The 72089-nt window shown below is 36.1% G+C and overlaps 1 non-coding gene across 1 annotated transcript; it reads right to left on the bottom strand.

Annotated features, from left to right (window-relative positions):
- Positions 1-33665: 33665 nt before the first annotated feature.
- Positions 33666-33768, bottom strand: LOC123238321. The gene has a single exon (XR_006505523.1). It is a non-coding gene; the product is annotated as a U6 spliceosomal RNA (small nuclear RNA).
- Between the last annotated feature and the right edge of the window lie 38321 nt (positions 33769-72089).

Consider the following 72089-nt stretch of genomic DNA (forward strand, 5'->3'; position numbering starts at 1 on the left):
ATAGCTTATGCAACATTTTGTACCCAAAGCCCTCTCTTTGCCATTTTTACTTAAAAGGAGATAGTTACTTCTGCCTCTCTCTTTCTTTCTAATTCTGGTGGGGTAAATGGGTCATTACAATTACTCAGCATTGACCTAACTTTGATTATTTTCATTTGTATTATTATAATCATTGCTTATATTTCATCTGACCTCTGTTTACTTCATTCTGAAATAGTTGATACAAGTATTCTAGTTCTCTGAATTCTTCATATTTCTTAAAGCACATCAATAGTTAATATGTATACATATAGCAATTTGTTCAGCATTTCTCTATTTAAATATTCCTCTTTTCCTTTCTTTTTTTGCTACTAGAGAAAGTGTTGAACGAGTGCTTTGGTACATACACACACACACACATACACACACAAGACCTTTTAGAACAGAGTTTGCATACTACAAGCCAATGAGTTTAACTTTAATTCTTGGGAAAATTATAGAAGGGACTGTTCAAAGGATGGCTAATGAACAACTAAAAAGGAAATGGTAATAGCCAAGAACCTTCTTGGTTTCATCAAGAACAGGTCATGGCAGACTAGTCTTATTTCCTCTTTTTGATAAGGTTACTAAACCACTAATTCATAGGAATGCTTTTGGTATATTTTACCTAAACTTTAGCAAAATATTTGCAGTTATCTCTATCTCTTCTTATGGATGAGATGGAGAAGTATGGAGAAGACAACAGGAAAGTTAGATGGATTTGGAACTGGTTGAATTTGGGGAATCTAAGTCCCCTGATTAATAATTTGGGGTCCACTTGGCAGGAAGGCTTTAGGGGCATTCTCCAGGAATATAGACTATTTGACATTCGTATCAGTGACTTGGATAAAATTATAGCTTGTTCATCTAATTTGTAGCTGATGCAAACCTGGGAGGGATAGTTAATAAACAGGTTGACAGAATAAGGATCCCAAAAGTTCTTTACAGAATAGAATTGGGCTGAATCTATTAGAAGGAGATTTAGCAAAAATAGCGTAAAGGTTTAGGTAAAAAAAAATCAACTTAGTAAACATGAGATGGCATGGTTGTATAGCTTTTTATCTTAAAGCTTGTAGTGGATTGCAAGTTCAACATGTATCAGCAGTGTGGTGTGGCAGTCAAAAAACTAATGTAACTTAGACTCTATTTAGGGAGGCATAACTTCCAGGAACAAGCCAATTATAGTTCCATTGTACTGGTTGGACCCCATCTTGAATGTAGTGTTCAGTTCTGGATGTCATAGATTCTGAAGGATAATCAATATGGTGAAGGGCCTAAAATCAGTATCATTTGGACTTCTGTTGAAGGAATTGGTGATGTTTAGTCTAAAGAAGAGATAACTCAGGAGGAAGAAAGATGATAGTTGTCTTCAAGTATGACGGGCTTTCATTTGGAAGGGGATTAAATTTATCATTTGGCCCCAGAGGATAGTGATGGGTGAAAATTACAAGGAGGCAAATTTGGCTTGATATAAGGAAAAACATTTTTAATAATAGAGCTATCCAAAAATGAAATGGACTATCTTAGGTGATAGTGGGCTTCATTCATTGTAGGTTCTCAAGGAGGGACTAGATGATCATTTTTCAAATATGTTCTTGTAGGAATTCCTCTTTAGGCATGAGTTAGAAAAATGACTGCTAAAGTCCATTCCAAATCCATTCTGTAATTCTATGTTTGACTTCCTTGGGTTATATGCTCATTAAGAATATGAAAAACTTAGTAATTTTCCTCTCATAATTCCAAATTGTTTCCCATGGTTAGGACCAATTTATTATTACACCAACAGTGTATTATTTTGCCTGTCTTCTTACAGCTCCTTCAGTATTGACAGTGTCTCTATTTTTCCCCCTTTGCCAATTTTCTAGATATGAGGTTGGATAATTCAATCATTAGAGATTTGGCAGCACACTCAATATCTTTTTGGTAGTTCACAATTCTCTTGAATATATATCATTCATATTCTTTGACTACTTGCCTGTTGGGGCAACAGATCATGTAATGGGGTATGGTGGAGGCTTTGAGTGGTGTAGATTATTTCTTCATGGAATATACTAGGCTGAAGATAACACCTTTCCATGTAGAGGATGGTAAGGAGATGCTTCTAAGAGAAATTATTATACGTGTAAGGGCAGTGTCTTGGAGGGACTATAGAGCATGAGTACATATTTTGTAGATGGTTTTCCTCAGCTAATCATATGATGAAGAAGAAATCTTAACAGTCTCCTCTTGTGCTTTTGGGGGAATTTTGCAAACAGAGGAGGGAGGAGAGCCTTTTAAATTTGAAAGATCCAAAGAGTTCCTTAGCATACCCTTGTTCCAGAGTCTAGGTTTCATAGGTAGAATAACACTGCTACCCTGAGGAGTAAGGTGCAACTTTTGGGAGTGACTTTTGGAACTGTTGTGTAGTGGTAGCTGAGCCCTAGACTCATGTGGCAATCATGTAGAATCTTCACATTAAAATAGTGGGATAAAGGTTATGTAGTAATTAAGCTGAATTCTGAGCCTTGCCTAACCTAATTCCTCCAACCCAAGGAAGTATAGGGATGATTATACATATTTATTCTTGTTATCTCTATGAAGAAGAAGGAAGGGAATAATAATTTACACTACTTAATATGTGCTGGGTACTGTGCTGAGTACTTTGGACAAATATGATCGTATTTGAAGTAAATATCCTTTTGTAAAAGCTTTTCTGGTTGGTGGAGTTGTGAACCAATAGAATCATTTTAAAGAACAATGTGGCTGATTATTTCCCTAGCCAGTCCTTCTCCATGTGTGCCTCTGCTCCCTGTGGTTTCTTTGCCAGAAAGAACCAGAGTCCTTACTTGATATAAAACTTATATGCTCCCCAGATGCCACTTTTCTAGGTCTCTCTAATTGGTTGGATTTGTCCTCAATCTGGATCAGACAACAGCCTTCCAGGTGCCAGGAAGCCATGAGACTTCTCAGGTCTTATTCTTAATCTAATGGGATGGGGATGGGGGTCCTGAGTCGAAACCCAATTCATTAGACAATGGGTTTTCAAATTCAATATGAAACTTTCCTTTTAAATCCCCCAAACTGATTTTAGGGTATCAAGAAAAAGGGATACAAATTGATATTAAATTCTCACAGGAGCTTGAGATGATGGCAGTAAAGAAAAAGTACCTTAGAATCTGGAGAAGAGATCTATCCTCCCCAACCTGGAGAGAATGGGGCCAGAACCTTCATGCTGTATATAAAAATGATATCCTTTTCCTTTTTGCCTCAAAATGAAACCAATTCAATCAACTCATTTGTTTAATCTTAGAAGAAATCACAAGCCAGAGATACTTCCATTTAGCTGGGATTACTATATGCATGCCATTCCATTTATAATGTCTTCTAACATATATTTGGTTCATTTTCTCCAGCATTGTTCTAACTTATTGGTCATTGGACAAAGACCATAAGTTGAATAAAAACAATCAAATTCATGTTTGAAAAGAGGCTAAAATTTTGATAATTCTTATCATATTTTGTCCTTTTTTGGTCAGTCACTAGAATTATAAAAGTGAAAAAAGGAGTAATCTGACTTAAAAAAATTTCTTCATTTGTAAAATGAGATTAGATTAGATGATCTATGAATTTTTTCCCAGTTCTAAATTGTCTTAGAAAATTATAAGAAATAAGTAAATATCAGAGACATATTGATTTAGTTACTAAATTCAAAACAAAAAATTATAGAGTAGGAAAAAAATCACAAAATTCAGTAGGAGAATAAAATGTCATCCAAGGGAATTAATGAAAAAAAGTGGAAAATAAGAAATCTTAACAGTATAAGATCTCAAACTATATTACAAAGCTATAATTATGAAAACAATTTGGTATTGGATAAGAAACAGAGAAACTGATCACTGGAACAGAACAAGTACGTAATATACAGAAGCAAACTACTACAGTAGCATACAATTTGATAAATCCAAAGATCACAATTATTTGGGCAAGAACTTTCTATTTAACAAAAGCTGCTGGAAAAACTGGAAAACAGTCTGGTAGAAATTAGGTATAAACCAAAAATTCACACTATTTATCAATATAACCTCCAAATGGGTACATAATTAAGGCAGAAAGGGTTAAATTATAAACAGAGTAGAAGACCAAAGAAGAAATGACTTTTCAGATAAAAAGATAGGAGAGATTCATGGCTGAACAAGATATAGATAGAGATAGAGAGGGTCCTAGAAGATAAAATTAAAATTTTTTTACATAAACAAAAGAGATGTAGCTAAAACTAGAAGAGAAAAAGGTAAGTGGGTAAAATGATCTTTGCAGGAAGCTTCTTTGATAAAGACCTCTTTATTCAGTGCTAGGGATACCAAGAAAATAAAAAAAAAAGACAGTCCCTGCCCTCAGTCTAAAGGAGAAAGACAACACAAGAAAAGAAGGGGAGAATACAGGGGCATGATGAAGTTTAGAGGATTGCAGTTGGGTAGGAAATGAAGAAATGGCCAGCATGGATTTCTTTCTTAAAGGAGGATTGGGGAGGAGCTCTCCACTCTATCTTTTACTCTCTCCAATTAGAGGAGGAGCCATAGGGGCATAAGGTACTGATGAACGGTGTGTTACAGGGTTAATGTGATATTGTTGAATGATGAGGTTTCTGCAGGTATGAAGTTCAGAGTTATGCAACCTGGAGGGAAATGAAGGTAAAAGAGAAAAAGTTCATTAATATATTGTTGGTGGAGCTATAAATTGGTCAAGCCATTTTTGGAAAGCAGTTTGAAACTGATTTTCCCCCTCTCCCCCAGGAAAATTAAATTATGCATACTTCTTCATCCAATGTGAGCCAGATCAACTGTATCTATACCCTAAAGTGATCATTTTAAAAGAAAAAAAGGACCCATATGTACAAAAATATTCATAACAGCTCTGTTTGTAATGGCAAAATAATTTGAAACTGAATTGGAGAATGGCTGAGCAAGTTCTGGCATATAAATTTGATGGAATACTATTGTGTTATAAAAAGTGATGAAGGGGATGATTTCAAAGACATCTGGGAAGATTTGTATGAATTGATGCAGAATATAGTGAGCAGAAACAGGAAGACAATTTATACAATAACAATAAGCAAATAAGCTTTGAAAGACTTAGGAACTCTGATCATTATAATGAACCATCCATGATGACAGAGAATTCATGATAGTACAGGCAATCTACATTCTGATAGAGAGGGGATAGATAAAGTGTGCAAATTGGGACATACTTTTTCTTAAACATGATCAACAGAAGAATTAATGTTTGACTAAACATTTTTGTAACATATATACATACACAGACATATATATTTACTTTTTCAACTGGGAGAGAAGGATGTGGGAGGAAGGAGAGGCAAATCTTTACTTAATTTTTCTATTTTTCTTTTTTAGATCTCTACTTAAAGGAAGAAATAATATTGTATCAAGGATCCATTTATTTGACTTTTGAATTCTAAATGAAAAAACAAAACAAAATCTTTAACAACTTCTGAAGGTCAGTATAATCTACAAATTTTATATCTACAATCCTAGTCATTGGGACTTATTCATAGCAATGAACCAAAGGCATTGCAAAGTTTTTAAGCATTGAGGAAAGTTTAAATTATTTTCAGAGTTCTGTGTTCATTAAGAAAGGAAATTGGACTAAAGTTTGAAACAAAAGTGTTTTGGAGTTAAATTTCAATTAACCAGAAAATTAAATTATCCGAATCTCCCATTTCCTGGATATTGCAGTTAAAGATTTATTATATTAGTTATTTTCAAGTTAATATAACAACAAAAAAATTTACTTTTTTCTAAATTTTTTGGGTGGGAACTTGATTTTAAAAACTTTCTTAGCTTGTTAAATTTCTTAAGAGAGAAATGGAAAAATTAGGGAAATAATTGCAAAATCTATAAATGTGAACCATATGGGAAAACTATATGTGGTATTAAGTACAGCTGTTATGAATTGCAATAAACAAATAATATTTTTTTATTTTATACATTTATTGATCTTTACTGGATACACGAGATTTTGCAAAAGGTCATTTATATACTAATGGTTTTATTTGTATTTTGGGGGTATTATTTGGGTCAGATTTCAGAAATTGACATTATTGAGTTTTTTGGTGGCTGAAGAATTACATCATAGCAATAACTGAATTTTTATAATAGTATGATTAGTGTAAAATAAACTTTAAAAAAGAGGAAAGTAATAAAAATCAGTATATAAGTACAAAATTGATCTAAAGTATTGCTAAGGGAAAGAATAAAACTACTTTCCATTTGAAATGAGCTGAAATAAAGGAATAAGAGCCAGTCGGGAAGGTGTAATATAAAGATAGATTATTCCACTTATTATAAAGCATGATTAGGCAAAAAAAGTTCAAACAGATACTTTTTGTCTGATGAAAGTCTTTTGTTTGTTTCTTTATGTGATCTTTCTTAAACTCATTATCCTATTGTGAGAAAGTAGGTTATTTCTATAATTTAATTTCTTCTCTTCTCAAGAAAGACTTAACTTAATTAAAGCCCTTTCTTTGTTTGATGAAGTGCATTAGGTTTGTACATGAAACCTCCAGCATTTTATTTTTTTCCCCCTCTTTTTCTGGGCTGTTGAAAACTGTTTTGTTCTGCACAGCTGTGTTCTCTATTGCATAACAGCTACTACAGCTTGCTTTATAAACTTCTTTAATAGGCTGGACAAAATTGGCCCTGGGGTTTTGCACATTTAGGTCAATAGTATAAAAACACCAGTCCAATTTGTGTATTTAAGCTGACTTGTTACAGCCAATCAGCAGTGGCTTAAGCCACTGAGTATTTCTGTCTCTATGGAACATCTTTTTGCATTGTTCCTTTGATTTCTTACAGAATCTTTGTTTCAGCAATTAAAGGGTTAGATATTTTAAAAAGTTAGGGATTTGCTTTTTGAAATCATGTCTGATTTTCCTTTATCAAAAATGGTCTAGAGATTGCCTCTTAAAGGTAAATAGAACTTTCAGCAATATACTGTGAGATGATTTACAAACTGAAGAGTATGAATTATCTTTTTGGAAGGGAAAGGAGCTTTATAAGAAAACTTTAAGGGCTTCAGGAAATTGGAGTTATTGACCTTACTATTTAAATTTTACTTTCTCTTCTTCAGGTGTCCTTTCTTAGAAATAAAGATGACAGGCAGGGAAGGTATCTCAGAAATGCCTATTCATAGACATATCTGGTGAAGCTAGTGTTGGTCCTAGTGACTTGGCTTCCTGGTACCAGTTCCCCATTACTTTTCCTTGCCATCACAAAGAACCCTGTGCTCCTCTGGAAAGACCCAATAAAATCAATTTTCTTTGTGTAATCAATTCAAAATGTAAAATAGCTGTGAACAATTCCTTGATGCCTCTCTTGAATTAATCAAAGGTATTAACTAGGTGTGAACAACCTGGTTCATCACAATGAGAAAGAATGAAGTGCTTTGAGCCTTTGCAGGAAATTAGGTGATGAAATGTGTTGGAATTGTTTGAAAGAATTGGATATATTTCTGGGCCTGGTTATGTAAGGGAAGGAGATTCAAGGACCTTTATTTCAGGAATCCCTTTTCAGGAATACTTTGAGAAGACAGACCTCTTGCAGTCTACATGAGAAGGGAGCAAGAGTAGGATGAGCAGAGAGCCCAGAGGAAGCACCCTTTCTACTTCTTCCATTTGCTCACTGACAATGTCATTACAGAGGCTGTGCTATTAACAATGCATCCAGCTAGCATCTGAGAGAAAAATAGAAATATGGGGAGAAGGGCAGATACTTCAGGTAGGAACTTAATGAGGACACCACAGAAAGAGAAAAGATCTACCATCCAATAGGACCTCCGAGTTACTACTTTGCTACATGTACCCTTTATTCTTGAGCTCAATTTCCTTTGGACTTTATATACACTTGTGGGAGAATATGTTCCTAACTTTATAGAAGTGTTTTGTACCAATTATTCTTATACCATCTTAGTAAATACTCAAATAAAAACTAAATAATTCTGACTAGCTAGTTGATATCAACTGATAATCAATGGATAGCCCACCAATGGGAGCTTGTGAGCAACATATTAGAAACTCACCCTTAGTACCTCAGGATTACCCCTAAAACTCTAAGGGGAGAAGTGGTCAGCCACCACCAGGGGTTCTGGTCCACTAATTTGACTGGCAACTGGGAAACAGCTCAGAGCCTGTGTTAATCTTGGATAAGCACTCGAGTCTTTGGACAAGACAGAATTACATTTAGATTCTTCTGAGATCTGAATGTATAGCATCACTAGTAGAATACTTATCTTAAAAATATGGGTTATATGGAAGGGATTATGAAATACCAGACCCTGTAGGACTAGAGTTCTTTGAGCTGGCCAGTCCTGCACAGGTCTCATCACTGTAGAAATGGAATCCTAACTCTATAGTCACTTTTTTGTAGGGATGTTAAGAGAGGTGGCTATAATCAAATCCTCAGTACTAGAGACATTTTTGGTACTGGTTGATATATGCTTATAATTGGGAACACGCAGTGCCCTAAGTCCATACCTCCTCACATACATGATTATTATTACCTTCTTTCCTTTCTCTAGTTCCTGGCACAGTGATTTGTATACAGTAGGCATTTAATTAAATGCTTGATCTGAATTCAGTTAAATAGAATTTCATAAGACATAGCTTATTTATCTTCAAATTTGAGTGACACAAGCTGGAAGGGATAATTAATAAACTGGTTGACAGAACTAGCAGCTAAAAGATTTCAACAGACTGGAAGGAAGGGCTCTAGCCACTACTGTGAAATGGAAAAGGATTAAATAGAAAGTCCTTTGAATCTTTCAGGATAAAAAATCAATCGAATAAGTACTGAATTGAGAGACATATTTGTGATGTGATTCATATGAAAAGGATGCAAAGGTCCTAATGGATTGGGAGGTTATCAGATTTTAAGATGCTTGAAAACTGAGAGGGATAACAGATATTAGATACTGGCATATAAAATCACAATTCTACTTTTTTAGTTTTTGAAGTCAGAACATTGGATCAAATCTAACAAGATGAAATTTAATAGGGATAAATGTCAATTCTTACACTTGATACAAAGAATGTTGGGAAAACATGGCTAGATAGCAATTCATATGAATAGATTTGTGGTGGGATTTAGGAGACCACAAACTCAATATACGTCATTGGTGAGATATAACAGCCAAAATATTTAATGCATTTTAGGCTACATTAAGAAAGGAATTATATACAAGTCTAAGACCTGTCTTCAGGGGGAACAGTTTCAGTCCCCCTGGTATGAAGGCTTGCTAAGCCCTTTTCAGGGCTGCTTATCTGCCTTTGGTGTCTACTTTCAGCCAATTCTTACCTGTGACTCCAAGAAGTTGTAGCATGCACAGGAAACTATTTCACCCATGGAAAACTATTTCAGCAGATGGTTAGGGAGTTGTCTACCTCAAGCATGTGAAAACTTCTCTCAGCAGAATGAGTGGAAGAGAATATATTTTGATATTATCAAAGTGGCTGAAGCAGATATTGTGAGCTTGTTCAAACATCAAAGATGTCGAAGTCATTCATTGCATTCCAAACTATTGCCACTTTTTTGGATTTTTTTGTCTTACCACTGGATTGTTTTTAATTGTTATGCTTTTATTCTGAATTCTGGGGCAAAGTTATGATACCAATGTTTTGTTTAGTTTATTTTTTTCCAGCAGCAGGAAATCAAAGCATTATTGCCAAAATGACATTTTTTGGGGGTTTACATGTGTAATTGATCAAGACGTATTTCCATATGCACTAGGGTGATCATATCCCCATTGAACCATGTGATCAAACAGTTGTTTTTCTTCTGTGCTTCTACTCCCACAGTTCTTTTTTCTGGATGTGGATAGTGTTCTTTCTTATAATTCCTCAGAATTGTCCTGGATCATTGCATTGCTACTAGTAGAGAAGTCCATTACATTTGATTGCGCCACAGTGTATCTGTCTCTGTGTATAATGTTCCCTTGGTTCTGCTTCTTTCACTGTTCATCAATTCCTGGAGGTCTTTCCAGTTCACATGGAATTCCTCCAGTTCATTATTCCTTATAGCACAATAGTATTCCATCACCAACAGATACTACAATTTGTTCAGCCATTCCCCAATTGAAGGGCATCCCCTCATTTTCCAATTTTTTGTCACCACAAAGAGCACAGCTATAAATATTTTTGTACAAGTCTTTCCCCTTATTATCTCTTTGGGGCACAAACCCAGCAGTGGTATTGCGGGAGCAAAGGGCAGGCAGTCATTTAAAGCCCTTTGGGCATAGTTTCAAATTGCCTAACTTGCCATTGGATTCTGATGATTCAGGGAGAGTGAGGCTGATGATTTTGCCAGAAACTCTTTCACTTAAACAATTCATTAGGAAATCAAGACATCACCTATGATGATGTCATTGGTCCTCTTTGAAAACAAAGGACAAACAACAATGCTAATCAGACCACATTTGGAGATTCATATTTAATTCTGTGCACTATACATGTCTTATGCAGGACATTGATAGCACTGTGATGGAGAAGTGCCTTGAAATGATAGTGAGCTAAATTTGCAGAGAAGACTCAGGGAAGTTATAATAACTTTCAAGAATTTGAAGAGCTAGCATGTGTAAGGGCAGCTGAGTGGCTCAGTGGATAGAGTTCTGGGCCTTGAATCAGGAAGACCTGAGTTTGAAGCCAACCCCAGACACTAGCTGTGTGACTCTGGGAAAGTCACTTAATCCCGTCTGCCTCAGTTTCCTCATCAGTAAAATGAGCAAGAGAGGGAAAATGTCAAATCACTAGTATCTTTGCCAAGAAAACCCCAAATGGGCTCATGACAAATCAGACATGATGGAAACAATTAACAACAACAAAAAAGAGGCATTAGAATTGTTCTGTTTAACCCTAAAGGGAAATTGCAAAGAGACAAATTGAGATGATATCAGAGAGAACTTCCTAACAGGGCTATTCAGAATTGAAGTTGTCTGAATAGTGAGTTGGCTATTTTTACCTTTCCTCTGTAGTGAATATGAAAACATTTTGTTCTCTTTAGTTTCTTCAATGAAATGTTATGTTGGTAATGTCAAAAATGGGCTGCCAAGGTCTTTGGGAGTACCATATCAGGAGTATGGAGGCTCATTTGTTGATCCAGCCATGCCACTACCAGCCCCTAGCTGTGTGGTCTCAGACAAGTCACTTTATTTCCTCATATATCACTTTGTTCTCTGCCAAATGGGGATAGCACCTGCTGTAGGATTGTTACAAAAGTCAGAGACATGATTTAAGACTCTTCCTGAATGTGAGCTACTTGAATCAAGACTTAGATTCTTATATCCCAGACTAGCTCTGTTGAGGTAAAACATTGAGAATGCCTGGTATGTCCAGAATTAGGACCAAGATTTTTGTATAGTTTGATGTTACTGATTTCTTCTGCAAATGCATTTTAGACTCCATGGGTCTCTGTTCTCATATAGTTCAAGGACCTTAAAGAGATTCTCTTTCTTGTTCTCTTTAGTGAGTAGCACCATGTTTATTAGGATGAGATCTATTTCCCCACAGGCTGCCTTGCTCTTTCTACCCTCTTTCTTGGTTATGTTCAATTCATTAAGAATATGCATTTCATCTGTTTTTAAAGTGGAATTGACAGGGAAAAACATTTTCAGCCTGGGATTCCAGTGAATGGAATTCACTCCTGCCAGACATTCTCTTGAGACAGAGCCATTCAAACCTGAACCAATAGCACAAGGCACTTTTTTCCCCCTGACCTTTCTGTAATCCACGCATGTGGGCCCTGGAAAGCTACTCCAATGACCAGGTTGCTCTCCAAAGACAGCTCCTTAAGCTTTGGCTGCCAGGAAAGGAATGTGGAAAAGGTACCTTCTCATGCATGGATACTTTCTTTTTTGGTGCTATGGCAAATGAATTAGAAATTGAAAGGTCAATAGGGTGACACAAACTTATCCTGCTCAGAATGAGAGACCCAATGTTTAATAAAAGTTCTCTCTGTTCAGCTTAGGGAAATTTTTATTTTGTTTTAAAACTTAAATTTAGCTGTTTTGAAAGCAAGATGGAATGGGTAAGGAATTTTAGAAAAACCACTGGAATTTTCCCATCTTTTACAAGCCCCTTCTGGTTAAGCTGACACTTGTACTGTTTATCAAACTTCGAACAATCCTTTTAGCCCTCTCTTACGAAAGCAGTGACCTTTTAAGCTGATAGGCACCCCTTCACCTCCAACTTATTCATGCTCTGGATTTTTGTCATCCTTCCATACAAGCCTCTTTAAGGACATTTATAAACAAACACAGTTTCCAGATGAGAAAACAGAGGCAGGGAAAAGGGGTTGAAGGATGCCCTGTCACTTAAGCAAATGATAGATTCAACTTGAAGCCATTTGTGACTCAGAAGAGAGGATCAGATTGTTATTTAATGGGCTTGAACTTCTCAAGTCCATAGGCCTGCCTGGTTTAGAGCTCTCCTAATTGGAATGAACCTGGAACCAATTCCTGGTACCATTTTGGATACTATAGTCTGCCCTGCTTTGCATCTGTACCACTGGGACATTTCATAAGGGTTTCAGTGGACATCCTTCCTGGCCCCCAAAGGGGCTACTTCTTCTGTCCCCCAGTCCCCAAAAGGGTATCTGATGAAATCACCATGAGATGGAACAAAGGATCCCTGATTCAATCTCTTCTATTTACTCCTCTGTTAATTCACATTATCATCTGCCTTAATCCCTTGAGTCCTTCCATAAGTCTAACCCAGTTCAGTTCTCAGGATAAAGAAATAGAAAACTTTCCTTAAGCCCATTTTCTTTTTAATGTCAGAAAGTCATATTTCTTTTCTTTTGAGGGAGGGAGGGAGAGATTGGGAAAAACTTTCACAAAAACTGAACTCTTTGGGATATGCCAGATGCTTTGGCAGTTCCCTCATGTAATTAAATGTTGATGTTGATTAAAAGAAACAACAAACAAGACCCTAACTTTCAATCCTAGAGTCTATACTGTGTATTGGTTCCAAGATAGAAGATTGATAAATGTCAAAGGCTAGACAATAGGGGCTAAGTGACTTGTCCAAAGTTACATAGCCAGGAAGTGTTTGTGGCTAATTGAACCCAGGACCTCCTGTCTCTAGCCTGGCTCTCAATTCACTGAACCTCCTAACTGCCTCCTGATGTTGATTTTAATTTGAACCTCTCATATTGCAGAATTACTTTTCTCTCTTTCTCAACTTAGTTCCCCCCCCACCACCAAAGAGAGGTTATTCCTGTTCATTCTTCAAGAATAAAGAATTCTTGTTAAAATCAGATGAAAAACATCATTCATAATTAATTAATATTTAATGCTTATACACAGGTATCTAATTTATCTAATACCAATGGACAGATTATGTGTCTAAAGTTTACTGTGTATATATAGTATGAAACTTTAACTGAGTAAAGATGGTATCAATCCTGTTGGCTGCTGAAGAAATAGTAAATTGAGATTTTGAACTAATTTACATTTGGATAGTTTGCCTAAATATATAGTTACCTTGTCCCTCTCCTGCTTTCCCTCTAAGTCTCCTTTCCCTATCCTTTCCCCACATCTTTTTAAAAATAAAATTTTATTGATTTCTTTTGTTTTATCATAACTTACATTTACCTTTTATTTTTGTATTTAATGAGTGTTTAAGGATCCAGTATCTTACCACTGGGGAGACAAGCATATAGATGTGAATGACCTATATAAATGGAAGATGGGCATTTAAAAATATTTTCAAATAAGTTAAGTTCTCTTCTGGAAAACCTTTGTAACTGGTGAACATTAAATCTGGAGTAGGGTTATTAGGCTGCTATTGTTAACTACAAACCTCCAAAAATTGAGTTTTCTCTTCGGTAGACATTAAAATTTCTTCAGATTCCAACTGTTCTACAGAATTATTCCCACATGTGGCATAGGGGAAAAGAGTGCTGGCCTTGGAGTTAGGAAGGCCTGAATTCGAATCCTGACTTGACCCTTTTATTGTGTGACTATGGCTAAGTCACAGACTCTTTCAGCTTCAGTTTTATCTATGAAGTGGGAAGGGTAGTAATAGCACCTACTTCACAGGGCTTTTATAAGGATCGAATATGATTATATAGATTATGTATATATGTGATATGTGTGTCCATATCATATACACATATCATATATATATTACTTTGCAAACCTTAAAGCACACAGTATATAAACATATATTCTATTCCTATTTTAGTGAAAATTAAAAAACTGGAAAAGTGGATAATTGTTTTCAAAATAGACCAAGGTAGGAGATAGAATATAACTTATCAGTTTTATTTTATCAGATTTTTGTTATTTCGTGATATTATTAATCATTATTTAAGTTAATTAAATATTAATAATTATTAATATCAAGTTATTTTTATTAGATTTAATTTATCACATTTATCAGTTACATTTTAATTTTCAATTCAGTCATGAACTCTTTGAGGACAGAGATTGAATCTTTTTGCTTCATTTATGCACACAAAGCATGCAATAAGTGCACATTTAATGAAAAGATAAACTACTCTCTCCCCTTAAAACATTTAGTTTTTTCATTCTCTCCTTAGAGGTAACTAGGTAGCACAGTGGTCCTGGAGACAAGAAGACTCATTTTCCTGAGTTCAAATCTGGCCTTAGATATTTACTAGCTGTGTGACCCTGGGCAAGTCACTTAACTCTGTCTCAGTTTCCTCATCTGTAGAATGAGCTGAAAAAGGAAATGGCAAACCACTCCACTGTCTTTGCCAAGAAAACTCCAAATTGAGTTGTGGAGAGTTGGACAGGACTGAAACAACTCAACAAGAACAATTCTCTTCAGGAAGTAGTGCCTCTTGAAAATAATTAGGGACATGGTAATATATTTGAGAATGGTTACATGATGATTTGAAGGGAGAATTGGACTAAAGAGAAAAGACTTAGGTTCTAGACCTGTGATTTTGCTTCTCTGAAATTCATTTTTTTCCTTATCTGTCACTTAAAGAAGTCCAGACTTGGCCTAAAAGACTATGATACAGGTCATTGTCTTCACTTTATAGTAAAATATATTCCTTTCTTTAAAAAAATGATAACAGAAGGGCCAGGAAGCTAAAGTCTTTATTCCATAAGCACCTGCCCACTTGTATGACAGGTGGGTCAGAGGAATGAACTGTCTCTGTGCCTCTTTGCAAAGTGCTTAGTTTGCTGCTGGCCCATCTGGCTTTTGTCAGCCTTTTGGCTGCTTTGTGTCTCTTTGACTTCTCTGATTTTCTTCAGGCAGCATTTCACTTGTTTGCTTTTTATCTTCTTAAAAGAAACAGTCAAGAAGTGAGGGATAATGTGTTTTGGGTCTTGGGTATGTGGATGTCAAAGTCCATTATGTATGAAGGCCAGAATTTGCTGGATCAGGAAGTCTGCCACCTTTGCTAATGACTTGCAACCCTTGGTGACTGATGGGTTTATTTGGCAATTCTTGATAAGTGGGTTGTTTGAAACTTTGCAATGCAGGGAGTTATTTGTAATTCCTACTTGAAAGGATGTCTGTGAGCAATGACTAAGTAAGTGTCCATATTAAAAGATCATTCCTAGTTGCTTAACATCCTGTCATATATCATCTGTGATTTCTGTTTTTACTGTTTTGATCTCAAAAAATATCTAATTTTTTTTTAAAAATGAGAACTGGAAATTTGGAAATGTTGGAACTATTTATATTCTCAGCAAACAGCTGACCAGCATCAGTGACAAACATTGTAAACATGTTGTGCTAAAACCAAAGTCCTTTGCCCTCTATTTTAATTACTTGGAATTCATTGAACTTCAGGCACCCTCTATTCTATTTCCTACCAAGACTCAGGAATGGTGACATTTTAACTTGGCAAAATGAATGCAACTCTGCTGATTCACGGTCCTCTTAACTTCATCCAGGTTTCAACAAAGCTAAGAATTAGAATTTGGTCATTTTGCAGGTGTCTGGTAGTTCTCCCACTGGATGTTGCTAAATAAAGTAACTTTAAACTTAAAAAAAATCTCAAAGCACTTTCTTTTTTCCTTTCTCTCAATAAATTGACTTACTAACATGAAAGATGTCTTTGCAGTCTGGCTTCTGACCGCCTCATTCACCAGAATCTATTCTCTCCAAAGTTAATAATGATTTTTTAATTGCCAAATCTAATAACCTTTTCTCAGTCATCATCCTTGTTGACCTCCCAGTGGCCTTTGACATGGTTAATCACTCTTTTTTCCTTGATACTCTCTTTTCTCTAGGTTTTTGTGACAGTGTTCTATCCTGCTTCTTCTCCTATTGTCTGACTGCACCTTCCCTGACTCTTAAACTTAAAAAAATCCTTGCCTTCTGTTTTAGAATCAATACTATATAGTAGTTCCAAGGCAGAAGAGCAGTAATGACTAGGCACTGGGGATTCAGTGACTTGCCAAGGGTCACACAGCTCAGGGTATCTGATCAAATTTGAACTCAGGACCTCTCTAGGATTGGCTCTCTATTCAATGAGCCACCTAGTTGTCCCCCTCATCCCTTCTCTGTCTCTTTTGCTAGCTGTTCTTTCATGTCATGACTGCTAACTATGAATGTCCTCCAAGGCTCTGTCCTGGACCTTCTTTTCTCCCTCTATATTATTGCACTTGGTGATCACATCAACCCCCATGGAGCTGACAATCATCTATATTCTGACGACTTTCATATCTATCCTTTACTCTCTCCCAACCTCCAGTCTAGCATCTCCAATTGCCTTTAATAAAATGTCCTACAGGATATCCTGTGGACATTTAAACTTAACTGAACTCATCATCTTTCCCTTCAAACTCTCCCCTCTTCTAGAATTCCCTATCATAGGTACCACAATCCTCCCAGTCCCAGCCTCACAACCTAGATGCCATCTGGGACTCTTTATTCTCTATCACCCTCTCTCCCCTTCCCCTGCTAGCCATATTTACCTTCATAATATCTCTCATAGATGCTCCCTTCCCTCCACGGATCTTGCCACTACTTTGGTGCAGGACCTTATTACTTCACATCTAGATTTACTGCAATAGCCTAATGACTGGTCTTTGAGCCTCAAGTCTCTCTTAATTCCAAAACATCTTCTACTTTGTCTTCAAGTTGATTTTCCTAAAATGTAGGACTGACCATATTACTCCAATCTAACCCTCACCTCTCCATTCAATACATGCCAATGACTCTCTGTTACTTTCAGAATCAAATATAAAATCCTCTGAGTTTTAAAAATCTCCTTATATATCTTACATCCCTTTTCCCCTTCATATGTTCTATGATCCAGACACTTTCTGTTTCTCCCATAAGACATTCCTTCTCCTGACCTTGTCACTGACTGTCTCCTCCTGCCTGCAACTCTCCATCCTTACCTCCCTCTCTTGGCTTCCCTGACTCATCCTTAGTTCAAGTCCTACCTTTTGCCACAAGCCTTCCTTTATCACAATGCTTTCCTTATGAAATTACCCCCAATTTATCCTGCATATAAATTCTTTGTAATTATTTGCCTATTGTCTGCCCCCTTAGATGTGGAGCTCCTTGAGAACAGGGGATTTTTAGCCCCCTTTCTTTGTATTTGCCAGTGTTTCCTACATTGCCCGGCACATAACAGGTGCTTAATGTGCTTTGCCTTTTGTTTTCAAAGAAGATCAATGATTTCATGAGATGATACCTTGACTTGAAAGTAAATTGGATTTAAGTGGGGCACAATTGCACAAAGTTGCCAGCCTCACTCTCTCTTCCAGAGTCATCAACGACCAGTGGCAAGACAAAAAGTCAGGATGACATGCAAAAGCTTGGGATGTGGACATCTTTGAAATCTAGCCAAGTTCTGAGGGCTCTATAGTAGCTGCTTTTGTCACCTTTATGGCTATTGAAACAAATTGTTCTCATCTGCTCGTTCTAAGTCTTTGAATGCTTGTGATAGATAGATTTCTCTCCCCTTCAATTCACCAGTGGGTTTTCAGGTATGTCTGCCATGTTGTGGCAGCAATGCTATAGCCCAGCATTGTCAGCAACCTTTTTGGCCATGAGAGCCATAAACGCCACATTTTTAAAAATGTAATTTCGTGAGAGCCGTACAGTGCTCACACTGAGCGCTCCTGTAACAGTGCCTGAAAAAAAACTGACTTTATGGCTCCTGCAGAAAGAGCCATATCTGGCCCTCAAAAGAGTCAGATATGGCTCGAGAGCCATATGTTGCCGACCCCTGATCTAGCTTCTTGGAGCTACATGTTAGAATTCAGTGAAAAGTGGACACCAAAGGTGAATGAGAAACCTGAAAAGGACTCAGCAAGTCCTCACATCAGAGATACTCTCTCTTAACACCCAGTACATTCCAGGTACTAAATAAATGCTTTTTGACTGACTGCCTATATGGACATCATCCTAGTTGATTAAATGCAGCAAAGAAACACTTTCCTTTGTATCTTTGTTTTATTCTATAACCTAGGCAAAAGTCTTAAAATAGGCAAGCCTCTATGTAAATATTTGAAATTGGCCATAAGACCAAAATAATAATAACAAAAACACAATCGCATCTATGCATTTATTTTACCTATGTTAGTATCTGTTTTTCATAATGATCATCTGGAGTATTTATTATATCAGGAGTACTTGATTTTGATGAATTAAACCTTAGACCCATGGATACAAGATGGGGAAAATATATCTAAAGAGTAATTTTTTTTCTGAAAAAGATCTGGGGATTTTATTGAAATAACATAAATCAGTGGTGGGATATAGTAGTTAAAGAAACCAACTTGAGTTTTATGATACATTGAATGAAATGTAATGTCGAAGAATAAAGAGACTAAAATTTTATTATATTCTGCCTTAATCAAACCACACCTAATGTTTGGGACAGTATGTTGCAGTAGAAAGAACATTGGTCAGGCATGGGTTGAAATCTAAGCATTTCTATTTTAGATGACTGCTTGTATAGTGGGAAGAATAATTACCTCTACTGAATAACTTACTGAATTGTTGTGAGCAAAGGACTTTTATAAATATTATTAGTAAATATAAAACCCAAGTTATCATTACAGTTGCTAGTGACTATTGTAGTAGTGAGTTGGGTATATTCTGAATCTGCCACACTCCCCAGAAAGAAAAAGAATTAAAAAAAATTAATGTCCAAGATCTCCAAAAAGTGGAATGGGAAGGAATAAGTGAAATAGGATGAGAAATTAAATTAGCCAGTGTGTCATATAATTAGCTTCCTTAGGACTTCTATTTAAGGAATAATTTTTGCAGATAGAATTAAATTGCCTACTAATACACATACTGTACTTTGAACAAGACAGTCCATCTTCTAATTCAGCATCATCACTGAGTGTCCCCCATGCCTCCTGGAATTCTCTTCCTCCTTATCTCCATTTCCTGGCTTCCTTCAAGTCTTAGTTATAATCTTACCTATTATAGGAAACCTTTCCTAATCAGCCTAAATGCTAGTATTTTCCATCTGTTGGTTATCTACAATTTATCCTGTATGTATTTTCTTTGTACCTAGTTGTTTGTATGTTATCTTCTTCATTGACTGTGAGTTCCTTGAGAGTCAGGGATTGATTGTTGCCTCTCTTTGTATCCTCATCTTTTAGCACAGTTCTCGGCACATAGTATATATATGTTTGTTAAATTGGTCTGACATGCTTTAAAAATACCAATGTATAGGAGAAAATGAATGAGAATCCATTGGATGAAGTTACTTTTCCTGTAACCATAGGGAGATTTTTTTAAAATCATAGAACCAGAACATTTATTTTTTATTGAAAGATATAAGATAAATAAGTTGCTCTAAATATTTAATCAGGAATGTCTTGCCATCTTACCTGCCAGTTTCCTTTTCTAATGCTGTACTTTATATTCATAGTTTCTATAGAAAATTTTTAAATTTCATGATGAGGATAACTCTTCATTCAGTAGCAGGATGGTCAGAGGGAATTGAGCTTTTTTTTTTAAAGAGAGGCCACGTACTATGTTACGGTCACAAAATGCTAGTTTTAAGGGAATTTTGTTAGCATCCTTGCCAGTTGTAAGATTTTCCCTTTCCCCCATGTAATATTTTGTGAGGGAACCACTCCTAAAGAAAAAACTTCACAGTCATGTCCCTTTTTATTCTTCCTTTGTTTTGAATAAAGGAAAATTTGCTGAATAAGATTTTCTTTTGATGGGAAGAGAGGCGTGGATTCTTGATCCTCACTTTAGGAAATAGGAGAAATTATTGAGGCATCTAGTAAGTGAATTTTTATTTGTTGTTGAACAATGAGACACAAAGACTTAGTCTTCCAAAGACACTGCACTTGAATCTGCGTACTAAATCAAAGACCGTAATGTGCTTTTGTTTCCCTTTCTTTCGGTTTGGAGACTCATTTGGAGTATGAAGGGATTTTTTTGGTAATAAAACATATGGCATCAATAATAAATTATTTCAAGTAGAAAACTGACATGAAGCTACCTGTGCCTGGTCTACTCTCTGGAAGTTGCTTCTGGAGAGCTGCCTATGTTACTGAATCAAGAGTGGATGTGGCAGGACTACCGTGTACCCATATTAGTTGACATATTTTGATAACTACAGATTCTTTAGGACTGGAACATTACCCTTGTGTAAAAGTGTTACCTCTCATGACTTAAGATACTTAATGGCATTCCTTAAGGGATGATTGTAGGCCCACTGTTCAAGTTATAGTATATGGTCCTGGTGTGAATGAAAATATCACAGTTGCAGCTAGAAAGGATGTCCCTGGGCTCTGCATCCTAGATAAAATTCATAGAATCATTTTGAGGCAAGAACTTGGAAACTATCTAGCTCAACTCCCTCATTTTACAGATAAAGAAACTGAGATTTATAGAGGTTAGATGATTTATCCAAGGTCACAAAAGTAGCATGGTACAGAGAAAGGCAGTATGATATAGTGAAAAGAACACTGGTTTTGGAGTCAGAGGATTTGAGTTCAAATCCCACCTTTATCATTTATTGCTTATGGAACATTATGCAAGTCATAATTTCTTTGGGCCTCAGTTTCTTCCTAAGGTTTTTTCTAGTTCTAAGTACGTGGCACTTTTACCCTATGTTGAAGGACTGGGATTTGAACTCAAGTTTGTGTGACTCTGAAGAGTTTGCTATTTTTGCACAGACTGATGCTACCTAAATTCTTCTGGACAAGTGGTTATCTCCTTGTTTTAAAGGGATCATTAAGAGGAAAATTCCTGTTCTTGTTAACCTGTTTTAATGTCTAGCTAGTCTTATAGTCAAATAGTTTTTCCTTGGGACCAACTGAATTCTATCTTTTACTTATTTCTTCCATTTTCTAGATAAATGCCAAACCAAGGACAGACATTGGGCATTTTTAGCTAACAGTGATAATTGAAAGAAATAATAATAATAATAATAACATTTATATAGCACTTTGAGGTCTGCAAATTGCTTTGATCCTCACAATGGACTTATAGAGTAGGTGCTATTATTATTTCCATTTTATAGATGAAGAAACTGAGTCTGAGAGAGGTTAAGTGACTTGCCTGTGAGCACACAGTGTCTGTGGTAAGATTCAAACTCAGTCCTTGCTGACCACAAGGCCAGTAATATATCCATTATGCCACGTATTAGAACCACACATAGAACTGGAATCAGAGGGAATTCTAATGCTACCAAAGAGAAGGCTGCTATTTTTTTTAGTAGTTAACAACAGCACCATAATCAAACTTGTACTAGATCTAGTGTTTACCAGTTGAAATGGTCCTTCAGATGAGATTTACTTGAAAATACAAAAGTACCATCTTTTTATTGATAGATAAATAGATTAACAGTATTTATTAAACACCTGCTTTGTATCAGGCACTATGCTAACTGCTAGGGATACAATTACAAAGAATGAAACAACTCTTACTTTGAGCTTAAATTTTAATCAGAAAGAAAACAAATATATATTACATATGTAAATATATATGTATATAAAATTTATATGGAATGTGTAAATAAAATACATACACAGAAGTTTAATGCAAGGTACTTTGGGAGGGAGGGTGAGAGCAATTGGGGGAATTGGAGAATGGCTTTTTGTAAAAAGATGGTGCATAAGCTCTGTCTTAAAGGAAGAAAAAGACTCTGAGGTAGATTTAAAGAGAGAGTGTAATTTCAGGCATAGGAAATAAGGCATGGAAATGGGAGATTGAATGTTGCATGGGAGCAATGATCTCCAGTCATTGCCTGATTCTTTGTGATCCACCCAATTGCTTTACTGGATTTTATCATTAAACTTCACTCTTTGGTAATATCATATCAACTCTGAAACCCAGACCTCATCAGTATCTTCTGCCTCTAGAGCTCTTCCTCTTCTTTATTGGAGAGGGTGAAGGGTAGATATCAGACAGCTCTTTCCAGATCTTCCATTTAAGGAGGGTACCCAGGGTAGGGTAGCCATCCCCGTATTTCTAACCAGGCTATAAAACTTCATCATACAACATTCTAAAACAATATCATCCCATTTACCTGACTTTTTAAGTATTGTTTCCCTGCTTAGATTGTGAGTTCCCTAAGGGCAGGGACTATCCTTCATGCTTACTGTAAGAGTTAAAATTGATTTTGGTCAAATTAAGGGTTAAAAGTTGTTATGGTTGCCATTTATAAAAAAATTAACTCTTAAGTCATGAGGCTGTTAGTAGCTTTAGTAGCTTTATTACAACAAAGTAGAGATAGTAAAGAGAGGGAAATGTAGAAAGGAGGTAGAAAATATTGCCTAGTCAAATCCCCTATAATTGCCAATTTGGGGGAATTCAGTTCAACTCTGAGAAAGGTTTCCTCAGGTCCTGATCTCCAACCTCAGCAAGAGCCATCAATGCAGAATCCAACACAGAATCAGGAAGCCAAAATCAGAAGCCAAATCCGAAATGAGAATCTGAAATGGGAATCTGAATTCAGAGTTCGAAATGGGGATGCCTGACTGCCTGTTGGGTTTCACCTTATAAGGATTTTCCTCCCGCGTCACATCTCAGGAACCAATCATAATTCCTTATTTTGTCTAGTACTGCCCAGGGTGGGCAGTGTTTGGGAATCCACTTCTGGTGTGGGTGTGAATTGCCTTTTCTAGTTAAAGGTTCTTCAAGTACCTGACTAAGTGTGAAAAGAGGGGCACTCCAAGTTCTTGATTAAGTTAAAAAAAAGGGAGTTAAAAATCCCCTTTCACAGTACATAGTAGCTTGTTAATAAATCTTCACTGACTGACTGACTGATCTAGATTACAAATGGCATTTACCTTGCCCATTTTTCAGATTAGAGATTATTAACCAAGCAAGATGTTATTTGATGTGTCCAATAATATTGGACAATATTATCTGATAAATATTATCAAATGAGATACTTGTAAAATACTTAGTAAGATGTTCAGCAGATAGTAAACCTTTAATAAATGCTTATTCCATTCTTGGTCTCCTATTAACTCCAAGGAGCCTATTGAATCATCAGAGAAAAGTGAGATTATATTCACTAGGATTTCAGTTTTGTATATTTCATTGTATTAAAAATCTTTGAAAATCAACAACATATTTTTTTTTATCCTGGGACTCCATTCTAGGAGCATAGGGCCACAACCAGTAGGCAATGGGACACACAGTCGCTCAGGGTCATCCAGCTGGGAAGTGTCCGAGCCCGGACTTGAACCTAGGACCTTTCGTCTCTAGGCCTGGCTCTCAATCCACTGAGCTAGCCCAGCTGCCCCTACTTTAGGTTGCAGTTTCTTTAGCAGATGTAGGTTTTTACAGGGTGGGGTTGCTAGCCCCACGCCCAACCCTCCTCCTTTTTTCATCCGGGCTAGGGACTGTCCTTGGCCCAGGAGTGGTAAGGGTGGGCAGTAGGGGTCAAGTGACTTGCCCAAGGTCACACAGCTGGAAGTGTCCGAGGCCGGACTTGAACCTAGGACCTCCAGTCTCTAGGCCTGGCTCTCAATCCACTGAGCCACTTGGCTGCCCCTGACAACATATACATAGAACATATGATCATACACCATGACTGGTAATTGTTGGGTAATAGACATGACAAAAATGTATTTTCAGAGAGAGCCATAAATCATTGTAGTTTCACATGAAATCCAGAAAGTATATGACCTGAAGGGTTTATGGTATGGATGTCTTACTGCTGACTTCAGGTTTGCCAAATGCAAACTTCTTCTAGAGGAGAATGTGAAATGAGACTAAAGGAGAAAATAATCCCCAAAGGAAGCCAGGAAGAAAAAAAGAATTTAAGGAGCCAGAAGGGAAATTAATAGGTTGGTGAGTGGATGGATGTGTCAGCAGAAAAAAGAAAGAAGCAGTAACATAGTATAATAAAAAGCTAGAAAATTCTTTGCTTCCATTAGAATTTTTTTTAACCACTGAAACTACATAACAAGTCTGGGGGTCTTCCCATAGATTAGGAATCCAGACCTTTTAGAGAAGAAGCAATATTTCAAATTCCATGGAACAATAAGAAGGAATCAACATACTAGCAGGTGTGGATTAAAATGAGTCCAACAAGCACTTAAGTGCTTACTTTGAGCAAAGCACTGTGCTAAGTGCTAAAGATACAAAGCCAAAAATAAAACAGTTCCTGCCATCAAGAAGTTAGTATTCTACTGTTAACCTCCCCCCAGTCTAGAAGAAGACTACTGTGGGAGATATAGTATTTATACATAAGTAAATACAAAGTAATCAGAAGAGGAAGAAATTCATAAAACAGTGGATTAGGATATGCTTTATCAAGAAGGTGGTACCTGAGCTGAGCCTTGAAATAAGTCAAGTCTCTGAGGAATAGAGGTGAGGAGGAATTGCATTCCAGAAATGGGGCACAGCGTGTGCCAAGACACGAAAAAGGGAGATGGAATGCTGAGTTTGGGGAACAGTTAGTAGTCCAGTTTGGCTAGAGCATAGAATGTGTGGAGGGAAAGTTGTGATGAGAAATATCTGGGAAGGTAGGTTAAACAACATTAGGAAAGATTTTAAATGCCAGCCTGAGGAATTTGCATTTTATCTCATTTTATCTTTGTGGGACTAGAAAAGATTTTTGAGTTGGGGGATTGACTTGGTTAAATCTTTGTCTTACAATTGCTGAGGTGAAGATGAGGAGAAGAAATAAGGAGAGACTGGAAAGAGGGACCCCAACTTTGCTCTAGAAGAGATGTAGTAAGTTAATGGTTATTTTTGCAGAGAAAAGGGGATGGACGTGAGATATTGTTAGATAGATTTGCCAAGACAACTATTTGAATAGTGGGCTAGGAGAGAAATAAGTAAAAGATTATTCTGTGGTTGTAAAACTGTGAGATAAGAAAGATGGTGGTCCTCTAAAAAACAACAAAAAATAAGTTTGAGGGAGAAGTAGGTTTAGGGGGCCACCAAATGAGTGCCATTTTTTGGCCTACTGAATTTGAGATGCAGATGGAACATTCATATGGAAGTGTTCAGCAGACATTTGGTGATGTAGGACTAGAATTCAGGTGAGAGATTAAAGCTGGATATATAAATTTGGGAGTCACATAGATATGATAATTGAACTCTTGGAAACAGATGAAATCATCAAAGGAGAAAAAATAGAGAAAGAAGGTCTTAGATAAAACTTTTGTAGATATTTCCCTGGGGGTGAAGGCATGACTTATGATCCAGCAAAGGGAACTGAGAAGGAATATTCAGACAGATTGGAGAATTTGGATAGTATTATGTCACAGAAACCAAGGGAGGAGAGAATGTTCATGAGAAGGGGGTAGTCAACATTTTCAAAAACTACAAGAAGAGTGAAAATGAGGAGATATTATTATTGGATTCAACATTTATGGAATCATTTGTACCACCAGAGAGAAGAGTTCCAGATCAGTGAAAATGTCAGAAACCAAATTGCAAAGGATTGAGGAGTGGTAGGTGAACAATTGAAGGCATTTACTGTAGATGTCTTTTTCTAGGAGTTTGGCTGGACAGGGAGAAGAGATATAGGATGATAAATTTGAATCTATGGTAGAGTAGAGTAAGAAGGGTTTTTAAGGACGTGTTGTCTGGGCATGTTTGAAGGCAGGAGGGGAATAGCCAATTGATAAAGTGAAATCAAAGATGAGAGAGAGAAAAGAAATGATTCAAGGGGAACTCTCCTGGAAGAAACAGAAACAGATGGGATCTAGGACATAAGGAGAGGAATTGGCCTTGAAAAGTTGAAGGGCAGTGTGCTGGAACTACTGAGATGTTAAATTTTCAATGTGAACATTTGCAACTTGGAAATTGGAAAATACTACAAATTAGTGGTTGATTTATTATTTTATGGATTGTCTACACCATTGATTCCCAAAGTGGGTGCTGCTGCCCCCTGGTGGGTGCTGCAGCAATCCACGGGGGTGGGATGGCCACAGGTGCATTTATCGTTCCTATTAATTGCTACTAAAATTAAAAAAAAATTAATTTCCAGGGTTTCTAAGTAATATTTTTTCTGGAAAGGGGGAGGTAGGCCAAAAAAGTTTGGGAACCAATGGTCTAGACGTAAGAAGAAACATTTTAATAATGCAGATTATTAAATTTAAAAGTTTGTAACATATATACTTCTTGAGCCTTTTGTTAAACATTTACTATTTACTAGCCTATCTTTGGTGAAGTGCCATTTCTTTTTTAGAGTAAAGGAGGTAGAAATGGGGGATAATTTAGAAGATTTAGAGATATTATGTAGTAGAGAAGAGAGGTCTCTTGTAAATGGCTTCAATTTTCTCAGTAAAGTAGGAGATGAGGTCCTTTGATGAGAGAGAAGGATGCTTGAAGAGAGAGAACAAGATTTAGAACAGCGATTTCAGTGTTGATACTATATATGATAAAGTTAGTTGTGGGGAAGATGAATGGATTGCAAAGTCAAGCTGGGAGTAGATAACATGAATTTGTAATGGACACAGTTAGTTGTGTTATGTGACTTCTTCCAGTGTCATTCAGAAGGAAAGAAAAGTAGGAGAAGAGGACTCAAAGGGTCTGGGGCAACCTAGGGTCAAGGATAGCAAAATACGAGTTTTGATAGAACAATAGGTCAAGGAATTCAAGAATAAAAACAGGATGAAAGCTTCATGGATAGAGGACAGTATAAAATCCAAACAACAGTAAAGACTCCTATAATTAAGGCAATGAGTTAAAGACATGTTAGGCTATGATATTTCCTTTTGAAGAGTTTGGATTTAGCCAATCATGTACCTGACAAAGTCCACTGAGTCTACTAGACCTGTGTTGGCAAACCTATGGCACATGTGCAGGAGAATACCAGAGGGAGTTGTTCCCTTCCCCCTCTACACCTCTGCCCAGGAGCCCAAAAGGAGCTCTTCCTCCCTTTCCTGTCTGGGGTAAGGTGATGGGGCTCACATGTGGCAAGAGGGTTGCAGTTTGGGCACTCAGTCTCTAAAAGGTTTGCCATCACTGGTCTAGGGGCTGTTTTCTTAGAGCATGTGCTCTAGTTATGCCTGATCCTAAGGAGACTTATCAGATCTACTAATTGCAATCCATTACTTCTTAGTAATAAATAAAATTATAGGAATAAATAAAATTGATAGAGGAAATCTGAAAAGTACCTCTAGTGATTATGAATCCCTATATAGGAAATAAAACTTTTTGGAAGGAGAAGTTGTATGTTAATATTCAATAGAAGAGATATTTGAAAATCAATAGTTTGAAGACAGGTCTTTTTGGTTCTATGAACTGGAACACCTGTTTTTGTAAACAAAACTTTTTTTCCAGGTTAGTTGATTAACATACAACATTAGTTTTGCTATTGGCCTGAAGCCTTTTGCAGCAATATGCTTCTTGATTCAGTTTTATAGTATTTTTGGCAATAATAAAAATCATCATAATGATGAGGAAATTGAAAAAAATTTCTCTGCCTCTAGTCAGAATTCAATTTGAATGATTTCATTCTTTAAAAACCTCCTTTCAAAGGGAGACAAATAGGACTGGTTCTCTAATTTAAAAGGAAAAATATTCAGGCAGAGTAACTTGGAGGACATTAATTTTAATTTTAATTTTTTTTTACCTTGAGCCTTGAAAGAGCTGACAGAGTTGATTCTAGCATCTGTGATATTTTAGTTGTAAAACGTTCAAATGTTTCTGTGAAACATGCTTAGTATGCTGAGGAAAGGTTAAACTAACCCTGGATTTATTTATTTTAAGAATCCCAATTTTACTCTGTCTCCAGCTTTTATTATATGACTTGTGCTTGAGTAACACAATCTAGATCCTCTTATTCTACTCCTACCCTGTCTTCGCTGACATTACACTTGTGCTTTGTCTTGCTTATAACAGATATTTCTTGATACCTTCCTCTTCTTCCAGTTGATATCCCCCCTTTTTTTCAATCCTCCTTACTTGATATCAATGCTATGATTACTCAAGGTTGAGGATTGTCAGGATGAAAACATTGGAAATGGGGTAGAAGAGATTAAGCATTATGGTTAGTTCAGGCATGTGGTGATGGGGACGCAAAGATGGAAACTAGGAATGGAAAGAAGAGGAAATATGTAAGAGATGTTGTGGAGGTTGAAATGAGAAGATTACCAATGGATTGAATATGTGAGATGACTGAGAATGAGGATCCAGGGTTCTCAAGGTGGCTAGCCTAGGGGACTTGGGTGAATGGTGGTATTCTCAAGTAATAAGAAAATTTAGAAAATGGAAGAGCTTGGGGGAAAGATAATGAACTTTATTTTAGTCAACATGATCCCTCTGTTAATTGACAGAATGAATCACAGAATGAGAGTTGGAAGGGAAGTTGAATTTTTATACCCAGGTCTAAGATTTTACATTGATCATTAGTGAAATTGAATCTTATTAGAATTAGCCTAGTCCCTTATCTTGCTAAAATCCTTTTGGGCATTCTCCCCAAGGCTCTGTCTATTTTTCACTCTTTTGGTATGTATGTGTACTGTACACATGTGTGGGATTTGAGAAGAAAGGAACAGTTTTAGAATTCAATTGAACAGTAATTCAATGAATTAGTCAATGAATTGACAAACATTTATTAAGAACCTACTATGACACCATTCTAAGTGCTTATTAGCTTGACTAGACTATAGTTTGCATACTCCATTCCTTCCCTTTCTGAAAAATAGAACAATATTGACTTTAATCTCTCCTGTTCTAATTTCCTGCATGCTGCAACATATTTCAAGGATCATTGACAGTGGCTCAGCAATCACACCTACCCATTCATTCAATATCTTAGGAGGTAATTCATCTTATTCAAGTGACTTGAATTTATCCAAAGCCAATAATTGTTCTCTTAGCTCCCTACTTATCTCATGCATGACCTCCCTATTAAGACATTTTTGATTTGTCCTTTCTAGTCCAAAAATCATTCCCCTTTACCAGAGAAAAGGGAAGCGAAGTAAGAATTTAGTTGTTCTGCCTTCTCATTGTAGTCAGTTTTTGTAATTTCACCTACCTCAAGCAGCGGTCCTATTCCTTCTTTGATCCTCTTATTTCCCACAATGTAGCAGGAAAAAGCAAAACTTTTTGTTGTCCTGGGTTTCCTTCTGTTCTATGAGTTTATTCTGACCTTAATGCTCCTGACCCCATACATAGGGCTATGCTACATTAAAAATATTAGCTGCCTTTACTATCATCTTTTTAAAATCAAAATTTATTTTAACTCTAAAAATGTTGAAAGTTCCCTATATATGTACATCAATATTTTTGACACATCCTCTTTTTCCTTACCAGAAATTTTTCTCTTTATGTCTTCCAAATTTCATTCTAAAGAGCTTTGCAACCCTTCAGGACACACTTCTATAAAAATTTCAGATGCCTATGGATTATTTTTTACTTTACATTCTCTTGGTCATCCCAGCTCCCATGAGTTAAACTATTATAGTTCTATATTTCCCAGATTTAAAATATTGACTTGCCATATTTCTACTGAACTTTAATCTCACATTTCCCAAAAGCTGATTAGCATCTCTCCCACAGGCACATTAAATTTAACATATACAAAACCAGAACTCATTTTCCCCCTCTGAATTCAGTTTTCCTTGTCAATTGCATATTTTTATTGAGGATAACAATATACTTAAAGTTATCCAGGTTTCTAACATAGGAATTATTCTTGAGTCTTTGCTCTCCTGCATCGTCCCATAGCCAATCAGTTACCAAGTCTTACTGATGTTGTCTTTACAGTATCTCTTTCATCTTTTCCCCTATTATCCACTCACCCAGCCACTACTATAGTTCAGGCTACCTGTACTATTGCAATAGACTCCCAAAAGGTTTCCCTTTCCCATTCTCTCCCTTCTCTAATCCATCTTCTATATAGCTACCAAATTGACATTCCGAAGCAAAAGTCTGTCAAGAAAATACAGTAACTCCTTCCTACCTCTAGGACAGAAAAAACCTCTTCTGTTTTCTAGCATTAAAAGCCTCCTAAAATCTGATTCCAGCCTGTCTTTACAATATGATTTCATATTACTCCCATTCAGACACCATACATTCTAACCAAACTGACTTTTTTGTTGCTTCCTTAACATTCCATCTCCCATGTCTTTGCCTTTGCACAGACTGTTCCCGTGTCTGGAATTCTTCCCCTTCCTCCACTTTCTTCCCCCATGTTTGGAACTCCAAGCTCAATCAATCAAGAATTTATCAAACAGTTCTTATGTGTCAGTCACTGTGCTGGGCATTGGGGATACAAAAACAGAGAATCTCTGCCTCCAATTAAATGACATCTGACTGGGCAGAAGGTGGTACATTATATTCACAGATATGTAAACAGGGGATACACACACCAACATATACATATGTGATACAGCTAAATCTACATGCATTTACATGCAGAGTAAATGATTTGGAAGGACACTTGAAACTCCAACTAAGGAAAGGTCCTGTGAAATTCCACTTTCTCTTCCTACCCCTTGAATATAAACCCCTTGAGTTGAGGGAATATTTATTTTTTCTTTATACCCCCAGGACCTAGTACATACTGGGATTTTATATTCCAACCATATCCTATGGTTGTTGGGAAAACAAATTGCTTATATATTTTGAAATATCTTAGCAAAATAAAAACGTTTTTAAAAATACAGTCAATTGAATTTTCCACCACATCTCCACTTTCTTCAGAATGCATTTGTTCATTTTCCCATGTTTCTGACTGGTTTTATTTTTGACTCTTTCCTCTCTTTACTTCTCATTTCCAAGAAGTTATCAAATTCTTTAGATTCTACCTCTACAAAAGTTTTGAATACATTTTCTTTATTCTATTCCCACTATTATTGTCCTAGTATTGGCATTCATAGACTGTCATCACCATTAGCCTGAACTATTGTAATTGCCTCCCAAAAATCTTTCTGCTTCTACTTCCACTACCCTCATCTCACTTTTTGTTGCTACCAGACTAATCTTTGTGAATTTATTTGGTCACACCATATTCTACTCAATGTAGAATACTCAGTGTACTTTGCTTCTCAGGTAAAATTAAAAATCATTTGCTTAGTATTCAAGATACTTTACAATCTGACACCATCATATTTTTCCAGCCCTATCTCATCCTACTCCCCTTATGTACTATAAGGTCTCTGCAAGCTTGGTTCCTTGTACATGTCCTGCATTTTTCTGACACTGTGGCTTTTACTGATTTTCATGCCTTGAATTTCCTGTCCCCTTCCCAGATGCTGCTTGTAGAGTTAATCTTAAAAACAAGTTAAAATTTAAATCCTATATTATCAGTGAAACTTTCCTTGATATTGCCTTCTACCAGTTGATAACCTCTTTTCCCCTGGAATTCCCATTGCATTTAATATTATTTTGTAGTAAAGTTATATTATATTAGTATATATCATATGACCCCACTGATCTATATGTTTCATGAGATCAGATTTCATGTCTTATCTAAACTTTATATTGCCCCCAGCAATTTTATTTTTATTTTTCAATTTTATTTATCTTATAACCATAGGAGCACATACCCAGGAACAGTTCCTTCCAAATTAAGTTTCTGATTTTTCTTTTATTCTCTTTTCTATCTCTCTCTTTCCCACCTATGACTTTTAAAATATATATTGATTTTTTTCCCAAGCTCACCATTAATAACATTAAAAATTCTTCCTGGCCTCAGTTTGGGTCCAAATATTGGAAAAGGTACTCTATATAGGTTGTAGTAGGAGAGTTGGGCTAAACAACACATTCATGCCATAGGCTTTAGCATATGATTCCTCCATATAAAGATTTTCTGTGGTTGTTGGGAAAATAAATGAATTAGGTATTTTGAAATATGTAAGCATAGCAAAAATATTTTTAAAATACAAACTCTCCTTAGTCAGAAGAGGGACTTCACTCTCTTTCCCTCTTTATTCCTTTAGAATTGACTTTATTTCTGTCATATTTGATAACTTTTCCATTTTATCAATAAGATGTTAGCTTAATTTCAAGGGATTGCTCAGAGAGATTTAGGAGCAGTTTTTTAAAACCCTTACCTTACATCTTAGAGTCAATACTGTGTATTGGTTCCAAGACAGAAGAGTGATAAGGGTAGGCAATGGGGGTCAAGTGACTTGCCCAGGGTCACACAGCTGGGAAGTGTCTGAGGCCAGATTTGAACCCAGGACCTCCCATCTCTAGGCCTGACTCTCAATCCACTGAGTTACCCAGCTACCCCCTAGGAGTAGTTTTACAAGATGAATTGATCAGAAACATTTAGTCAGTAATTCTCGGCTCTCTCTCTAGTTCTGCCACCATCTTTCTTTCTTAATGACTCTACTTTGCTATTAAGTGCCTTGATTTTTTCCATCTAAAACAGTTTGAAACAGCCAAGCATTATTGGCAAGTTGTTGTATTATTATTCTGAGTGTCTACTACAATTTTTATGTGTCCCTTTTTAAAATGTTCAGAGCAGAAGTATAAAGTAGGATAGGGAATTGATTACCATTCTGAAGACATACTCCTCTACCTTACTGATATTTTCCTAAGCTTTTGCCAAATGACCAAAACATAATTTCTCATTAAATTGCCATTACTTCAATGTCAATTTCAAGTGACACTGGTTGAATGTGAATGCGGCTTGGATTCTTTGCTGTTTGCTTCTGGTTAGATGTTATTGCTTTTGGCTATAGAACATTTATTGCAAGTTTCTTTCTTGTAGAATTGTGCTAAATTTATCATGTTAATATTTATGCTTGTAAAATTTCCAGGCCCATGCCTGGGCCCCTAGAAAACTAACACATGTTCAAGGCACTCTATGGATTGCCACCCACTCAAAATCATATTTTATCATCCCCTTTTCATGCTTTGACTTTTATAGGATGATGAAAAGATAAATGGACTCAAAGCAAAAGACATTTAATCTAATAGTATCACAAATTTAGTGAAAGAAAAGTGGTTCCTATATAAAGATGTAATGAAGCTCGAAGAACAGTTGTTAAGACTTCTGTGTGAACATGGCAGGAAAATATCCCAAGCATATATGCTTGGCCTTGTTCTGCTTAATATTTTTTTTATCAATTACATAGATGAAGACATCAAATTTGTAGAACACAAAAAACGAGGAGGTATAATAATAAATAATAAACTATCCAGCAATAATAGCAATCCAGTTCTATTCACTGTACTACCTAGTTGCCTATTGGGTACAAAAAAAGTCAGTTTCATGAGTAGTAAAAGGCAGAAACATGGGTAGAAAGTTTTTTTTTTAAATATGGAATGCTTCAGGAATTTGCATGTCTTCCTTGTGCAGGGGCCATGCTAATCTTCTTTGTATAGTTCCAATTTTATTATACATGCTGCTGAAGCAGGCAATAATAGTTGTTTTGAAAAAAAAAGTATTCTTCTCACCTCTGAATTCCTCTGTTCATTTCTGGGTGCTGCAGTTTAAGAAAGACTTTGATAAACTGGAGAGTATCCAGAGAAGAGCAACCAGGATTGTGAAGGGTTTTTGAATTGTCATGTCTTTCGTGGGGGAGGACACATTGAATCCATGTGTAGGACCCACATAAAGAGAATGTAGAGAGAGCATGACCAGAGGCATATACATAAAGAGCAATCCCATAAAGAACATGTGGCTGGGGAACATGGATGATGGAAATGCACATACAGCTGTAAGTGTCAAGAATGAATATATGCCTGGGGAAATTCAAAATTCCATTTCCAAAGCGCAGTAATTTCCTTTGGTGAAGTTACTATACTGCTTTCTTCTGAGTATTGCTTTTCCATTATCCATCTCAGTCTTATTTTTCATTACATTGTCTCTTTGCCATTAATTATCAACTTTCTTGCCCTATAAGAGAATAAGAACTGATGAGATATGTAGAATAAAATCCTCATAACCTCTCATTTCCCATTCATATATTTAAATTCCCACTTATATATGTATCTTTTATTCAAGTTCTTGTTGAGGCATATGATGGTGGTAATCCTCTTCAAACAAGTCCCCATATTTGGATTTTTGTATTATTCAACATTCTCTTATAAAAATAATTAGTAATTATGTTAAAGAGAAGTATAATGATAAAACATGCCAATGCAACTAAAGAAGTCTTTAGAGGAAATATTTTAATTCTGGAAACATATATTAATAAGATAGAAAAAGAGGATAAATGAACTGAATGTATAATTAAAATTATAAAGTAAACAAAGTTGAAATAAGTTCAAAAGATGAAAAATTGAACATTAGAACAAAAAGATAAAATTTAAAGTAAGACTCAATAATCAAAATCAATTCCTGGTTCTTTGAAAAGACTAACAATACTATTTTAGCTAACCTTAACAAAAAGTGGGAGAAAAATAAAATTACACGAACTATAAATATGAACAAGGTAAAATCACAAATAGAAAAGGAATAAAAAGAATGATCAGAACTTGCTATACACAATAATGTCTCAACAATACTGCGAATTGCAAATAAATGGAGGAATACTTTAGCCAATAGAACATGGAATAAATATTTTTTTGAATATATCTTTTATTTTATTTATTTATTTGTTTTTAAGCCCTTACCTTCCATCTTGGAGTCAATAGTATGTATTGGCTCCTTGGTGGAAGAGTGGTAAGGGTAGGCAATGGGGGTCAAGTGACTTGCCTAGGGTCACACAGCTGGTAAGTGTCTGAGGCCGGATTTGAACCTAGGACCTCCTGTCTCTAGGCCTGACTCTCAATCCACTGAGCTACCCAGCTGCCCCCTGGAATAAATATTTTAATCAAATATTAGAAAATTAAGTTGAACTTCTAATTAAAGAGCTACCAAAAGGAGAAAAAACTCCAGTCTACATGGATTTACAGGCATATTATATAAATATCTGAAGAATAACTAAATATATGCTCTATATATCATTCTCAAAAATCAGCAAAGTAAACGTCAAACTTGTTTTATGAGACAGTCCTAAACTATAAACCAATATTACTAATGAATTTTTATGGAAATATAGAAAATAAAATTCTAGCCAAAAGATTACAGAAAAATATTATATAAGTACACTGTTACCGTATTGTGTTTTCCCAGCGCTACAAGGTTGGTTCAATATTAGGAAAGTCATAGACAATTAATGGTGCTAAAACCCCAAATAACCTCCAGAGCATATAATTAGAAACAAGAAAAACCTTTGCTAAAATAGGGATGAAATAGTAGCTGAACCTGTGATTTCACTGAAAGAGGAACTCCCAAATGAAGCTGTAATAATGCAAATTAACACCTTCTCTGTAATATATGATCTTAAAAAGTTAGCTTTAGATCTGTGAATTTAAGTGAAACAGTATGTTTCAGGGGCAAGACTTTGAATTAAGATTTTTCTGGCTTCAAAGTCATCTTTCTATTTATTGCTCCATGATGTCTCTCCAATAAAATATAATATTAATTTATACCAAAAACTGTACAAGGGATAGGGACAGAAGGGTCACTAAAAGGACTAGGCATATCAGTTTGATGAAACACATAAAATTAATTTTATTATAATTTATTATAATTCCTTCTATCCATGTAGATGAATTATTAGGTGAAAATAATTATAAATTCGTATTATAATTTTTCTTTTAAATAAAATTTTCATATTACTATTTCTATTTTTTGCCTTATTCAATAAAAAAGTACTGTTAAATTGTGAAATATCTTTCAAGATATTTTAAAATTCTTACCCTTCTAGCGATAAATATAATAAAAGTATATAACTAAACTCAAAAGTTAGCACTATTTCTATTGAAATGACATTTTAAGCTTTTCTAATAAATACAGAAATAATATCACTTAAGAAAGATGCTAGTGAAAGTAAAAAGATAAGAAAATGAAATTATAAAGGCGAAGGCAAAGAGGAAACAAAATTTTTCCTATTTGCTGTCATGATGGTTAATTAAAAGAAAAACCGAGAGTCAGCAAAACAACTAATTAACATAGTACCTTAAAAAAAGTTGTAGGAAAAAAAATACTACTTAAAAATTTGCAATATTTCTATGTAATAAAATTAAGGAGGAAATAATAGAGAATTCTTATTCAAAACAACTATAAAATGTGTAAAATATCTTTGAGTCAATCTATAAAAGCATTCTATGATTATTTTCATTATATGTATATGTTATTGAATCATTTGAATACAATTCTACCATGTTCAGTAATCTTGAACATAAATTATTTGGAGAAGAATGCCTTATTTGACATGAACTGCCAGGAAATTGGGCAGCAAGTTGGCACATAGTGTAGTGGGCCTGAAGACTCATCTACATGAGTTCAAATTTGACTTTTGAGTTGTGTTGTTCTGGGAATGTCACTTAACCCTGTTCCTCAGTTTCCTCATCTGTAAAATTAGCTGGTGAAGAAAATGGCAAATCACTCCAGTATCTTTGCAAAGAAAACCCCAAATGGGGTCAAGAGGAGTTGGATGCAACTGAAATGACTGAACAACTACCTGGAAACTACTAGAAAGCAATATAATACAAATTAGGTTTTGGTTTTTGTAAAGTTTATATGATATGCTATGAAAACTTCAAAATGCCCACATAATTTGAATATGAGAAGTCATAGCTTAAAAAAAAGAAGACAAAGAGATCAGGTATTTTTCATAGCAGTGGGTAGGGGTAGAATTCTTAAACAAATAATAAATAGAAGTGAAAATCTATTTTGATTTTATGAAATTGCAAACTTTTGCACAAATAAAATCAATGCAGCCAAGTTTAGAAGGGTAACTTTCATCTGGTTAAAACCAAACAAAACACCCAAATCTTTACATCGATATTTCAGACAAGAGTTTGATATCCAAGATCTATAGGGTCCTATAAGTGCAAGTCAAAAGAACTGTGAGATGTTCCTTCGCACCCAGATTTATTAGCAATGATAAAAGATGCCAATACTCTATGTTGAAAATGCTAAAGAAAGATACTTGTATTAATATACTGTTGGTGATCATGTGAACTGGTCCAACCATTCTAGGAAGAAATTTGTAATTGAGCCAAAAAGATGATTAAAAAATTGATACCCTTTGACTTTCAAGTATTCTATAAATACTAGTAGTAATATGTTATAGTCTACTCATGTTCATAAGCTTCTTCATCCACCTTTTTGGGATGGATATATAACTATGCCAATCCCTTTTGGATGATTATGGACCGAATGCAGGAGGATTTATGATGTTTTGGGGTTGGTTGCAATTAGCATAATATCGTCCATCTACCAACAAGAACATCTGTAGAATCTGATCAGTTATAGCAGAGGTTCATCTTTTAAATTAAGTTTTTTTTTCACTTAACAAGACTTGATTTTCTTTCTCTTCCACCTTGTCCCCTCCTTTAATAGGGAAAAAAGAGAAACAACAAAATTAAATAACAGATTTGCATAATCAAGGAAAATCAAATTCCTATATAGGACATGTCTAAAAACATTGTCTCTTTCTCCATAGTTAGTCTATCCCCTCTCTGTCAGGAGGTGGTAATTAAAGGAATTCTTCATCTTTTCTGCAGGGAAATCTGAAGAAGTCTGTGGACCCCTTCTTAGAATCATTTTTTAAAATGAATATATAGAAATACAAGACCAAGAAATACAAAGGAAACCAATTACATTGAAATAGATAAGAAGATAAAATAAAATTTATAGACCTTAGGTTAAGAACTCCTGATCTATACGGATTCCCTTTTCAATTTAGACTCTGCACTGGATTGCCTTCAAAGCAGCAGTAAACTACTTTGGTAAGCATTTGACTCTATATTTTAATGATGACCTGACAGGAATAATCAGAGGAAGTTATCTCTGTTCCTATGTATTTCAAAGAGGCTTGTGAAATTTGGATTTATTCATGAGACATGCCTTGTTGGAAAATGGCCTTTAAAGCAACATTTTGTTCTTGTTAATAATCAATAAACACAGTTAACCCATCAAGGAAGTGTTTGAGGCTGGAGATATCAATTCTGCCTCCCTTTTGAGCCACACTATGATATCTCAGTGTAGTAAGGGAAAAATCTCAATATAATAGTTACAGGTGGTGCATAGACTACCAGCTGTTGCAGATCCAGAGGGAAGGAAATGTGTATTATTAAATGTCTAGTATGTGCTGGGATTTTGTGTTCCCTCAACCTTTTAATAAATTGTTTTATTGTAAAGCTGTTTTTTGCTGAGAATATAATTTGTGAAAGCTTATTGGTTCCTTCTTCTGTCTCTCAATATGCATCTAGATTATTCTCATAAAAATTTGTAGGGGTGAAAATTTAGGCACACGATCATTCATTATTAGTATTTTCTTAGTCAACTTTGGGATTTTTTCCAAACCTTTGCTATCTTCTCTTCTTCCAGATGCCTTGAAGATCTATACTTTGACACTCTGAAATTGTGTTGCCTCCAAAACTTGCTTTCTTCATGTATACATAGCCTTGCCTGGCTTCTCTTTCCAAATTTACTTTCTCTAGTATTATATATATTTTCTCATGTAATAAATTTTGAACAGAGTCATAACTAGAACACAATTAGAATGATTTTAACCCAGGATGCCTCCTTGATCTCTCAGCAGCATTTGACATAGTTGACCACTCTGTAATTCTGAGGTTTCATTATTCTGCTCCCTCTTCGTTCTCCCTGATGTTCATGTGTGAGGGGTTGGCTTCTCATTCAGCTTTGGTGTCCATCTGTCCCTCAACTCTCACCTGTGGACTCCAAGAATTAGCAGATAGGCTAAACTAGTGTGAGGGTAACCAAAAGTTAGTGTTGTAGAAGGAATGTCTACCCTGAAACAACTGAAGAGTTCCTCCAGGGCTAAGCTAGGTAGGACAGTAGATAGAGCTTTAGGCTTGGGGTTGGGAGGACTTGGGTTCAAATCTGGCCTCAGACACTTCCTAGATGTGTGACCTGGGCAAGTCACTTAACCCCAATTGCCTAGCCCTTACTGCTCTTCTACCTTAGAATTGAGAACAAGACAGAAGTTAAAGGCTTAAAAACAGGAACTTCCAGTAGAATGGGTGGATGAGAATAATTTGTTCCAACCATCATGGAGGTGAGTGAAGCAGATGTTGTGGAATGTTAGAGCTTGAGTAGACACTGAAGATGCTAAGATCATCCACTATATCCTGGGCATGACTGGCTGTCTTGATTTTTGTCTTGCCACTGGACTTGGATGACTCTGGAAAGGGGAGTGAGGCTGATGCCCTTGTGTAACCGATTCACTTAAATCCAGTTCCTGGCAAGTCAAGACATCACCCATAATGCCATTAGTCTTCTTTGGAAACAGGATAAACAACAATAACAACTGTCTGATCACACCTTAGTCTTTTTTCCTGGATAATTATTCATGTTCTACTCTCTACCTCTGAATATATCTCCCAAAACTTTATAATGGACCCTCTTCTTTCTCTATGCTTTCTTGGTAACCTCATTAGATCCCATTAATTCAATTATCATTTTTATGCAGATAACTTCAAGATTTCTGTATCTAGGTCCATTATCTTTCCTGAGTTGCCAAATGCAAGTTGGACATTTCTAGTGGAAAGTCTCAGACGTATATCAACCTTGAAACAACCAAAATGGAAATCATGATCTCTCTACTTTTACCCTCCACATAGTTGCTAAAGTGATATTCCTAAATCATTTCCCTCTCTGGCTCAAAAAACGTCAGTTGCTCCTTTTTAGCTTTAGCATCAACTACAAACCATTCCATTTGGCATAGTTTTCAACCATGCTTCTGTATAATTTTTGTAAAATCCAAGATTTAAAAATTTTTGAGAGAAATTTCAGGAAAAGAAGCTTGCTAACTCCTCAAATCAAGAAAGTATACTGTTTGGGGAAGGTTTCATAAAGAAGCCTGCAGAAACCACACACTGTGTCAAAGATCCAGAATGAACTTTGGTTATAATTAATTGAACTAAAGGGGGTTGAACACATTTATTCTGAATGTAAACTCCTATGCCAAAGGGGATTGCCTCCTAAGTGGCTTTTTGTCAATGCATTTACCAATCATTGGTTTTGCTCTCTCTTCTATTTCCCTCTTATTTCCAACTATTGTAGCTTCCTTTTAGATAGTGTAGTATTGTATGCACCTCTGGCTAGAAGATCTTTAGAGATATAAGCTAGTTATATGAAATGATTCATCGGGGAGACTAGGCATGTAAATCTGGGAGATTCCAACATGCTCATCTCTCCCAACAGAATCACAGGGAGGAATTGTGAAGAGAGAATTAGACTCTCTTAATTTATTTTAATGCAATCAATCAACAAACTTTAATTTAATCAAATCAAGAACTTAAAGTACCCCTACTTAGTACCTAGCTAACCATTAAGTAAGAGAGCTCACAAGTCACCTACTGGTTCATACCCTAAAGGTCAGAAGCACTGCCACCCATTGGGCAGTGCTAGGCAAATTGGGAGGCTGTGATTTGAAAGATACTGAAAGTGGGAAATGTAGGAAGGAGACAGAACCTCCTGTGAAGTGGGAGAGAGGCACGAAGTGACATGGAAAAAGGATTGTAAAAGGTAAGACTGAAGGACAAGATTCTTTCTTGGCTTCCTTGGTTCTTCAGCCAGGAGACCCTTTCTCAGTTGGTACTTCAGTGGGACACCCTCTTCAGTGTGACCTCTGGTGAGATTCTTGGAGGCAGTCACCTTTTCCTGGAATTATTCTGGACTGGAGCTTTCTGCACTGGAGAGGCTTGCTGGGTGAGTGACTGGAGCTGAAAGAAGAGGCTTGTGTTGGTGGACTCCTGACTGAAGACGCTACTGGGATTTCAACGTGGAGAGTGGGACTTGAGGGAGCCCCTGCTAGGGACTGAGCCTGTCTTCACTGGATATGCACTTAGGCTGGCAGGCTAGACAAGGACTCTGTCTCCTTCCTACATTTCTCACTTTCAATATCTCTACCTCGTTGTAAATAAAAGTTGCTAACAGTCATTTTTGACTTAAAGGCTAATATTTTATAAACAGCAACCACGATCTCACTTTTATAACTCTCATATTGAGTCAAATCTAATTTTAAATCTTACACTTCTATCTAAATACCTACCCCATCAAACACTATTCCCCTTTATTGACTCTTTGTTCCTGTAAAAATGGCCTAATTATTCTTCATATGTGACAATTCCATTTTGTGATATCTGGGAAGAAGCTGACTTGAGAGGAGCTGGCAGTCTCCATCACAGTCCTTCTCTCAGCTTGCTACACTAGAAATATGGGGGCACTTCCCCTTGGGTGAGATCTGGGACTCTCTCTCTTGCTTGAACTAAATTACCTTGCTCCCAATTGGAAAGTTCCTTCATTCTCTATTATCTGGGATATATTCTCCTACACATACTTTTTCTGACTTCTCTTTTGCTACTGACTTGGTCAAATGTGCTTCTTTGCTCCTTACTGTGTGCTCATAGTGGAACTGGTATTTGGTGGGAAGTTGGATAGAGAACCTAAATATCCTTTTCCTATTAATGAACAGCAATCAGAAGTTTAGCTTGAACCTGAACACCAAATCCTCTAGCCTGACAATATTTAAGGGAGCTGATAAATATAATACTAGCCTGGTGCCCCCCTCTCTGAGAACAGAGAGGACAAACATCTGGTCTCCAACCTCTTGCTTCCTTTCCTGGCAGGAATTAAAGTCTCTGTTGAAGAAGAGTAGAGGGAGAAGAAACTAGAGATGTTTATTCTGTCTCCCTTTTGAGCCATGCTATGATACTCCAGTGCAGTGAAGCAATCACCTAATTACAATAGTTACAGGTGGAGCACAGACTACCAGCTATTACAGTGTTGTAGGGAAGGAAATGAGTATTTATTAAATGCCTTATATGTGCTAGGTGCTTTACGAATGTTATTTCATTTGATGCTTCCAATAAATTTGGGATGTGGTTGCTATTGTTATCCCTATTTTATAGTTGAAGGAATTGAGGTGGATAGAGGTTGTGTCTTGCCCAAAATCACACAGTAAGTGTCTGAGACTGGAATTGAACTTAGGACTTCCTAATTCCAGACTCAGTGCTCTGTGAACCACTTAATTGTCTCTTTAATCCAAAAAGAACTACTGGTCAAAATGGTTTCTGTTTTGTATATTCTAGAGTAAATGTCTTTCTTGTAAAAGTATAGACAGAAACTCAGATCTTGTTGAATTATTATTATTATTATTATTAATCTCTTCTTTAATTATGGGAAGCTAAGTGGCTCAGTGCATAGAGGGCTGGGCTTGAAGTCAGAAGAACTCGTCCTCATGAGTTCAAATCTGATCTCAGATACTTGAGTGACCGTGGGCAAGTCACTTCACCCCATTTGTCTTAGTTCCTCATTTGTGAAATGAACTGGAGAAGGAAATAGCAAACCACTCCAGTATCTCTGCCAAGAAAACTTCAAATGGGGTCACAAAAAGCCAGACATGACTGAAATGACTACTAGCTCTGATTATAAGCCTTCTCCCCACTCCTTATGTAAGCTCCTTCAGTTTTTATCTTTGTATGTATCTCTAGTTCCTACTATAGATACATGATACAATTTTTTGTACAAATTTTTATTGAATTTAAATGATTTTGAATTGAGTCAATTCCATTAGATTAGACGATTAGAAGATTATTGGTGTCATTGTTGATCATTGGAAGAGTAGTTTCAGTAGAGTGGAGAGGTCATTCCATGGTCTACCTACTAGATAGCGATTATAGACTTTTTTCCCCACAAATTTTTTCAGCGAAACAGAGGAAAGAATGATATAACAGCTAGGGAAAGTGGGAGGTTCAAGTTAAGTTTAATTTTCAGGATAAAGAAAACCTGAATATGTTTATAGATAGAAGCAAAGGAAGTTAGTGGAGAGGGGGGGATTAAAGAAATAAAAGAAAGCTGGAAAAGTGATTTCTAGAACCAGTAGTCTGATGCATTCTCTTATGCCTATGTGTATTTACTTGCGACACATATTCTTATGCCACACACCTTAGCTGTGTTCCCAGTCCCAGTAGTAAATAGGAGAAATCTTAATTAAGTAGTCTCATGGGGTCCAGTGATGTAGCAGAAGGATCCAAAGGAAGCTTCTAAGAGACTCCTTTCCTGAGGAATACGGGCAGGAGGAATACAAGACTTAAAAACCCTATATGGAGGGGATATTTCATCATATTATACAATCTAAAGCCCCTGTAGGCTAAAATGCAGCCACTGGTTGCTATGAATCAGGATAGGACAGGAAGTGAGTAATACCACTTTGAGTTGAATTTTCAGGGAAAATGTATTTATTTAGCAGAATGTAATTATCCCAAATGGAATTCAGCCAGGGACTATGCTTAATGCTTTTATTCCTAAAACAGATTTGAAAAAAAAGTTATTCTGAAATGGAATTGATGAATAAGTCCAGGAAAATTCTTAAATTTACTTTGTACTCAGGACCACAAGTTAGTCTCAGTATCTTTCCATAGCTAGGTTTGCTGCCTTTAAGCATTTCTTCTAACCAGTGCTTGGTGCAAAATGATTCTTACAATTACCAACTTAGGGCCAGGGACTGGACCTGTGATTTCATCAATAGAGGGAATTTCCTATTGAGGAAATCCATTTTCCAATGCAGCTTGTCACCTTCTAGGCAATTTCTAGCCTTAGAGAGTTGCCTATAGCCCTGAGAGGTTGTGACTCTCCTAGGGTAACCCAACATGGATCTATTTAAAAATTCCTCAGTTCCTATATGCGTAGCATAACATTCAATTCTGGCTGGCCAGTCCCCTTCATTCTTTCACCTGTTTTGGTGTGGTCAATGAAGGACAGACCCTATTTCAATAGTAGAAAAGACTTATTCCAGTAGAGGGCAGCATAATTTAACATATTTCCTTGTAAACCTTTAGAAGTTATTTACTTCTAACTATATTTAATGAATAAACTTTGAGTGTCAAAAACAGTTCTAAAAAAATTGTCAAGCTTGTTTTTCAACCAGGTGTTAAATTAAGGTGTTAAAATTCTAATGATATTTATTCCAACACCTTTTTGTTAGCTGATTATATGGTAATCCATCCTGTTTGTGTTGAGAGCAGGTCATAAAAATCCTACAACCAAATTTATTTTGGCTTCAACATCCATTAATTAATCAATTCATTTACTCAATAAATATTTATTGCATGCCTACTAGGTACAGAATTGCTGTTAGGCATTCTGAAGAGAACAAAGATGAATAAGATTCTTAACCTTTAGAGGGGTGTGTGTGTATGTGTGTGTGTGTGTTGTGTGTGTGTGATTTAGGAATCTGGTAAAGCCTATGGACCCCTTCTTGGAATGTTTGTTGCCTACATTTCTAATTGAGAAAAATACTTCATTTCATTTGGAAGTTAGTGAAAATAAAGAAATGAGTTCTTTCCTATTAAAGTTCACAGACCCCCTGATATCTAGTCATGGACCTCAGATTAAGAAGTCTTTGTCTAGTTCAACCCCCTTATTTTAAAAATGAAGAAAATGAGACCTAGAGAAGCTTTAGTGGTAGTAAGTTAAGTGGCAGAACTAAGATTTGAATTTGGGTATATTTGATAAAAGAATCCATTCCACCACACCATGCTTCCTTCCATAAGAGTTAGAAGATATTTTGGAGGTCATCTAGTCCATTTCCTGTATTGTACAGATGAGGAAACTGAGGCCCATAGAAGTTAAGTGACTTGCTTAATGTCATACAGGCTATAGCTGAGGCAGGATTTGAACCCAAATTCTCTGACTCCAATCTAGTACTTTTCCACTGTGTGGTGCTTCCTTAATTCACTGTTTTAGGATAGATTCAAGAATGTCCCAATCTAAATTTTACTAATACATTTGAGGTGGTACATTAGTACTTGGCATGGAGAACAAATTAAAAAGTTAAAAAAATTGGGGGCAGCTGGGTAGTTCAGTGGATTGAGAGCCAGGTCTAGAGATGGGAGGTCCTAGGTTCAAATCTGACCTCAGACACGTCCCAGCTGTGTGAGCCTGGGCAAGTCATTTGACCCCCATTACCTACCCTTACCACTCTTCTGCCTTAGAGCCAATACACAATATTGACTCCAAGATGGAAGGTAAGGCTTTAAAAAAAAAAAGTTAAAAAAAGTTAAAAAAAGTTTAAAAATTAAAAAATTAAATTCTGTAAAACAAAACCTTGGTTTGAATACCAGAACTCTTATTTACTTATTATCTGTGTGACTTGGGAAAGTAAAAAGAAAATCTTTCTGGGCCTCGGTTTCTGAATTATAAAATATAGGAGTTAGACCAAATGGCCTCCAAAGTTGCTTCCAGCTCTAAAGGTAGGTTGAGAGATATACATTAATAGGATTATAGAGATGGAAGAGACTGTTAGGGATAATCTAGTCTAACTCCTTCTTTTACAGATGAGGAAGCCAAGGCATAGAAAAGCTATGTGATTTAATCCAGGAACAAGGTACAACTCAAATTCAAATAAAATTCAAGGCTTTTCATTATTAATGTTCCATCTCTAGTAGAGTTAGAAAGCAACTTGAGTATGCCATACATGGTTTGAAGTTAATACTTATATAAAATGAAGATATGTTGAACTTCAAATAAATTCAACAAACCTTCATTTTATATATTTATTCTACTTTCTATTCTTTTTATTTTAATTACACGGAGAAATAATTTTTTAACAATTATTTTCTACCCTTTTTCATTTCAAATTTTCTCCCTTCCCTTCCCTATTACCAGGTGGTAAACCATTTGATATTGATTATTTCAGTGTTGTGATGCAATACAAATTTCTATATTCCTCATGTCAGGAAGGAAGGCATATATTGTACATGTAAGAAGAAACTCATGAAGGAAATAAGGCAAGAAATGATATGGCTTGATCTGGATCTTGATCTTACTCTTCCAGTTCCCTTCTCTAGCTGTGGACAGCACTTTTTAATCATGAATCCCTCAGGGTTGTCTTGGACCCTTGAATTGCTGATAATAATTTAGTCTTTTGCAGTTGATCATTGTACGATATTTGTTGCTGTATACAATGTTCTGCTGGTTCTGCTTATTTCATTTTGCATCAATTCATACAAGTCTTTCCAAGGTTTTCTGATATGCTAAAGTATATGCACATTTTTATAGCCCTTTGGGTGTGAAAGGAAATTCTTGGTTCTCTTTGTCTATTCTGAGTTTACACTTGTGAAAAGGGAATCCCTTATTCTCTTTGCTAGTTGAAGTTAAAACTTTGGTTAACAATAACTTAAATACCCTACTTAGTACCTCACTAGGTTGTAAGGACAGCATTAACTCTCTTTTGTCTACTTTTGAATTGATCAACAAAAGCAATATACCCATACTTAACCCTAAAGTAAGGGAAACTCTTACTATAGGAGTTTACACCTCCAAAAGGAAGACACCCCTACTTAACCTTAAGTAGAGGAAGTAAAAACTCAGAAACAGTATGAATCCAAACTGGATGACAACTCAGAAATGTGTGAATCCTAGGAGGAGAGTTAACACCTTTAGAGGTGACAGGTCAATCCCACAGACACTGCCCCTGGGCAGGGCTGGACAATTTGAAACTGTGATTGGTCCCTGTGAAGAGGGACAAGAATAGGAAACCACCATAAAAGCTATGAAATCCTTGGCCTGGGGTGTCTCCTGAGTTGAATCTCTATGGAGAGTATCTCCTAGAGATAGTCTTCAGAGGGAACTTCACTGGAGCCTGCAGCTTGGATAGTGGCTTCAACTTAGATTCTGACTCCTGGACTACTTCACTGGGTGAGTGAAAAGGGCTGACTACATTCTTAGTTTTCCTAAGAGACTAGCTTCTATCTTGGAGGAGGCCTCATAGTTACTCACTACCAGCCTTCCTGACTGAAGACTAGTATAGGTATTTTCTCTAACCTCTCTCACATTTCTCTACTTTATTGTTTCCCCTCTAATTTGGTAAACTTCTGACTTGAGATATAATAACTTTGGTGACCACTTGTTGTTTCATATAATTTAAGTCCAACCACTAAATTTAACCTTTACATGGGCATGTTTCCAAATGGCTCTCCAGAAGGTATTTTTCAGTTCACAGTTCTATCAACAGTGTATTAGTGTTTGAATTTTTACACATTCCCTCCCATGTTTATCATTTTCCATTTTTTGTCATATTAGTTAATCTGATAGGTGTGGAGTAGTATCTCATTTATTTTAATTGGCATTTCTCTTATCAATAATGATTTGAAACATTTTTTTCATATATTTAGAGTTGTAAAATTTTTATTAAAAACCTACTATACATAAGACACTATAGTAGGCACTAAGGAAATAAGGAAAATAGATACATACATAGTATTTACCTTAAAGAGTTTATGTTCTATATGGGAGGAATAGATAACACCCACCAGTAATTATAATGCCAAATAATTTGAAGAAGAACAGAGTCCTAGAAACTGGAGAGTGGACTTGTTTTGATACATATTTATTAAATATCCATATATACCCAGCATGGTATTCTTAGCCTTATTTTTTTAAAAAGAATATTTGTTGTTACCTTATATGCCTCACCATTCTTTCATTTTCCATTTGTAAATATATTAGAAATCTTCAAGTAATTTTAAAATGTTTTGACTCTTGGTAAAACTGACTTTTGCCAAAGCTTATTTCATCCTAGTTTTGAAATTCAACTGTATTTTAATTTTGAAATTTAACTTTATTTCAGTCTGTACCTTGCTTTTTCATGATCCTCCCACCTCCCACTAAATTGTTTGGAAAGACCTATTTCATTATTCTGGCTGCTTTTAAATTCTCTATTTCTAGTGAAAAAATAATTGATTCTGTTAGATGTTACCAAGTCTTGGTTGAGACATGACTGTAATTTAAAAGGCTCATGATTACTACATAAGAGTATTTACCCCCTTTTTTTTCAATTGTTGAACATGCTATGATATAACTATTCCAACTCCTATTTGCCCCTGATTTATCAGTGTAAGTAGGAGTTGGAGTAATTGCCTCTAGAATCTCCCTAATATTCTAAGGATGTGGGGGGTTTGGTTTGTCCAGTGTTATATAGTTCACAAAGCTCATAAGCCCCCACCAGTGTGTTTCTTGCCATGGCCATTGTTATTGTTTAGCCATTCACCTGGGTCCAATTCTTCATAACCCAGTGGATCATACTGTCCCTGGTGTCTTCTTAGTAAAAATACTTGAGTGGTTTGCCATTTCCTTCTCCAGTGGATTAAGGAAAACAGAGGTTAAGTGACTTGCCCAGGATCACATAGCAATGAAATGTCTGACGTCAAATTTGAACTGACTCCAGATAGTGCTCTATCCATTGAGTCATTTAGCTTACTTGGCCATTAGTTGATATCAAATTTTTAGCCAGACAATTAACTTTTAGGAAGGAATATTTACTACAGTGTTATAGTTGGTACAAAACAGTCTCTTCACAAGTCTGTAGCATATTCTCCCATTGGCACATACAAAGTATAGGCAGAAGGTGGGCTCTTGCTTATAGAGTACAAATGATAAAGGAACAGCAATTCATGGTTCCAGGAAGTCCCTTTTCTGGCAACTTCAAAATTCTTGCCTTAGGTAACATATAGTTTTCTTCTGGACTCTGATTAGAGCTGTGAATGTATATCCAATCTGTTCCTGGTTCCAAATGCAGATTCTGCCATCAGTTGGTCTGGAGATTATGCTAGGGTTTAATGGAAAGATCTTTGAAGTTAATAGAGGCATTTTGTGGCAAAGGAGGAAGAAGGAAAGAAACAGAGACTGACCCAGGCCTAGGACTCTTCTTTCCCTTCTTTGACTACAAAGGATTCCATTTTTTTTTAATCTTTATCTTCCTTCTTAGAATAAATACTATGCATTGGTTCCAAGACAGAAGAGCTGTAAGGGTAGGCAATGGGAGTTAAGTGACTTGAAGATCTGAACCCAAGATCTCTCATCTCTGGACCTAGTTCTTGATCCATGAAGTCACCTAGCTGCCCCCAAGATTCCTTCTTAAGGGTTGAGCTCTAACACTTTTTTATTTCTACTTGCTCAAAATTTATGAGGCCCATGGGCACTGCCAGGTTTCCTGAACTAGTCTAAACATATTTCCTTTGCAATGTCACAGATTATTTTCATACTTAATTTAAAGCCTATGACTGATTATTTGAAATATCTTTTTACCTTGTTAAGACATCCAGGCCTGGTATTTTATCAATTTACTCCATCAACTTCCACCCTTACATTATCAAAGCCTCATTTCACCTGGATGACACAAAATTTGCTAAAGAATGCGGATTAGTTGATAAACACCAGGCCTGGGATTAGCTTTATAAATTCCACATGACTCATTTTGATCTACAAAGATCTGGAGCTTCCCCTATTTCCCATTCCCTTTACTAGTGGGCAAGAATAGACTCATAATCTTTTAATAATAATAATGATCATCATTTACATATTACTTTAAGATTTGCAAGTACTTTATAAATATTATCTCTGTTTTAGAAATATTAACTGTAGGGAGTAGCTATTATTATCCTGAGTTTACAGATGAAGAATCTGAGACAGAAAAGGCTAAGTGACTTGTCCCAAAGTCACAAAGCATAAAAAACCAAAGTCTTCCTAAGGCTAATTCTTTATCTATAGGGTCATATTTTATTAGACAGTTTAGAAATAGACTAAAACTGCCAGCCACCTTTCAGGACCTCTGACCCATCATTGGTTCAGTTGAGTCAGGATTAAGATTAAATTTCATTTAGCCGTGAATATATACCAGGGTCTGACCCAAATCCAACCTCAGCAAGGTGTTCCCTGGCCACAAAGACTCTGGAAGTTAAGGAGAAACTAAAACCAGATCATTTCTCACAAGGGAGGATAGAGGTTTAACACTTGTACAGGACAGTGGGAAGTTCAAGGAACTCTCAGGGAGAATGAAGATAGAAGAGGAAGGTCTTCCATGGCAGCTTCCCAGTCATGGCAGCTGATGCCTGGGACATAGGCTGTTCACTCTTAGAGGTCACAAGAGGTTTCCCCTAAATGAATAAAGGAAGAGGTGTGTGATTCTGTGAGAGAGTATGTGTGTGTTTTAATCTCTGCCTTCACTCCAGTGGGAGGGGGCAATACTGAGAGAAAACCAGGAATAAGTGTGGTCTTTACCCTGCTCTTACTTTTGCTGTTGTTATTTAGTCATTTTCTAGTTGTGTCCCACTCTTCATGACTTCTTTTTTGGAGGAGTTTTCTTGCAAAGATACGGGAGTGGTTTGTCCTTTCCTTCTCCAGATCATTTTATAGATGAAGAAATGGCAACAAAAAGGGTTAATTTGACTTGTCCAGGGTCACATAGTAAATGTCTGAAGTCAGATTTGAACTCAGGTCTTCCTGAATACAGGCTGGGAACTCTATCCACTGTGTACCTAGTTGCTCAAGTAAGCTCCTATCTTACTTGTGCAAAATTGTGTTTTTAAATTTTATTTAAATGTATTATTTATTTTTAAAATTTTTCAGAATAAATTTGTTGGATCTCATTATTTCTCACAAACACCTGTCCTTACTTTGATGTCTCTTTGTTTTTGGCAAGGAGGGCACAGGAGAGCTCCAAAAGCTACACAGAAGGCCCTTCCCAAGGCAAAGATTGGGAGTTTAACCCTCTAATTTCACTGTTACAGTTTTGCTTTCTGAAAATGAGAATAATTAAATATTTCATAACTACCCCTCCCACCACAGACAATCATTATGAATACGGGCCACCAAACAAAAATATATGCTCTGTGGACATAAGCCTCAGAGAACTGGAAATTACCCACAGATGACATGATAGATTTGCCCTGGATTAATAGCATCTCCCACTGCCCAAGAATAGGATACATAGGATTAACAGTGCCCTTATGAAGGATCAAATCATTAGATACTCTGTGGTAATTTGTTCTTAAGAAGAACAAATCTTAATCATTATTGGCCCGAAGTGACCTATATTTATCATAAGAATGTTTGCTATATAGGGCATATAGAGTGTTGGTAGCCTATGATGACCAGCAATAATGGTTAGGAGTCCTCTGTTGGTTCTTACTTCTTTTAAAAAAAATCTACCTCCATTCAATTGTGATAGACAGAGCTACTGTTCCAACCTAGATGGTCACAGTAGCAATAGCTATACCATGTGGACTGTTTTTTTTTTCCCATGGCAGCCAGGAAAAAAGTATCCTATGGCTCAGCTTTGCTATCCCCAAGATTACTGATTTTTTTACAACATATTGTTGACATACCTTGCTGAAGGCTGATAATCTACCAGACACTTTTTCTATCTCAGAGATGGATATGACTATTTGGGTTAAAGAAATCAATATATTTGCCCTAAGCCCAAAACAAACAAAAACCAAAAACAAACCGAAAAATTTTCCAACACCCCCTGAATCTGAATATTTATGAAACTCACTTTTCTATGATTGTTTGGCTTTTCAAATCTTTAGAGTAGAAATCAGAGGTAAATAAAATAAAAAAAGGTAACTTACGTGTTTTTTGGTTTCTATGTTCTAGGGTTTGGCAAAAAAAGGCAAGGACTGGCACTAAGAATGTATCAAGGAAGTCAAACTGATGGGCTTGTTTTAAAAAAAAATGGGATCTTTCCAAATTCATGGCTCCTGAGATGCTCAAATGGCTTCCTGGCTTGGAGTAGTTGGCTGTATCACCTTGTAAGTTTTACCACTCTCTAAGTCATGCTGTTTTCTCCCCATTTGTGTCTTTAATTCCTTCAATTCTTTGGCTACGTTTTTCCTTCTAAGCCTAATTGGCCTTGGAAACATGGAGCTATCATGAAACCTTCCAAATATAGTTAGAAAAATCTATGTTGCCTATGTTTCCCTTCTCACCTCCAATCCACTCACAACAGATCTGTGGATCTATGTATATCTCTAAACTGGCCCATTTGCCATAAGTGGTTTTATTCATTTCATTTTCTTTCTGACTAGTTTGGTCATATATATATTTCCATTTCCTTTGTCTTTTCTTCCTTTGTTAGCCTTTCACTAGACAATGACCTTCACAGTCATATTTTTAAACTTGGAGTAGACCAATGTTCCATTGGCACACCAGAGCTTAGAGGTGACTTGATAGCTGTCTTTTGTAAGGGTTAAATTGGGGTTTTGACTAAGTAAGAGAGTTATAAATTCAATGTTGTGGTCCCCGAATTCAAAATATTATCCTTAAGCCAGAAAAAACTGTTAGCAGCTTTTATTTATAACGAGGAAGAGAAAGAGTTGAAATATGAAATGTAGTAGAGAAAGAGGTAGGAGTTGCCTAGCCTATCCTAAGTGCTGATCCGATGAAATTCAGTTCTTTTCCTGACAAATTTCCAATCTCCACATGGAAGTTTGAGTCACTCACCAGCAAGCTGATGCAGGATCCAAGGAAAAGAGTCTCCACAGAACTCACACTGAAGGGAATGTCCCAGCGAAGTGGCAAAAAGCAGAGAAGGTCTCCTCGCAGAGTCACCAAGCAGGAATTTCTCCAAGCCAGAAAAGTACCTGTGGGGTTGTCAGCCAGGGTTCCACCAACACAGCCTCCTCCAAAGCCAAAATAGGAATCTTGGCAACCAATCTCTTGAAAGGCCAGGAAGGGAAAAAAAAAAAAAAAAAGCTAGATGCTGTTGATGTCTTTTTATGCCCCTTTTCTCCAAGTCACTTCCTGTCACTCCTCCTTCTTCACAGAAACCAATGGCAGTCTTTCAATTTGCCTAGCACTGCCCAAGGTGGGGGGCAGTGGCCTTTGGAGTTGTCACTTACTCTCATACTTAATGGTAAGTAGGAGTACTTTAAGTTCTTGATTTTATTAGCTAAAAATAGACAAGGGGAGAATTAATCCCATCTTCACATTTAAATATATGAAAGACAGTCACTGAGGAAAGGAGTTAGATGTCCTGAAGCTTGGTCCCCAAAAGTAGAAAAAGGAATAAAACCTGAGAGTTGTTGAGAAGCAGATAACTGCTTTTTTGTTTGTTTGTTTTTGCTTTTTGAATAAGGAAAGAAGTGTATTTTATTTTTAGTTACTCCTTTAAAATTTTTTGATATTTTTAATTGCACAATATTAAGTTTATTAAACCTGATAGCAAGTTGTACATATACATAATTTATCAATAAATATTCATATAGAGAGGGTGTATATTCAAATCTTTGTGACAAAAAGAAATATACAATACAGAAATTGAAGATGGCTCAGGGCCGTCCTTAGTATTTGGAAACCCAGGCAAATATTTGTTGGGGGGGACCCCACTTATTAATTTGATTGAAACAATTTATAATAAAATTCACAGGCCTATTTGGCATAATGATTAGTGAAGATTTAGAATTAGCTTATAGCATTGACTTTTTCATATGAAATGTTTTTAAGATTTAAGACACTAAACTGTACATAATTGAAATAATTCAAATTTGTTAATATTATAAGTCACTCAACCACTCATGTTACAATTCTGTGCAGTATGTAGGACTATTGACTCTTTTTAAAAAATTTTAAACATTTATTAATATTCATTTTTAACATGGTTACATGATTCATGCTCCCACTTTCCCCTTCACCCCCCTGCATTCCCCCCACCCATGGCTGACACACATTTCCACTGGTTTTATCATGTGTCCTTGATCAAGACCTATTTCCAAATTGTTGGTAGTTGCATTGGTGTGGTAGTTTCGAGTCTACATCCTCAATCATGTCCACCCCGACCCATATGTTCACTATTGACTCTTAAAGAGCAAATCTTCCTACCAGCTATAGCTATAATATAGGTTATATTCCAGGCTTTTTGCAAAATCATTTTATTTATATTATATATATTATATTACATTATATATTATAGCAAAATAGTTTACATTATGACAGCTCACCTGTTTCTTACTCTCCCCCCAGTTCCTTGACATGCCACAGATATCGGCCACAGATATAGTTAAGTGTGCAGAAGGTATTTTCAATACCAATCAGGAGCTGATAACTGGAAGTTAGAACACATCGAATAACCTATTGCCAATCATCAATAATACACATTGCAAGAAAACTGAAAATGTTGCCTTTTTTCAAAGTCAAAATGAGTTAAAGAATAAAAATGTAGTAAATAAAAACTTTTAATCAGAATTTGGCATTCTGTTTTGTTATATTTCACAATTTAAAAAGACCATAAAATATTAGTTTTCATAAAGTAGATAGCTTTGAAGATAATTTTTCTTGTATCTAATGCTAAATCATTAAAAAATTTTAAACCAATAATTAAAAAATTTTTTTTTGTATTGGCAGTACAAATGAACCAGAGAATGGAATGTTGATACTGTATGTTTCATAGTACTCAGTTATTTGAAACTCCAGATATGTTACTTGTCATTACTGAAATTAAAGAATAATAACTTCATAGTAAATTCAAAATATATAAAAATTATAATGTAAGAAAATGAAATCAAGTAGAACTGACTTTTCAATTCCTGATACAATTCATGGCCATTTTTACTAGGCAAGAGGATGAGGTAGAGGATAGAGCACTTTGCCTGGAATCAGTTTAAATCCTTCCTCAGACATTTACTAGCTGTGTGACACTAAACAAGTCATATAAGATGTCTCCTTCATCTATAAAATGGGAATAATAATAGCACCTACCTTCAAGGAGGTTGTGAGGAACAAATGAGATATTTGTTAAGCCCTTAGCCCTGTACCTGGCACATAATAGGTACTTAATAAATGCCCCTTTAAAAAATATTTCCATTCTATATTTGGTTCCATTCCATGGAATTTGGGGATGTGATGGAAAGAGGCACTCAATGTAGAAATAAGACATTGATGGGTTACTACTACCTTTAATGTCCTCGTCCTGCTGTTGGACAGCTCTATGATACTTTTGACCATATACTTTCAATGTACCATCCAGAAGATCCCTTGGAAGGTTACCTCTATTGGCATTTGCCTGATCCTGTGTGCATTGCATGATCCTGCTTCCTCACCCCCCTCCTCGCTCTTTTGTTCATGTGATGTGTACCTGGAGGATATTCACAGGGCAATGTCCTATTTCAGGTGGCTTGAGACTTAGGGTAATGTGAGGATTTCCTTTCCCTCTGTCCCACTCCCACAAAATTCTAGTTTGAACTGGACATATCTGGGGCTATAGAGGGGGAAGGGAGGAATGAATTAAACTTGTTTGGACAGGCTTCAACAGCTCATCCTTTTGGAGCTGGCACCAGATGGAAAATGAGGACAATCGTCTGTCTCAGCTCTCAGTAGAATCTTTTCCTGTGGCCTAGATATTCTAACATAAGATATCTTGCTGAACTTGCACTTTTTCACCGTCTTCATACCACAATGCAGAATAATTGGCTGGCTCCATTGCAATATATCTTATAAAATATGGTAATGTTTGTTTGGCTGTGCAGATCATTTTAAATTATTTTGTTTTATTCCACCAATTTCATTTTATCTTATTTTTTTGTGCTTATGATAAGCTGAATTCTGGGTCTATGGAGGCATTCCCAATGATTTAGGATACCTAACTTGATGGAAATATGTAGGTAGTACTTGCTTATCTCCATTCTGTTCAGTTTAAGGTTGTAACTTATACCTAGGTCACACCTTGCCCTCTTTGGCCACACCTTGCCTTCTTAGGCTTAGCTTTTTAAAAGAGATCAAATGAATTGAAAATTGATTAGATTAATTATCAAATTGCATTATTAATTCAATCAAATTGAATTATTAATAATCAAATTGAAAAGATTAATTTAATTAAATGAAAATTAATTAATCTGGTTCACTTAATTCTTTCATTTCAAGAGAATTGAAGAGAGAAGGCAACAGAGAGAATGGGGGCTACACACAGACATAGACTTGATTACCAGAAAAAAGGCCTTTGGAACCACATAGGTCTCTAGAGAATTACTTAAATTGAAGAACTAGAGCTAGATACAGACACAGACTGATAGTGAGTTAAGGATAAACATGTAAACTAGGATTTGTGAGAAGGCCAGTGTATCTACATTTCTCTCCCTCCCTCATAGCCCCAGCATGACAAGATAGCTTTGTACCACATAGAAACATAGATGGTTAATGTGAGATACAGATTTACTATGAGTTGAAGATCCTGAAGGACAGAATGCATTATTTCAACCTAGAGATTCTTCGAAAAATAACCTGGGGTTCAGAACTGCAATGCACAAACATTAAAAACAACCCTTTTATGTCTATCAATTGGGAGAATGGTTGGACAAGTTGTGGCATATGATTCTGATGAAATATTATTGTCCTATAAAGACATAAAGGGGGAAAAGGACTGGTATTTCAGGGAGGTATTACTAGGACTATCCCTTTACTTTGTGTCTTATAGACTGATGGGTTGGTCCTGATGGAAGATGGAATCTATCAGAGGAGAGAGTTGCTTGGCTTGCTGATAATTCTAATTTCTTTCCTTTTGTCACTGTGTCCTTCAAAGGATGGTACTGAAAAGCTGCAGACCATAATGGTCCCTGAGAAAGTGGAACCCCCCTAAGGGAAGAATTACTGAAGATTCTAGAAACCTTGAATACTTTCCCCTAATGGAAATGGAGGATCTACGAGTAGTACTGTAAGTCTGGAGTACTTTATAGGTCTCTGAGGAAAGCAGAGAGTCACTAGAAAGAAGGATTTAAAAATATTTATTTATTTTGCTAAATATTTCCCAACTACATGCTAAAATTAGCATTATTTTTTTAAAAAAATTGAGTTTCAAATTCTCCTCCCTCACCCTTCTTCCACCACTTGAAGGCAAGCAATATGATATCAATTATCTTCATGAAGTCATGGAAAACATTTCCATTTCCATATTAGCCATTTTTCAAAAGAAAGCACATACACAAAAGAAAAAATATGCTTTAATTTGCATTCAGAGTTCATCAGTTTTTTCTCTGGGAGTGCGTGGCATTTTTTATTGTGAGTCTATTGGAATTACCATTGATTATTTTATTGATCAGGGTAGCTAAGTCTTTGACAGTTGATCCTTCTTACAATATTGCTGTTATTGTATATGAAAGTCTACTGTTTCTATTCACTTCACTTTGCATCAGTTCATATAGGTCTTTGTAGGTTTTCTGAAAGCATCCTGCTTATCATTTTCCTATAGGACAATAGTATTTAATCAGAATCATATACCACAACATGGTCAACCATTCTCTCAATTGATGGGCATAAAGAGGTTGTTTTTAATGTTTATGGATTGTGGTTCTGAACACCAGGTTGTATTTGAAAGGTAGTATGAAATAAGATTGGAAAATTGGGATGGTTCTTATGAAGACAGAAACTAGAATGTAGGGCTTTGAGGACTGAATGGATGTTCAATAAGTGAAAGCAGTGACGGTAGAGTAGAATTCTTTCTGGAAATTTAGTGGAGAAAGAGAAGAGAGATATTACCTTAAAGGATGCTCTGAGTACTTGAGTGCATGAATTTTGAGTCATTGTTTCCTCACTTTGCCCCATTAAAGCTTGTTAATAAGATGGTACTGCTCCAAATATGTTAGGAATGAATCCTATAGGGGTCTTTCTGTCAATGAATGACCAGTAGTTGTTTGATGGGCTGAATGCCATTAAATAAATAGGAAAATTTGCTCAGGAGTTAGAAGTAGGAATTTAATGTGCACTAGCAAGCACATGAATCATAAGGGAAATTGAATAGCAATATGTAATCTATCAAAATATCATCAGAAATAATTCTTAACAATAACCCTCTTGATGTAAGACTCATAATTATTTCTGAAGGATAAATTTCTAAGCAGTTAATTAAATATCAAATAGAGAAGTACTTTTACAAATTAAGAGGAAAATATAAGTAAAATGTTATTATTTAAGACTTCAGGTAGTTCCTGAAATGAAAATGTAACTTGTAGATAAATAAAGATTAAATTGTCTTTTGCTGATGAGAGTGATAGGACGTTTTCTAAGGACTGAAGAGGAAAAAAAAGATTTGGGTTCTTTCAAGATATTAAATTCTATTTAGAGACTTAAATTGGTAGTAGCCCTACTCTGCCCCTCAAATTCAAATAAAACATTTCTACTCAACTTTCATAGGTTCTCCAAAAGCATACAGGGAATACAGCATTACTCTTGTATCTATACCCAAAGGATTAAAGCTTGCTTTATGTCTTGTTTGATTAATATCTTTTGAGATATGTCAGTCTAGAGCTAGCTCATTTCCAAGTTTGTGTTGATCCCTTTCTGTAGTTATTTTTATGTTTATTTGATAGAAAGAGGAGTTATTTATGGTCCCCATGCTTTCTTCACCTGTCCACTCATATTTTCTTTCCTACTGTCTCTCATTTTTATAGTACCTTACAGAATTCTGTTGATGAAAATCTCTCTATTTCTTCCAAATGAAAGGTTAATTCTACTGATTCTACTGCAAGGGATCTCCAGACACAGCAGCCTTTTGACATACATCTGTCTGCCATACCTAGTAATAACTAGGGGAAGGATTAAAGGAAGAAATTTCTCAATTGATGTTTTCAGGCAATAGAACTGTCAATCACTGGAGATCTGGCTAAACCTAGACATCAGGAATTTTAGGAGGAAATGTAATTTCAGGTGCAGCTGCCATTCCAACAGTTCTTGAAATGTTTAGGAGTCCATGGAAAGGGGAGCAAGAGCATTTCTTGGAGATGTTTGCCTAAAATGCAAGACTTTAGAGGCCCACAATTTAAACTTATATCTCTGGATGTAAGATAGTTGCTTTGGATTCAGTTAGGTGGTGCAGTGTATATAGTGTAAGACTTGGAGTCAGGAAGATCTGAGTTTGAATGCTGTCTCAGACATTTAACTAGCTATGTGACACTGGGCAAGTCACTTGACCTCTATTTGCCTCATTTTCCACATCAATAAAATAGGGATAAAATAGCACTTAACTCTCAGCCTTAAAGTGCTATACAAATCCCATTATTAATATTATTATTACAATAATCAGAGAGTAATTAATACTATTCACATGCTATTCTTATGCAACAAAGACAAGGTACTGGAATATCCTGGCATGTTCTTTCTTTCTTTCTTTTTTTTTTTTTAACTCCTACCTTCTGTTTTAGAATCAATATTGCATATTGGTTCCAAAGCAGAAGAGCAGTAAGGGCTAGGCCAGCGATTCCCAAAGTGGGCACTACCGCCCCCTGGTGGGTGCTGCAGTGATCCAGGAGAGCAGTGATGGCCACAGGTGCATTTATCTTATTTTTTAATTTTTTATTTAATAAATATTTATTAAATTAAAAAATTATTTATTAATTGCTATTAAAATTAAAAAAAAATAATTTCCAGGGGGCTAAGTAATATTTTTTCTGGAAAGGAGGTGGTAGGCCAAAAAAGTTTGGTAACCACTGGGCTAGGCAATAGGAGTTAAGTGACTCTCTCAGGGTCACACAGGTAGGAAGTTTCTGAGGACAGATTTGAACCCAGCACCTCCAGTCTTTAAGTCTGGCTCTCAAAGCCCTGAGCCACCTACCTGTTCCCCTACTATGTTCTTCTACAAAGATATTCATTAATGACCAGGTCTCAAAAATTTTATTCATTTCATCCTAACTTTCCAAAACTAGCGACTTCCCTCTGAGATTACTTTGCATTTACACATTTTTCCATATTACCTCTGCCTGATTAAGATGTAAACTCTTTAGGTCAAGGAGAGTGTTTTTTCCTCTTTATATGCCAAGTATCTAGCATGGTACCCAATATATAAGTATTTATATAAATGTCATATATATATATAAACATACATACATAATTTATATTTATATAAACATAAATATTTAATAAGCAAATGCTTGCTGATTCAGTCTTACTGATTCTTTATATGTGCATGTTTCAGATATAAGCCTTGCTTTTGATTGTTCATATGTTTCAGGTTTTCCTCCAAAAGCCCTACTTCAGGGTCTCATTGTAACATGGAGGTGATCCTAAGTTCTTAGAACTAATACGACGGAATGTATACTCTGCCAGTTTCTACCAAACTGGAAATTTTGATTGTGGCTCCAGTATTATGTGTATTTTTCTTTCTTTCTTTTTTTTTTTTTAAACCCTTGTACTTCGGTGTATTGTCTCATAGGTGGAAGATTGGTAAGGGTGGGCAATGGGGGTCAAGTGACTTGCCCAGGGTCACACAGCTGGGAAGTGGCTGAGGCCGGGTTTGAACCTAGGACCTCCTGTCTCTAGGCCTGACTCTCACTCCACTGAGCTACCCAGCTGCCCCCATTATGTGTATTTTTAAAAAATGAACACTAGCTTAGCAGCATGGAGATAGGCCACTAGGCGACGAATACTTTGGCCATGGCCATCTGTGAATGAAAACTACAAAGTGACCCTCATTTCTATGTGACCCTTTTCTGTTTCTGCAGTGATGGCAGCAGAGGAGCAGAAAAAAGGTACAGAAGGTGCTAAGATTATCTATAAATTAATCATTAGTACTCTAAATGCAAGATTCTTGCTCAGTGACTAAATCATCGCTGATTGTCCCTCATGCCAGGAATGCTCACTCTCTATGTGTCTACCTTCTGGCTTCTTCCAAAACTCATTTCAAATTCTTCTTTCAATAAGAGACCTTTTCTTTTCAAACCTCCTCCCTATCCCAGACTAAATCAAATGCTTTCTGTCTTCAATCTATCCCGTATGCATTCTTTATGTACCTAGTTTTTTTAAAATGTTGTCTATTCCATTAAATATTTGATCCCTTGGAAAGCAGGTATTTTCTTTTTTGCCTTTCTCTGATACATGAGGCTTAGTACAGAGTAAATACTTAATAAATGCTTGACTTGACTTGCTTATTTGATAACAAGGAGCAGAACCAGATCAATATGGACAATTTCACTCCAAATGAAGCTGTAGCTAAATACAAGCATATTTCAAGTCTTTCTTAAGTAGTTGGCTAAAGGAGTTATTGGTGTAATAAAACTTGTGCCTCAAGAATATGGAATCTTTTGTCAACTTACATTGCTCATAATGAGTGAAAGCAAAAGCAACATCTACTTATTGATTTAATTTAAAAATTCTGCCATTCAATTAATTAATTAATTAATTAATTAACAACATTTTTCCATGGTTACAGGATTCATGCTCTATCCCACTCCCTTACCATTCCCTCCCAAGCTGATGAGCAATTTCACTGGGTTTTACATGTGTCATTGATCAAGACCTATTTCTATATTATCAATATTTGCGCTAGGGTGCTCATTTTGAGTCAGTCTCCCTAATTATATCCCCATCTTCCCATGTGATCAGGCAGTTGTTTTTCTTCTGTGTTTCTACTCCTGTAGTTCTTCCTCTGAATGTGGGTAGCGTTCTTTTTCATAAGTCCCTCATAGATGTCCTGGGTCATTGCATTGCTGCTAGTACAGAAGTCCATTACATTCAATTTTACCACAGTGTATCAGTCTCTGTGTACAATGTTCTTCTGGCTCTGCTCCTTTCGCTCTGCATCAATTCCTGGAGGTCTTTCCAGTTCACATGGAATTCCTCCAGTTCATTATTCCTTTGAGCACAATAGTATTCCATCACCAACAGATACCACAATGTGTTCAGCCATTCCCCAATTGAAGGGCATCCCCTCCTTTTCCAGTTTTTTGCTACCACAAAGAGCACAGCTATAAATATTTTTGTACACGTCTTTTTCCTTACAATCTCTTTGGGGTATAAACCTAGTAGTGGTATAGCTGGATCAAAGAGCAGGCAGTCTTTTACCACTCTTTGGGCATAGTTCCATATTGCCATCCAGAATGGTTGGATCAATTCACAACTCCACCAGCAATGCATTTAATGTCCCAATTTTGCCACAATTCTTTCAACATTCATTACTTGCTGTCATTTTAGCCAATCTGCTAGGTGTGAGGTAATACCTCAGAGTTGTTTTGATTTGCATTTCTCCAATTATTAGAGATTTAGAGCACTTTTTCATGTGTTTATTGATAGTTTTGATTTCTTTATTTGAAAATTGTCTATTCATGTCCTTTGCCCATTTATCAATTGGGAAATGGTTTGATTTTTTTGTACACTTGATTTAGTTCCTTATTATAAATTTGAGAAATTAGACCTTTGTTAGAGGTTTATGTGATTTTTCCCAGTTTGTTGCTTTCCTTCTAATTTTGGTTGCATTTGTTTTGTTTGTACAAAACCTTTTTAATTTAATGTAATCACAATTATTTTTTGTACATTATGTAATTTTTCTAACTCTTGCTTGGTCTTAAAATCTTTCCTTTCCAAAGCAACATTTATTGCATAGAATGAAGAAGTAAATAAGCTCTATGGAGAACTCAACCAGATCCACCAAACCAAGCCTGTGTGACCCTGGGCAAATCACTTAATCCCCATCCCATAGCCATTACCACTCTTTTACCTTGGAACCCATACATAGCAATGATTCTAATTTGGAAGATAAGGGTTTAAAATAATTGTATCATTTTAGTTTAGTGGCCTTTTGCTTCTACAGCTACTTTAGCTTTCTAATTTATCTGTTGGTTGTCTTGAATTTCATCTCTTACTGCACTTGAGATGGCTGGCCTCACTTAAGATGAGATACAGTTATATCTCAGCAAAATTTCTCAAGATGCCTATTCCTTTCATTACTTTATATTAATACAAATAATTATATCAATATAATAATAATTATATTAATATTTCATATTAATGCAGAGATGGACAGAGGGAGGACTATGAAATATTTTGGAAAATGTGACTTAAGATTAATAAAGAATTCAATGAGCTAGAGACTACTCAAAATAGGGACACCTTTACAATTACTATCACTTTCTTTATTGCAAAAAGAAAACTTAATTATATCTTAAGAGATAGGTAACTACAATTATTAATGAGTCACCTAATAGTTAGCTGTTTATAGTCAGACTGTCAATTTGTTGGAGGAAAAGTCTAAATCAATACCAAGTTAGTTTAAAAAAAAGTTTGGGGATGAGAAGAAGTTGTAATTAATAATATTCTCAATCTGACCTATTTATATTTCCTTTTATGCAAAAAGAGCGAAACAATAAAGGAAAAAGATATTGCATTCTATCATCACTTTCAAAGTTTAACCAACATAGCAAGAAATTTTCAGAAGAATCCAAAATTTGACAAAGCCAGTACACATGATCTAGAGAGACAACTAAGTCCAACCATCTCAAGTGCAGTAAGAGAAGAAATTCAGGACAACCAACAGATAAATACCGTGTTCCAAGGCAGAAGAGAGGTAAAAGCTAGGCAAAGGGGGTTAAATGATTTGTTTTCAGGGTCAAATAGCTAGGAACTCTCTCAGACCAGATTTTGAACCTAGGACCTTTTGTCTCTAGACTTGGTTCTTAATTCACTGAACTGTCTAGCTGGTCCCATAACTGATAAAATTTTCAGAGCATTGAGGAATTAATTTCAAGATATCTGAAAGAAGGGAAGATACTAAACAACAGTAAAGGGAGTAGAACCATATATATATACATATATATATGTGCGTGTATACATGTACATACATATATATGCTGGTTAAATTTCATTTTATCGGATTTGGCCAACATTTTAGCCTGCTAAGATGCTTTTTGGATTCCATTTTGCTCTTGCAACATGTTGGCTACACCCCAACTCTATATCATCAGCCTATTTGGTAAACATACCATCTATATCTTCATCCAAGTCATTGATAAAAATGTCAAATGTCATAACATCAACAATAGATCCATGGGGTACTTGACTAGAGATGGTTGTTTTTGAATTATTCACCAGATATTAATGATTACAGTAATCTGAATTTAAAAACTTGTTGGTGATGAATAAGGGTTTATTGAGGCAGGTAGATGACCAGTGTGTAGAGCACTGAGCTTTGAGTCAGGAAGACCTGAATTCAGATCCAGCCTCTGATATCTATTAATATTGTGACCCAGAACAAGTCATTTAACCTCTGTTTATCTAAGATTATTCATATATAAAATAATAGTAGGTTACTCTCAATGTTGTTGTGAGACTCTAATGAGGTACTATATATAAATAACTTTGCTAATATTAAAACACTATGTCAGTTCTAGATGTTCTTATTTCTATTATTTTATTATAATCTAGTACATTTGCATTTTAACAAGAAACAATGACTTTAACTTATAATAAAAATATATCTAGTGCTAGAATTTCAGTTTTAGTAATAGGTTTGTAGAGAAAACATTTTTAAAGTTTATTTTTCTCCTTGTCATCTTAAATTGTCATAGAGTTTGCATAATGTATCTATAATTCATATCAAAATCATAGAATATAAAATCCAGACACTCTTCTCCCTCCAGTTTTACAGATGAGGAAACTGAGGCTTAGAAATAAAGTTATTTATTTAAGTTTATGTAGCTGCTATTTAGTGGCAAAACTGAGACAAGAATCTTGGTCCATTATTGCCAATCTCGTGTACTTTCCTTTGAACAAAAATTTGCTAGAATACGGTAGATTAATGAATCCTCTCCCAGTGAAGCTCAGTTGGCCATGTCTTTTTTAAATGATACCATTTTTCTTAAATCATGCAAAGCATAGTTTTTGGCCCCAGCATCAAGTGATCAATTAACAAATATTTATTAAACTATCTACTATATGTGAGGCATTGTGTTAGACACTGTGGATACCAAGACAAAAGCCAAATGGTCCTTGCTTTTAGGGAATTTATCATCTAGCTGGGGGCACAATCCGTACAAATGTAGTTATATATAAAATAGACACGAAGTAATTTTTGTGGGAAGATACTAGTAGTTGAAGGGCAATAGAAAAGGCTTTATATTGAAGATGACCCTTGAGGTGAGCCTTGAGGGAAATTAGGAATTATAAGAGGCTGCTTTGAAGAGTAAGTATAACAAGGATGGGGAAATAGTCAATGCAAGATATAATGCCATTTATGAGGAATAGTAATAAGGGCAGTTTGGCTGGACCATGGTGTACATGAAATGGAGTAATGTGTTAAACTGTTGGGAAAGTTAATTAGGGTCAGATTTGTAAATGACCTCGAATGTCAAATGAAGTTTATATTTATACCAGGAGGTTAAAGTGACTCACTAGAATTTATTGAAAAGAATTCAGACATAGTTGTACCTACCCTTTAAGGAAACTTATTTTGGCAGTTTTGTGGGGGATAGCTTGGGTAGGGAATAAGCTTGAGGTAAGGGGACCAAGACTTTAGAAAGATGAAGAAGGTGGGAACTGAGAAAAAAACCCTCCATCGATTTGACAGTTAAGTGATAATTAGTAACTTTGGAGAGAACAATTTGAGTTGAGGGATGGAGTATGAAGCCGGATATAAAAGGGATAAAAACAGAGAACAAGGAAGGAGAGGTAATGAGTATAGATAGTTTTTTTTCTCCAATAGGAGTCTGTTTGAGAAAGAAAAGAGATCTAGAGAATAAAAGCTCGAGGGGGTGGGTGGGTCTAATGAAGGGTTTTTAAAGTATGAAAGAGACTTGGGTAAGTTCATAGGTAGCAGAGAAGGATGTTTCCATATTATCCTTTGTACTCAGAAGACCAAAATGACATCACTGAGTGATATCTTTTGACTTGTGAATAAATTGGATTTTAATGAGGCAGAGTTGCATAGTCACCAGATTTTCTCTTTCTTCCAGTCGTCCAAGTTGAGTGGCAAGACAAAAGTCAAGATGACAAGAAGTCAAGACAAAAGTCAAGGTGATGGCTTGGGATACAGTAGATTGCAAACATATTTAGGTATATCATAAACATATTGCATATAAATAGTATACACATATATTAATATATCACATATGTATACATTTTACATACATTAATGTAGATGTGTGATTTGAATTCAGATCCTGTAACTTGTTTCATTTTATTATCATACTTCTGAAATCTCACGTTCAGAAATGATAATTTTATATTTGTAAATGTTTCCAAGGAAGACTTCCTCTATTTGTTAGTAGCACCTCCAGGATTTTAGATTTGGAACTGAAAAATGACTTAAGAGATTACCTAATCCAATAATCTCATGCAGACAATCAGTGAAAAAAAAAAGAGAAAATATAAGCTTTAGCAACAATAACTTCTTATTTGCTTTTCTGTCCTATATATTCCTTTTCCTGGTGGAGTCAATATATTTTACTTCTAATGCAGCTTTCTTCTTCCCTGTACCTCTTTCTGTGAGTTTTTCCTTTGTCCTATTCTTTGACCTGTTTCATGATTCAGGAATATGTCATTTCATCTCTAGACCACAATTTATTCGATTATTTCCCAGTTGTAGGTTATCTATCATGTTTTCTTTTACAAATTGTAGAGATTAAAATTAATATACAAGAACTAAGTATTATATTTAATAAAGTTTTAGGAATAATAACAAAAGTAAGTGGCCTAGCTATTCAGCTGGCTTGCCAGAGCAAAAGAGAAAGGAGGAGCTACAGAACTTATAAAAGAATAACGTAACCATGCAAATGTGGAGGCACAGGAGAGATTAAAGGGAATTTTGGGACATACTAGGGGACATCTGGGGGATGCAGTCCAAGGTTAAAAATCTCCATTTATACATCAATATAGCTGTGATTCATATTGTTATACACATAGGTACTTCTTTTATTATCCTCCTAGCCGTGCTACTGACTTTTCCAAATTTTGCCATCAAGATTCAGCTGTCTTCTCACCTTGGGACTTGTGTCAGGGACCTTCTTATCCTTTCAGCACCTTATCTCCCTTCTTGTATAAGTGAATTCCTTCTGGAGGAGCCTCCATTTTTGTGTTGGACCCAGTCTAGTCATGTTTCTTCCCTCTCCCAGTTTTGATTCTGACTCTCTGGTTTTGGCCACCATTTCCCCCTTTTGGGTACTTTCGCCTTTCAAGTTCCTGTTTTTTTAGCTTTCTTTTCAGTCTTTAATATGTTGTTTCCCAGGATTAGAATGTAAGCTCCTTTAGGGCAAAGACTATCTTTCTCTTGACTGTTATTTGAATCACCAGCACTTAGCATGATGTCTATCATAGCAAGCACTTAATAGATTTGTTGTCTGCCAATCTGCCTGTCATAACATCCTTAGAATTTTTGTCCCTATGATAGCATGGGTAGCTCAAAATGTAAGATCAGTTTTGCCTTCTCTTTTCCTTATCTCCCTGTTCCTACTCCGTTTTTCTTTCCTGATTGTGCCAATGCCACCTAGATAGTTAAGATCCCTTTTGCACCCTGTTTTTGCCTTTCCTTCTTTGACCTAACCTATATCCTCTTGAAATAAATGCTAATAATAAACTGAGCATCATATAAGATTGTCATTTCAAAAGAGGGCATTGTCAGAAGGAAGACACAAAGACTAAACCAGTTTCTAATTCAATGGATGCTTACTTCGGATATTTTTCTATGCCAAAACCTCACCATGTACCAGGCAGTAGAATTACTCAGGCCAGTGGCATTTAGCACGTGGAAGCCCTGCCTCATACCTGTATGGAATGATTTTTATAACAGTGTCATTGTGAAGAAGATGCCTCAGAACCACCAAGGGAACAGAACTCCATTGGCTGTATTTTTGCTGGGCTCTCTCTGGGATCCCACGCTTGTCACCAATTTGAAGATATTTGGCTCAGGTGGTGTTACCACCACCCACGTACTTCCTTTGTTTAAAGTTTCCATTTTCCCAGGACCAAGGCTGAATTTATCAAGGGAGGACCTCTCACAACATTTCCCTCCATTTTGGGAAAAGAGCCAAGGACAGGGCTTCTCCCACAGAAGTTCCAGAGCCCCAGGTAGAGAATCACTGTTTGAAGCAGCCTGCCTCAGTTTTCTCACCAATGCTTTCCTGATTGCAGGTCTGATGAAAGATCCTTGTTCTTTAAATTGCTCTGAGCCCTTCTCAAGTTGTGTTGGAAATGAGCAACTCAGGAGGCAAGGTTTGCTTTGAGGAAGAACAAAAGTGCTTAATACTCTTTTTGTTGAGAGTAGAATTGATCTTTGGGAGCTATGATGTGAAGCAATAACATGACATGAATCCCATTAAATCTTGCTAGTGATACCCACTTTTAAGGAAAGAAAAACTTTTTCTTGACTAGCCCCCAACTCAAATAGCAAAATCAAAGTTGGCATAAGGAAGCACAAACGTCCCCTGGGTATCAGAGGCTTCTGAAGTCATTTCTTCCATTGCCTAGGTGCAGCCAGCCTTCTGTTTATCCAGAAACACTGCAACATCTGTTGGAGAAAGAAAGACGTATGTGTGGCCTCCATGGCAAATGCACCGCCTGGCTGGCAGGGGAGTGTTGTGTGTATTCCATGACGGCTTCTTGGTTTTGTGTGAACACTTACAAATACCCTACATTGCCAAAAGAGAACAGGAATCATTGAGCTCCCAAAGCTTAGAAATTAAACTCAGATTTATGTGCCTCTTGCATCTCAAGAGCACTTTGCAAAGGTTAGATTCCAAAAATACCACCTCCTCGGGTACTGCTTTCTAGGGATGCTACTGAAGCCATTGTGGTCTAGTATAAGAGTGGTTTCAGTTAAATAAATGACATTGGCTGTCTTTAAATGTCCTTTAAAATCAAGATGCCCTCTTGAAATGTAGTATAGAAAAATTGACACCATATCGATCTAGTATGCTTTGGAGAGCAGGTGAGTTCTCGCATCCCTGGAAGAGGAAAACCAGCCTATCAGGCAGCTCTCAAAAATTAAGAAGTGACGGTGGATAAAACCATTCTCATTTAGGACCAAGTAAGACTAGGAAGCCTAGATGTAGCTCCAGAGTGTAGAGAATTATGGTGAGCCAAGGCATCCAGTCTCCTTGAACTATTGTAGGAGAGAAGACATATCAGACTTGACATCATTCAATTCCCTTCACATATTATAGACAAGGCCCTAAAACTTACACAATATTTAATATCTCTAGTGGTCAGGATGGCAATTCCTTTGCTTCCATTCTAACTGAGTTAGGATACAGGCAATCTCTAAGAAGCAGGAGGGGCATGGATCTGGGCATGGACCTGATTGCTGATAGAGCTTCTCTTCTACCCCCCAGGCCTACCAGGGACTAAAGAGAAATTAATAGAAGGTGGTGATGCCAGACTAGCCTTCGTACTTGAGATTCTGCTAGTGAGTTTTTTTGTCCCAGATGAGCAAACTTGTGCTTCTTGCATAGCTTCTATATATTCTAGTCTTCTTGTTCATTCCTTGAAGGGGGAGAGATGGTTTTGATTCCCATCCATTTTCACTAAGCATTTTGATAGCTTTTTTTTTCAATTTTCATCTTCCTTCATGTGGATCATTCAATTCAGGTGCTGGCTCCTTTGTGAGACCTTCCCTAATTCCCCTAATTTCTAGTGCTCTTTCCTCAAATTGCTTTCTATTTAATAAATTTCTATATATGTGTCTATGTGTTTGTATGTGTCTATTATTTGCCTTCCTCTTTCAGTAGGTTTTAATAAGTTCCTTGAGGGTAGAAAATATTTTTCATTTTTGTTCCTAGCATAGAACTTAACTGTGATATATATATATGTATGTATACACTTATATATATACATATGTGTATATATTTGTTGAAAGTTAGAAAAATGAGATTTAGTCATTAGGGCAATTGTTAGATATTTGTCAGATGATTTTTCTTTTCTTAACCATCCTTTTCAATGTATGGTAACCACAGCAACCATGGTTATGATACCAGAGTCATAACTAGAAATTCTTGTACCTGGGGCAAGGATAACAAAATATATTCTCAAACCAGCATTTTAGGACAAATTCACTTGGGTGATATAGGAATAAAAATGAATAAATACTCCTAGTGTTTTAAAAATATATATAATTTAATAATAAACAAAAAAGGGGAGGAAAAGAAAAGGAAAAGTATTCTTTCAGTAAAGCGAGCAAAGCAAAGAGAGTCAAAAACTCACACCTGCAGCACTTTACCAAAGCAGAGCACAAGCTCCCCCAAAAGAGCCCCACAGTATGGATCTCAGCTAAATTATCTCCCAAGCCCCTATACGTCAAATGAAGATGCTGGGAATGTAGCTCAGGTGTGGCAAATTTTCCACCTGCACAGTGACCAAGGAGATACCTCAGTCATTGTGTATGAAATGATGTGTTAGGAAGGGTCTGTGTAAACCTGAATATTCCAAAACAAATGGAAGACTTTGCTGGAGACAGCATAGAGTTGTGCCTGGCTGTGGAAGAGTTCAACTCAGGTGCTTCACTAGAGGTGGTGAAGAGAGGAATGTGGTCGTCTGGTAGCTTCATCTTGGTTAATTGTTTTTACTAATTGATTCTAAACTTAGTTGTTTCTACTGTCGAAGGACTTTAAGAGCTGTCAGCTTTCCAAATTTTAACTTCCTGAACAAAGTCCCAGTTGTCCTGCCCTAGTTATGGCTCTGCACGGTACTAAAATATTTGTTTGTAAAGATTAGACAGGTCAGTAGGTTAGATTATTGTAATAAGAAGGCCAAGTTTTTTGACTTTGACCTCTGTATGGGTCAGTTAATTTCATCCAAAAGGAAAAAAATATGTTGCACGGCCCTATGACATTAATTCATTAATCTCTTAGAAGTAGCATGATGTTTTGCATAAAAAGCTGTTCTCTGAGCCAAGAAGATAGGTTCAAGTTCTGCCTCTGATATGCATTGACTATATGGTACTAGGGGTCAGGTTGGCACAATGTATAGACTACAAAACTGGAGTCAGGAAGTCTCCTCTTCCTGAGTTCAAATTTAGCCTCAGACGCTAAATAGCAGTGGGCCCTGGGCAAGTCATTTCACTCCATTTGACTCTATTTCCTCATCTGTAAAATGAGCAGGAGAAAGAAATGGTAAACCTCCCCAGTATCATTGCCAAGAAAACCCTAAATGGGCTCCCAAAAAGTCAGACATAACTGAACAATAACAAAGTGACCTCAGTGCTCTAGGCAACTCACAGAGACTACAAATCCCACAGAAGGTGATGATTTATATTGGTTGAGGGAGTTTACTTTTTTTTTTTGGGGGGGGGGAAGAGCCTTATAATAGTTAAGTCACAACTCCAGTCATTACTGCCAGGTCTTTTTTATTTTATTTTATTTTTTATTTTTTGATCAAGAAAGCTATATTAAGACTCTAATGGTTTTTTTTGAGGGTTTGGGTGAGGATGTGTGAGATGCTAAACTCGTTCTGCTTGAATTTGTACATTAATTTTCCTTCAAACATAGAAATTAAATTTCCAGTTTGTTTTGGTTCATGATATTTCTTGGCCGTTAAAAGTTCTGACTTGATTTAGTATGATAATATACAGATGGGAAAAACTGATTGGGACAAATCTGAAATTTTGGTTCTAATTTACCTGCGTTTCCTGCTGTAGAAACAGTTCAAGTATGTGATTTGAAATGGGGCAACTGTAAAAGAAACCTTCTTTTCAAATGGTAGGTAATAGTTTATTTACTTAAATAATTATTTCTCCCTCTCCCTTTTCTCTGGTGTTTTTCACTCAAATAAGGGAAATATGTAAACATCTGGCTGCCAAGATGAGTTGTCACAGGTCTGCTAGTAACCCTCATCAATCTTTAGGACATGTTCATTTCTTCTTATCCTTATTTATTAATGAATACTGACTAACCCATAGAAGAGCAAAAATTAGAGGTGAAGTTAATTGCAATTTAACCTTCTAACACTTCTCCCTTCCCTGATTTCCAAATAGTTTTATCTAGAACAGATTACAAAGGCTGTAAAATTAATTTATGTACTCAAAGAATGCTCAAAACTTTGCAAAGTGTATACTTGACTTTGATAATGAATAGAGAAAAAGAAGAAAATTGAGAATGAGAGAAGAGAGTCAAAAGGGAGAAGGAAAGTGGTAAATGTTAGGGTTTTGGCCGAGGTTTTTTTAAGATATGAGCTGTTGCTAAAAGTCTTACCTAG

Source organism: Gracilinanus agilis, chromosome 2 (genome assembly GCF_016433145.1).
Source record: "Gracilinanus agilis isolate LMUSP501 chromosome 2, AgileGrace, whole genome shotgun sequence".
NCBI lineage: Eukaryota > Metazoa > Chordata > Mammalia > Didelphimorphia > Didelphidae > Gracilinanus > Gracilinanus agilis.